Genomic DNA, 72089 nt, shown 5'->3' with positions numbered 1-72089 from the left:
CATATAGCAGCTTATCGATGCATTTTATGAAGTTTATGTAGTTTATATATCGCAATATTGATTTATTCCTATTTTTAAAAGTTATAAAGCCGATAATCGAAAATAAATTCAGGAAACTCTGACCAAGTTTCCTACAACTTTGTCTGAGGCGTCATTTCGATTAAATGAGCCGCTTTCGTGCTATGATTTATTGAAAAATTTCAAATATGCCATTTAAAAAAGTTAGACGTGGCACAAACTTGGTTCATTGCAATTATGCGAAGTTTCATGGAATTTGGAGAGGGAAAAATAAAATCGATTCTACAGCCTTGGCTTAGATATAACTTTGTCCAGGATTTGAATCGATCAGGAGTCCTCTAAGTCGTATATAAACCATCAGACGACATGTTTACGGATACGTTGACAAAATCCACTAGACTGGAATATGCTGCAGATTGATACGAGACGAGGCATCAGATGACGAATTTCATGCCAACTCGACAGATGGTTGGCAGCACCCTCTCAGATTTCAATGAAACTTTGTGGATATAAAGATATCTTGCACTTAAGAAACTTTGCATACTTATTTTATGAAAGCGACTTTCCAAATTCCATACTATCCCATACATGTTCCAATCGATTCGATAGACTTTTTCACTTAAGAAATTATGTGTTTTATGTTTAAAATCTAACGGCAGTTTTCAAATCTGATAATAATTAACTATAAATAAGGAGTTTTGGGCATGCTTAAATCGGTTCGTTGGACTAATGTATGACATGATTTATGTCTGAAATATAGCGTCAGTTTTAAAAAATGGACTGTCTATTAAGTATGCACAGTATAATATAGGTTTTAATTGATGTTATTGGCTTTCTACCATATGCTCCTTTGCACATATCGCATATAATGCTAAATTTCACCATACAAGGGGAGAAACGGGCATTATGGAGCACTTCCCATAGCATTCTTGGGCCTATATTGTATACCACTTTCACTTCGGACCTCCTTGATTTGCCTCAGGATTGCCACAAATCTTTGTTCGCTGATGACACAGGCATTTCCGCTAAAGGAAGAAGTCTTCGTGTTATTTGCAGCAGACTGCAGAAAAATTTAGATATTTCTCTTCTTATTGACAAAAATGGAAGATTTCTCCAAACGCTTCCAAAACTCAACTTATAATATTTCCATATAAGCCTAGAGCTTCCTTTTTGAAACCTAGTAGTAGTCACATAGTCACTTTGAGCGGAGTTCCAATTTCCTGGTCAAACCAAGTGAAATATCTTGGATTAGTACTTGACCAAAAATTAACTTTTAAAGATCATATTGAGGGCATTCAAGCCAAATGTAACAAATATATAGAATGTTTGTATCCTCTTATAAACAGGAAATCCAAACTTCTCCTGACGAATAAACTTTTAATATTTAAACAAGTTTTTAGACCGGCCATGCTTTACGCTGTGCCAATATGGTCTTGTTGTTGCACTACCAGGAAAAAAGCACTTCAAAGGATTCAGAAAATTCCCTTTAATCTTAGATAAAATTTAGTTTTAGTTTTTAGTTTTAAGATTTCAATTGTTGTACTGACATGCAGGTTTAAAAAAAAAACCTGTTTAACATACTGAATGGCCAAGGCAGGAACAATGTAAAACACTTAGATATATATCATAACAATTAAGGCTGGTAAGTTACTGTAGTAACTGGAGCACCTAGATTAGAATAAAATTCAATTTATTTTGAATTTGGAACAAATAAAGAGTTTAAAAAAAAATGGAGCACTTCCCGTTGTCTGCGTAGGATAAAACCAGCTGCATTCGATATACCGGATTTGTTTACATAATAATAGATATCTCCTGGAACCAGCGGCATGAAAAAAAAAAACGGTTCTGGGTCAAGTTTAGCCCACATGCATGAAATTTAATATTGCGTGTAAAGCACCTTGATACCCTATTTTCAAATCAAAAGATTTGCTAGATCGGATTAGGATTCCATCCTACTACCTTCAGGCTAATTCGGCTGGTTTGGCCGAGATGAAAGGCGCATCAGCGTGTCTTAAAAAAGTCTTAAACGTCTTGGTTCATAATTTTGCGGTGTCTGTCTCTATTGTTATTTGTACCGTATGCTCTTCCAAAAAATGTACGGCACGTGTGTACAAACAGTCCAAAGGCAGAATACCATTTACGCATCGCTTTTTTATATTTTTATTCTACAAATGAATGGCATTAAGTTTTCAATTGCACATCCGGCATCGTGTTTTCCACAATTGTTTGCACATTTTCTTGCTACACGGCCAATGACAGCAACTCAAAATTGAGTCGAATTTGACTAAAATCTGCCAAAAGTGGTGTTACTCAGTGAATGAGTAAAATTTTCCTCGATTTTACAGGAAACTTCACTCGGTCTACCTACTCCTAGATGGTCGATTTTCGGCACATTCATTGCAATTTTGGGCTACGATTCGACTCAATTTTGAGCTACTCCCATTGACCGTGTCAGCAGTGTGTCTCCGAGTAAGCTCGCACGCACCAGCAGCATAAAGTAGGTACAGCATCACACGTGGAAAGTTGCAGAACAGAGTGGGTGTGTATGTGTATGTGCCCTGTGAAAAGTTCAGATCGTTTTCGTTATCATCACTGTGTGGGCGTGGGGTTTGGACAGAGGAAAACTTTGAAAGAACATAAGCAAAACAATTTTATGCGGTGGCATCATCATTACCGGTGGAAAATGTTTAAATAAAATTTGAATAAATATTTTCGTTACTCTCAATTTTGGTTTTGATCGCCTTCGTTGCTTTTGGTTCGTTTATTTTTTGCGCCGTTCCGTATTTTGCAGACACTGCTGTGTCGTTGTCCTCGAAGTCGTAGCCGTTGTTTTTGTTGGCAAAGGGGCTTGGCGAAAAATATTCCTCTTTTCAGGTATGTGTATGTACGTATGTATGTGCAGAGATAGCCAAGGTGGGGCAAAAAATAGCAGTTTTCTGGTCGTAGTTTTAAATGAACAAGGCGAGTCAATTAATTTTCCAGAGAAAGACGAAATTTTGCAAGATTGTGTTTGACTAACAAAATGATAACATGTTCTGATACTTGGTTATCTTGGTTTAATAACTGGATATGTTATAATTGTGGTCGAATAAACATCCAATAAAACAAAAATTATTACAAAAAATCAAAAATTATCTAATTTTTTTATCATTAAAGACAACTTGATAACAAATCCTGTGAGGTATGCAAAACGTAACGAAAAGATTGGGATTGGACATCAACAATGACGCGTCGATATTAAATGGATTTGGTGGAGGTGAGTGCAAAACAATTGGTGCTGTGACAGCAACGATTCAAATAGACGGATTCGCCAATGAGATAAGGATTTTAGTTATGACGTGATGAAATATGACTTGTTAGTAGGAGACTACTATGTATCCATTGTGAAGACGTCAAATACGATAACCATCAGATGTGAGGACCCTGGGATCATGAATGTGGAAGCAGAAGGACACCCTATCAAGATGCCGTTGACAATTGACGAACTAATTGTTGAACCCTCCAGTATGGCCGACGTAAAAGCAAACTAGTAGATCTGGTCAATCGATATCGTAACTGTTTTGTAGCAGATTCAAGTGAGCTTGGTTACACAGATCTTGAGACTATGCATATTGATATGAAGGATAAAGTTGTTCGGCATGTTCCTTACAGAGTAGCATATGGCCAGCGGAAATACTTGCAGGATGAAGTAAAAAATCTCTTGAACAACAAAGTCATTGAAGAGTCGTCGTCAGAGTTTGCCAATCCCGTGGTGATCGTCCCAAAGCGTATAGGTAGCTATCGAATGTTTGTGGATTATCGTATGCTGAACGTTATAATTAAAAAAGGCTACTCTCCTGCTAATCGTAATCGAGGAAGAGATTCATGACTTGAGCGAAAACGCGTATTCACCATGCTGGATATGATGATCGGTTATCTTCAAATTGGTAGCTGAGGATTCCGGAAAAGACACCGCTTTTGACACGCCGGATGGACAGTATAAACGTGTGCCATTTGGGCTTTCAAATTCCGTCAGTGTCTTTTGTAGAGTAATGAGTAAGATTGTAGATCCACTGAAAAATCAAAGAATTTCATTCTACATGGACGATGTAGTGATTGCCACAGAAACGGAGGTTGAAAACCTGGAATTGTTGCAACGTTTCCTGATTGAGGTGTCGAAATCCGGGATGACGCTTAAGGTGGATAAATGCGAGTTTTTCGAAAGATCTATCGTGTATCTAGGGCATGTCGTCTCCGAAGGATGTGTTACTCCTGAGGAGACAAAAACTGAGGCTGTTTAGAAGTTCCCTACACCCAAAGATGTGTGATCTGTTAGGTAATTCTTAGGTCTTACCGGATATTTCCGTCGGTTTGTACAAAACTATGGATAAATTGCTGCACCACTTACGCGACCTACAAGAAAGGTGCCGTTTGTTTGGGGTGAAGCTGAGCAGAAAACGTTTGAAAGCCTCAAGTTTGCGTTAGTTTGACGACCTGTTTTGGCACTACACAGCCCCACGCTCGAACATGAACTTTATTGTGACGCAAGCAGCTTTGGATTGGCAGGCATTCTTATCCAGATGAATGAAAACAACGAAGCTCAGCCTGTAATGTATTTTAGCAGAGCAACGACTGACATTGAATTTCGATACTATAGCTATGAATTAGAAGTATTAGCAGTGGTGGAAAGCCTGAAGAAGTTCCAATATTACCTGCATAACAAGCACTTCACCGTACATACTGACTGTCAATCGTTGGCCTTAGCACGTGCCAAGAAAGAACTCAACCCTCGAATTGCACGTTGGTGGTTAACCATTCAAGAGTTTTCGTTCGATTTGAAGTTCCGATCGGGACGATAGATCAATCACGTTTACAGCCTAAGCAGGAATATTGTACGTTGCGTTCAGAAAAACGAGCTGGTGTTGATATTAATGTAGTTTGCTTTGATTGGGTGGTTGCACTTCAATTTCAGGATGGCAGAATCTGTAAAGTGAGGAAAATGCAAGGGGTAAGTCACTCAGCACAGTGTGCCAAAAGTGGATTCGGCACAGCTTGGGCACATTCATCTGTACACACTCGGCACACCTTCGGCACAATCTCGTAGGCATTGGATTGTTCATTAAATGAAATGAGAGCACTGCTGAACAGCTGCTATTAAAGTTGTTCTCTCAAAAATATTACTGAACAAAGAAAGATTTAAATTCAATCATTTTATGTCCAAGCAATCTTTATGTATTGATTTGATTAAAATTTATTTCAAACGTATGCTAAGTTTATACATTATTTCTCTCGTTACATTTAATGCTTAGTGTGTTAAAACAGTGATCAGATTACATTAAAAAATATTTAATGGAATAATTCTGGTCTCCGTCTTCACGTTGGATCATCACTATACTCACAATGCATTATGCCGATGAATCTGAATCCATTCGTCCGGTAGCACCACAGTCTACTTCTTCTGCATATTGAACTTCAAGCTACTGATGAGATCAATACTTGGAATTAGTACGGGAAAAATTAGAAGAACGGATCGTTATGCCTGCTTGTTTATTAGCGCTGAAAATCACGTGAGACTGAGGTGAGACGATGAGAATTCTTTTGACGTCGATTCTTTAACACCTAGCCCATTCTCTACAAGTATATTCATTGACATTCTCAAAATAAGTTTCACTTTAGAACGCTGTACCAGGTGGGAAAAGCTGCATTGTATACTAGAAGTTCTAGCTAACTAGACAGCTGTAACGCTAACAGTGCACCCTTTCAAATGTTCAAATCGCCTCCCGCAGCTTTTCAAAATTTGCCTTGTCTTTGTCGTTCTTATCCCAAAACAACAACATTACCGACGGAATGCCTTCCTCACCGTCCTTCTCGATCTCATTCCTGCTGGTCAGGAAAAGGATGGACTTTTCACACAGCACCGTTATCGTATTGGTCAGATCGTATCGCAGCAGTCAGGCCAAAGCATTGAAGCTGTCAGAAATACTTAGAAAAATGTTGACCCAAGATTGGTGTGCGGAGTGACCTACCCCTTGGGAAAATACAATGGGTGAGTCACTTAGCACATTATGTCGAAATTAGATTCGTCACAGCTTGGGCACATCCATCGGCACACCTTCGGCATACCTTCAGCACAATCTCGTAGGCATTGGATTGTTGTAAATAGAATGGGAGCACTGCTGGACAACTGTCATTGAAGTTGTTTACAACATTACGTGCTGTTTGACTGTATATTCAGGAACATCCTCTAATTGAATATACCAGAGGAACTCAGACCAGCAGTTCACTTATAGATCTAAATACGAAACGTAGATTATAGAGTGAGCTCAAGAGGTAGAGGCAGTTAATCAGACCCCATTAGTAACCTTATACCCCGTACAGACTTTGGCTTATATCATGTAGGCTGTCTTAAGCACTCTTACTTAGGATTTCCAGTGAAATTTACCTAAGCAACACACATCCATCCAAATAGGTTGCTGCAACTTGATTGTGACTGAAATAAGGTGCATACAAGTAACCACATCAGTTAAATGACAAGTGTGCTGCTAGGGCAGATGTATGAGTGCTCATTGCAAGACAGCCTATATTACTTGATATAAGCCATAGTCTGTACGGGGTACTAATTCAAATAATGCTGCAGCTCACACAAAACAAACTACAGAAGTCTACCTTCATCATCCTCTATATTCGGTCTCCATCAATGTTTTCCACTGATTCCGGCCGCTGATAAACCGTTGCTTTTCACGTCACGAAAGGCTATTAACTTCCGAGAAACAAACATATACAGAACTACAAACTGGTCAACGGACGCATATTTCGTGAAACTTTACATGGATTAAAGTTCGTTGTTCCCATGAATGATCGTTTCCATATTGTCAAATCCTTGCATGATGACATGGGTTACCCGGTTATAGAAAAAAAGTAGAAGGGTCTGTGCCTAGGGGCACGAACGGAAGCTTGACGTAGGACCGCTTGTGGACGGAACAAATGTGAAGAGCATTTAGTTTCTTTTAACTCTTTCCGTTTCTTATTTGTAAGCGTATCAAATTTGTAGTATTTTTTTTTTCAAAGAGAAAGTTGATGAAGAAAATCAATCAAAATCACTTGCACCCCTGCTTCCAAGTTTGATTATAAGATTACAACTCTGGACAGCATTTTGTGTGGTCGTTGGGGGCCTGTGGCTCTGAATATGGACAATCATGCAAACTTTGCGATGACGCTTGGCACCTTTTCCTCCTTTGCCACGACCAGTCACTTGTTGCTTGTTGCGTGTGGAATAGTGGACTAGCCACCACCTTCCTACTGCTGCTATTGCTGACCACCACGCCGTCCGAAGCTAAAATGAGCTGTTGCCATACAGTGGCGCTATTTTATATCTTTTCAGGTTAAAACAGAATGATGTTTCCTGCCAGTCATCTGTAGTATCCTGCCGTCCAAGTCGTTCCGGCCTTGTGGTCGGAGATAGGGTGAGGGTCTCCCATCCTGGCTTTTCAGGCAAGTATGCGTGCTTTCTCGGTGATTCTCCTCGTGATCAACATTTGGATTTCAGCGCAACACCCACTCAAATTCATTGCATTCTGCCGAGGAACGGACGAGACAATCCTTTCTCAACAACTTCCGAGCTACGCATTTACTATCAGAATGCACGAGGACTTCGGACAAAGATAGATTCTTTCTTCTTAGCTACAACTGACTCGGAGTATGATGTTATCGTGCTAACTGAGACTTGGCTGAATGATTGCATCTTGTCTACTCAATTATTCAATGACTCTTACACTGTGTTCAGGACAGATCGTAGCTCTTTGAACAGTCCAAAAACTCGTGGTGGAGGTGTATTGATAGCCGTCTAGCTTTGGATCAAAATCAAACTGCAGAACTATGATGTCAGCATTGGAGTGCTTTATCTACCACCTGATTGCAGAGACGACCTGTCGCTCACACAGCAGCATACTGACTCCATTGATTCAATCCTTTCCGGCTTGAGGCCTCATGACCTTGCTTTCCAGTTTGGAGACTATAATCATCCTGAAATGCACTGGGTACCATCAGAGGATGGCGGCCTCACAATAGATTCCCATACATCGAGATTAACGAATGCTAGTTGTGCATTGTACGATGCCTTTTGCTTTCAGGGTCTGACACAAATCAATACTGTGAAGAACTCCAGTTCACGGATTCTCGATTTAGTACTCGTGAATGACTCAGCGTTATCAAGCTGTTGCGTATCCGAAGCGGCTGAATCGCTCGTAGAAATCGATACTACACATCCTGCTATTGACGTCACCGTTTCTATTTCGGTACCAGTGTCATTTGAACCATCTCTAGACGACTGCCGATTCGATTTTCGTCGGGCTGATTATAGTTCGATGAATGATTCGCTATTATCAATCGATTGACAATGTTTGGATTCTGTTCAGGATCTGGACGATATTGTATGTATTTTCAACACGGAGATACGTCAAGTCATCGAAGCTCACGTGCCTCTTGAGCACACTCCACTGAAGCCTCCTTGGACGAACACGAGCCTCCGCCAGTTGAAGCGCCGTAGGCGATCTGCACTTCGAACGTATAGTCGGAGTCGTTCGCAGCACTCCAAGCATCGCTTTGTAATGGCCAGTAACAAGTACACACGGTATAACCGTCTATTGTATGCTCGATACGTTGATCGTACGCAGAGAAATTTACGTCTACATCCCAAACAGTTCTGGTCTTTTGTTTGTACTAAACGCAAGGAAGATGGATTGCCAACGTCCATGTATTTTGGCGACCAATTTGCTAGCACAGCCTCTAGTAAATGTGAGATCTTTGCTGAACACTTCAAGAATGTCTTCTCAAATACGCCTGCTACACCATCGCAGATAGAGGCTGCTGTTCGTGATACGCCGCTAGACAACATCGACTTTGGAATTTTCCAGATCAGCGAGGAGCATGTCGAAAATGCATTACGTAAGCTCAAACATTCCGTGTCACCCGGTTCTGATGGGATTCCTTCATCTGTGTTGAAAAACTGCTCGAGTTCTCTGATGACACCGTTAGTAAAACTGTTCAATCTCTCGTTCCAACAGCAAAAATTTCCTGCTGGATGGAAAACTTCGTTTCTGTCACCGATTCACAAAAAGGGTGACAAATGTAACGTCGTCAACTACCGTGGAATAACGTCCTTGAGCGCTTGATTTAAGGTTTTTGAAATAATTGTAAACAACGCTCTCTTTGAAGCCACCAAAAACTACATTTCATGTGCCCAGCATGGATTCTACCCGAAACGATCTGTTACTACTAACCTCACTCAGTTCACTTCACTCTATGGACACTGGTTCACAAGTGGATATCCTGTTGCAAAAACTCGAGAAGCTGGGGGTATCTTCCGCGCTTGTTAGCTGTTTTAGATCATATCTGTCTGAAAGATCCGTCAGAGTAAGGATTGGTTCGTCACATTCGGAGCCGTTTATGATTCCTTCTGGCGTACCGCAAGGGAGTAATCTTGGACCGCTGCTTTTCTCATTATTCATAAATGACATTGCCTTTGTGTTGCCACGTAGACAGCGAATATTCTATGCCGACGATGTTAAGATCTTTATGATCATCACGTGCACTGAGGATTGCCTGGAGTTGCAGAGGTTATTAGATTTGTTCGAGGGCTGGAGCAAGCAAAACCTACTCGATTTATGCATAGCCAAATGCAACACAATATCATTCAGCAGGAAGCGGCAACCAATCAATTTCAACTACAGCATGTGTGGACAAACTCTCGAGCGCTTGTATCAGGTTAGGGATCTCGGTGTGATATTGGACCGCGAACTCACTTCATTACGAAGACGTGATTGCAAAAGCCAATAAACAGCTCGGCTTCATGTTTAAGCTTGCTGATGGATTTCGTGATCCTCTCTGCCTGAAGTCCCTTTTCTGCGCACTGGTTCGATCTATTTTGGAATCTTCCATGCTGGTATGGTGCCCGTACCACAGAAACTGGATTGACCGTATCGAGGCGGTGCAGAAAAAGTTTGTGCGCCTCGCTCTTCGCCACTTACCCTGGCGTGATTCGTCAAATCATCCTCCATATGAACATCGTTGCATGCTGTTAGGCATCGATACTCTGGAGAAGCGAAGATCCAATTTGCAAGCCATCTTCGTCGCTAAGGTAATGACCAATGAAATCGATGCCCCAGATATTCTTGCTGAATTGTTACGTATATGCGCCGCAAAGACCTTTGACGCAACGTAATTTCCTGCACCTTGCTACCCGGAACAGCCGTTATGGTCAACACGATCCTATCAGGATAATGTCTTCTCGGTTTAACGATGTTAGTGGACAATTTGACTTCAATGTTTCTGCTGCCACTTTTTCAACGCCGTCTCAATGCACAGCGGTGAGTATTTATCTGTCCAATCACTGCTACTTCGAAAGTGTGTATTACCTGCTGTTTTTTTTTATTACATGGTCCTTCTACAACACTACGCCGAGTTTCCAACCCTCCGACGCGTGAGCTGTGTCGCATTTGCAGATTGTTGTGTTTAATTATTTTAGATTATTGACTTAGCTTTTAATATGTTTGTCATTTGCATTCATTTGTATTCAACGTATTCTGTGTATTGACTATTTGTAATTTTATTTATTGTTATATGCATGAAAAGACATGGGGTTTTTACGCCTCTTTGAGCCAACTGAATGGTTTTCTCAAAAAAGGCTTTTCCTCATGCTAGATTTCAACAAGACTGAAAAAAGTCAGATGAAATATGAAATAAGAATAAAGTTAATAAATAAATAAATAAATAAATAAAGAAATGTGCAACCAAGTGGTACTCGATTATGAGGACTGGGTTTGGGAAGAACGTTTAACAGTGATAAAATTATCACTTTTTATCTGTACATTGGAGAGTGCTTGACATTACCACTTGTTCAATAGCTTTTCGTTAAAAAGCATCAGCCGAAAGCATTGCTATAGATGCGTAGAAATATTTATGATTGATTGGTAATAAAATGATTGAAATTGGTCCAGGCGCAGGTGAGTTATTAATGTTCAAAATCTTTCATAATTTTGTTTCATGTTCCATTTTCGGTTTTCACAAAGTTTACCCCCAGTATAGAAATGAAAGACGTAGTCCTACGTCAAAAGACTGAGTTGGTAAACCAGGACTTTTGGTTCGAGAATATGAATGCTTTCATCAGGCAATATGTTAAATGTTGCATTGAGTGCGCAGCTAACAAACGAGGACTGGACGAAACGCGAATTCAAATTCATATTCACATTGGTAAAGCAACCTATCCCATTCTGGGTAATCCATGCAGACTGCTGTGGTCCTTTTCCCAAAAGCAAAAGACAAAACACTCAAGTCCTTGGGATCATCGACGCATTCTGCGTCCCATTAAAAGTTGCAGTACCTTAGGAGTAATTTCCGCTTTGAAGACATTTCACAATACTTTGGAATGTCCAAAATAACTCTGTGAAGAAAGTAACGTTAAACTCTCACTAGTAGCAGCCAAGACACCTCGATGGACAAATTGAAAGATGTTTCCATGACGGATTTCACGCCAACTCGTCTTCGGAGTTGGCAGCACCCTCTCAGAACCTTATGAAACTTTGTGGGTGTGGAGACTTAGCAATTTTAAGCAACTTTGAGTACTTATTTTTTTCAAAATTTATCTCGCCTAACATTTGATAAGGGTCAAAGTTTTTTGTCGATTTTTTTTTCAAATCGATATAGCTTAAAAATGACAAGCCCTACAAAATAGTGATGTATGGCGAACTTTTTGCAAATAATCTGAAATTTTATAAAAAAAATTAAATAAATTAAAAAATTGGTTTCTACACTCTAAAAAAATATATTTAAAAATTAAAAGTCATTTTCCCAAAAATGGTACCCCTCAGATTTGCTTGATATTTTTTCTCATGAAAGGCAATATAATTACCTAACTTTTCTTCATACATCGCAAAGTGGGCGCTTTTAAGGAAAAACAGTTGTTCGAACAACAACTTTTTCATGTTAATTTTTTTTTTAGCGTGTTTCACTCAAAGTCGAATAGTAATACGCGCACAACCTTATTAAAATCCGTTGAAACTTAATGAGCATAAAGATTTTGACCTTTTGATAATCTGGGCGTGCTTAAAACAAAAATCTAGCCTAACATTTGAAAGGGCCTAATACAGAGGATTTTCCTGCATTTCGAATGGTGTTTTAATAAATGAAAACTCTAGTGTTTATGTTTAGTGCATTATTTATTTTCCTATAATTCTCCATACATAATTTGAGTTTTTCATTGCTTATTAGTCTATCGGAAACAGAGTGAAATTTTTCGGAGTTTCCTTTGAATGTGAACATCGCTTAGTAGAAATTATGTTTTGAGAAATAGGTACAAAACAATGAAATTTTTGTGTACCAGGTATAGTTTTTACATGACTGAACAGCTTGAGTTCATCGGACATCTTTGTGTAGTGATCATTTGATATGAAGCAGAAGTTCAATTTTGTTATGCTTGTATCTGTTTGTTTAACTGCCCAGTCATACAGTTCTTGTGGAGTTGTGATTGTGTTTCCATAATCTCGAGCAAGACTTGCTCTCTTTGCCATTCGTTTGAGAGTTCCTCCAATTGCGTCACATGGGCCTTTCCCATGAGACGTTGCGAAGAAGTGCCATTCTGCTTCCAATCCATACTTGGACTTGAAGTTGCACAAACTGGCAAAATTCTTTTTATTTTTGTAATGAGCCGCTGCTCCATCTGACATAAAAGTAATTTTTGTGAAACTAATAGATTGTTTAATGAAATCTAACAATTTTGATATGAATAATTGAACTGCTATTGTATCATGGGTCAATACTTCTGAAATAATAATAAAGCTTAAATTTTCCAACTTGTTTTCTTTTATGTAGTAAATTTCGAAAGGATGTATCGTAGCTTGATTATTGTTCCAATGATACCCCTGTGCTGAGTTTTGAATAATAAATGAATAATTTTCAGAAAAGTCGCAAATCACTAAAATTTCACCGTTTTGAAGAGAATTTTTTTTATTACTTAGGTAAGATGATTGCTCTTTATGAATAAAATCATGGGTTATGAGCTTTTCAACTTTTTCCGTCAAATATTGAACAAACTCATCTGCAGGTTTAATAATAGTTTCCAAATTACAACGGTCGGTAGTCAACCACTGTTGAAATAAGACTTCTTCCATATCATCTGCTTCTAATACTGATGTAAGTTCCCTCACGATACTATCTGTGGAAATGCATTCTTCACATGTACGATAAAAACAATCTATGGTTCTAATAGGACTACTGCAAAGTATTTTGTCTGCAATTTCTTTATATGAATCAAATTTTACACTATGCAACAACTATGCAGCACTACACTTTCAACAACTATGCACTACAGCAACTATGAGCATTGTTGTGATATCACCAAACTTAAATATTAGATTATGTCGGTAGAAACAGACTGCGGTGCTTTAAGTTTATACCTTATATCTCTCATGTGACTACCTGCGTTGTTATATAACTGCTATATAGTGCTAACTTAACGATTATTTTAGGCATGCCTTAAATAATCGTTAAGTTACCTGCGCTATTATATGTATTCACTTGAGAGATGAGGTATAAACATATATGCATATTGCTTACTAATGGACACACCTAATACATAAAAATAAATGAATGATTATTTTTCTAATTAAATTAATCACAAATACATGAATTGAAATCTTTTCATGAATAAAACATACTAAGTGATTTTTACTTAGTTTACCTGTTGATTTGGAACAATTTGAGGGTGGTTTTATAGAAGTTGGATAGAGTGTATGCATATATTATAATACAATCCATCACAGGAAAGTGCAAACCATGCTGAGATGGCTGTTCCTCATTAGAACGTTTTGTTCTGAACTCTTATTGGACGATTTGCAGGTAACTTCTCTGTACCCTTTTCAAATGTTAGGCTAGATTTCGCCCAGATTATCGAAAAGTATACCCATAAAGTTTAATCGAATTTTAATAAGGTTGTGCGCGTATTACTATTCGACTTTGAGTGAAACACGCTAAAAAAATTAACATGAAAAAGTTGTTGTTCGAACAACTTTTTTTCCTTAAAAGCGCCCACTTTGCGATGTATGAAGAAAAGTTAGGTAATTATATTGCCTTTCATGAGGAAAAATATCAAGCAAATCTGAGGGGTACCATTTTTGGGAAAATGACTTTTAATTTTTAAATATATTTTTTTAGAGTGTAGAAACCGATTTTTTAATTTATTTAAATTTTTTTATAAAATTTCAGATTATTTGCTAAAAGTTCGCCATACATCATTTTTTTGTAGGGCTTGTCATTTTTAAGCTATATCGATTTGAAAAAAAAAAATCGACAAAAAACTTTGACCCTTATCAAATGTTAGGCGAGATAAATTTTGAAAAAAATAAGTACGCAAAGTTGCTTAAAATTGCTAAGTCTCCACACCCACAAAGTTCCATAAGGTTCTGAGAGGGTGCTGCCAACCACTGCACAGTGGTTTAAAAGTGCAAATTCGTGAACTTAATTATTTTATGAGATGTACGTACGTTTTAGCATTAAGGTGTCTTCAGAAGATTTTCATAGTTCTGGATTCCGCACCTTTTGGAATGTTCACCTTAATTTTTCTTAAGGTGCAACTGCACTTCAAAAAACTAACTTTTTTATATTAACAGATATCGAGATGATGTCTTCTACAAAGTTGTAGGCCTTCAATTTCAAGAAACATTGCTGAAGACATCAAGTTGCCATGACTTCATTGTATGAAGATATAAGAGATTATTTGCCAGTTGCACCTTAAAATCAGTTGTTTGAGTTTTTCTATGTCTTATTCACGTTGTATCTCTTTGGTGTATTCTGCAAAGTTTTAGATAATATTTAAACCAACAACTTTTCTCAAGACATCAAAGTGCTATGATTCGATTGGCGAGAGATACAGTGATTTTTAAGCAAAAAATCACCCTTTTTCAAAAAGCTATAACTAAGCTGGCCGCAAATTGCCGCACTTGCAACAAGTTTCATTTGAAAGCTCAGAATTTGTACTTGAAATGTTGTGGAGATCATTAGTATCCGTTAGTATCCTGGAAACTGTGGTGGATTTTAGTAAACAAAGATTTAAGATTTTTGTATAGACTATTCAAGTAAAAACGATATTTTGCTATCTAACAATGGTCTCGATTTTTTTTTGTTTAATTTCTAGTTTGTTTTTTTTTTTTATTATTCTAAAGTAACTTAAAAGTAAAATAACATGTAAGATTAATCAAAACATAACACCGAATTTAAAAGTGATGTTTTTAATACAAAAAGATTTTGACATCCTCTCTTACACAATGGACCCTTTGATATCGAGCTAGGGAGATTCGACTGTAATTTGTATTTAAGGAGGAAAAATGATCAAAGCAAACTATATATTTTATTTGAAATTTTTTGCTGTCGTTAGACCTGTTACTGCATTTCAAGTACCAAGAGAAGATCAGAACATCGTTTTCAAGAAACATCCATCGAAAATGTCCAATTATTCATCAGGTATTGATTTTAATCTTCGTAAAACTTATTGAAAATTGTGAAACATTGAAGGAACATGCTAACTTTTTTGTTCAGTTAAAATTGATAAGCGTAAGTTGCTGCAACTCTGGAAGGAAACCCAAGGAAGTGAAATTGAAAAAGTTCGAAAAATGAGTCAAGAAGTGTATAAAGCGTACAACATTGACGAGTTCGATTTAAATAGAGATGATGTGGAGAAGGCTCTGTTACCGATTGGCAAATATTTTAAAAAGCTTTATCGCAAGTTCCACCGATCCGAGACAAAAATGATCAAATGCAATATCCGCTACTTCGAAGAACCCTTCAATCTTCCCACTCTCTTGCTCTCTGAACTTCCTTCAACAAGCCTAGGTAGAACAACGACACCTTTCCGAGATAGTTCTGATGCTGTAAAACGCCGAAAGACTGCGTATCTAAGACGGGGTCATTCCGTTAGCAACTTGACTTACGCTACTCAAATGAAGTTGCGTGAAGGTGGATCCGTAGATGCGGCAAAAGTAGTGAAGGAAGCAACAATGACAACCCCTACCCGAGCATCAAAGATACTTGTTTCGTGGAGAAATTCTCAGGAGAAGCAGCCCTTACAGTATTCTGACCTGGAAGCACTAGCAATGATCATAGATGCCAACTTGACCAAGTCACAATACCTCAAAATCCAAGGAGAAGCAAAACTGAGAAACGTAAGTATTTACCCGTCGTACAACAAAATTGTCAATGCCAAGAAACAGTGCTATCCGGAAGATCAATTTATTATGGTTGATGAAAAAAATGCCGAAGTAAATCTTCAAAAGCTTTTGGACCATACCTCAAGTAGGATTGTTTTGGCAAACAAGGAGCATCCTGAAGATTTTTCAGATGACGAGCTCAAGCAGGTTGTACCTTTTTTGTTTTCATTATAGAGACTTTGAACCAATAATTTATTTTCCTCAGGTTGTACTTTTGGTAAAATGGGGATTCGATGGCAGCAGCGGACATGCGGAAAACAAACAAAAATTTGAGAATGACGACGGAGAATCTAGTGATTCAAATATGTTTATTACTTCCTTAGTTCCTATTAAGGCAGATGTAAACGGAAAAGTTTTGTTCCAAAATCCCCGACCATCATCAACCCGATTCTGTAGACCTGTGAGGATTCAGCTCGTGAGTGAAACTACGGAAGTATCAATCAACGAGAAGAAACATATAGAGAATCAGACTGACCAGCTTGTTCCAACAGTAATTACGGTAGAAGGCCGTACCATTATTGTGCGCTATGAGATGGTTTTGACAATGGTAGACGGAAAGGTCTGCAATGCTGTTACGGGCAACAAATCGTCACAAACTTGCTATATTTGTAATGCAACCCCGAAATTGATGAACAATCTTGATTCAGTAACTGAACGCGTGGAGAACAGTGATGCTTTCCAGTTTGGGCTTTCAACTTTGCATGCCTGGATCCGGTGAGATTTATTAAAATTAAGTGTTAAGTATTATGGTTTGATACAATATCAATATTTTATAGCTTTATGGAATACTTTCTTCACTCGTCTTACCGACTTGAAATTAAAAAATGGCAGGTAAGAGGATAGAATGTTCAAGCCATGAAGATTAGAAAGAATCAAATCCAAAAACGGTTCAAAGTGGAAACTGGCCTGATTGTTGACAAGCCTAAGCCTGGAGGATCTGGAACGTCCAACGACGGCAATACTGCCCGACGTTTCTTTTCCGATCCCACAACAGCTGCAATAACTGGACTGGATGTGACAACACTGGAACGATGTGGTACCATATTACAGGTAATAAAATGGAATACTGAAAAACCAGATGTACATACAAACAATACAATATTCTTAGGTATTAGCGTCAGGGCACAAAATCAACACGGAACGGTTTTCTAGTTATTGCATTGAAACAGCAAAGTATCTAGTGGACCTATACCCCTGGTACTACATGCCAGCTTCAGTGCATAAAATCCTGATTCATGGTGCCCAGGTCATCAATCATTTCACGGTTCCTATCGGACAGCTTTCCGAAGAAGCACAGGAATCGAGGAATAAAGACCTCAAACGAAACCGCCGAGACCACACTAGAAAATGTTCCAGAATTGAATCTTGATTTGATTCGCCGTTTGCTAGTGTCTTCAGATCCACTAATCTCAAGCATGCGGAAAAGCCCCAAAAAGGAGACAAAAAATTTGTCTCAAGACGCAAAGTTCTTGTTGAGCTTAGATGATGGAGAAGAAATGGATTCGGAGGATGAACATGATGTTTCAGATGATTTTGAAGTTTAATTTGTTTATCAGAAATTTTTAATTATTACTTTGGTTTTATGTTTGGATTAGTTTAACGTGTTATTTTACTTTTAAGTTAGTTTAAAATAAGTAAAAACAAACTAGAAATTAAACAAAAAATCAAGACCATTGTTAGTTAGCAAAATATCGTTTTTACTTGAATAGCCCCATACAAAAATCTTAAATCTTTGTTTACTAAAATCCACCACAGTTTCCAGGATACTAACGGATACTAATGATCTCCACAACATTTCAAGTACAAATTCTGAGCTTTCAAATGAAACTTGTTGCAAGTGCGGCAAATTGCGGCCAGCTTAGTTATAGTTTTTTGAAAAAGGGTGATTTTTTGCTTAAAAATCACTGTATCTCTCGCCAATCGAATCATAGCACTTTGATGTCTTGAGAAAAGTTGTTGGTTTAAATATTATCTAAAACTTTGCAGAATACACCAAAGAGATACAACGTGAATAAGACATAGAAAAACTCAAACAACTGATTTTAAGGTGCAACTGGCAAATAATCTCTTATATCTTCATACAATGAAGTCATGGCAACTTGATGCCTTCAGCAATGTTTCTTGAAATTGAAAGCCCTACAACTTTGTACAAGACATCATCTCGATATCTGTTAATATAAAAAAGTTAGTTTTTTGAAGTGCAGTTGCACCTTAAGAAAAATTAAGGTGAACATTCCAAAAGGTGCGGAATCCAGAACTATGAAAATCTTCTGAAGACACCTTAATGCTAAAACGTACGTACATCTCATAAAATAATTAAGTTCACGAATTTGCACATTTAAACCACTGTGCACTGGATGAGTTGGCGTGAAATCCGTCCAATATGTCATCAAATCTCAAAGCCTGACTAGATTATATTTCATTGGTTGGATGCTAGACATCCCTATGGTAGCTACCCGAATTCTGTCTTCTGAGTGTTAAGTCATCGCTCAGTCTACTACCTCTACTTAGGCTTAGGCTTATTAGTTGGTGATTCGTTGCTTGATGAAGTCGTGGTTGGAAAACGCCGATGCTCGGCTAGGTCAGTGAAGCTTTTAGAGTGGATTGAGTTGTTTAATTTTACACTTGTATGCAACAGTCTGTCGTTAGACACACTTGACTTCGCATGCTTTTTCTGCTGGATAGGTTCGAGGCAAGTGTATGCGTCGTTCTACAATGTTATAAATGAAAAGCTTACTGGTATAGTCGAAAGCGTAGATAGAACACGAAATAAAAAAGACAAAATACATTACATCGCCTGCAAGGTCAACTTCTAACATTCCCTGCGATGTTCATAAACAGAGGATGATAGGAAATGGAACTAACATTCACTGTAATAAATTTTTGGTTTGCGTGTTCGTGGTTCGCATGGACAAAAAAATGTACAGAATGAACCATCATTCAAAATTCTAAATAAAATTCCAACCCCCATTTACACTTCTCCTTCTCCCCATGTGGTGTGTGCATCATGAGGCATTATATTTATATACATATTCCGGTTTTCCCCGGCGAAAGGTGTCCAGTTTTTTATGCATTCCAAAGGGGTGCCATGCCGTGAATAATCTTTCACAAAATGAAAAAGTCAATAACAGAGGCTTGCGCCTGTGGAAGAAAAAAAAAAGCCGTTCTCTATACTGCGAAAATATATACAACACTGAGCCTTCTGGGGCCTATAAAGCCATGCAGACCAACCGGTCGACGTTAAAAATATGCAAAGCCACTCCTAGGATAACAGTAATAACGCGATTGCGAAAAGCTTGGGTGAGGATTTCCGGCTCGTCGGAAAGGGGTGGGAGCGGGATTGGGAAAGGGAAGCTCAATGCGAACCGTGAACAGACAGACAAATTATTTGCGATGAAATTAGCGTTATTCGGGAGACGTGCCCTTTTCCAGTCATTGTTTCGTGGTGGAGAATGTTTATGGAAAGGATTGCTGTTTATGCGAGGTCTTTATTGCTTCATTTTGCCAACCGATAATGTTATTTTGGTGAGGGTTGAAGGAAAGCCTGATTGGACGCTTGTTGTGTGGGACCAAAATGAGCATAATGATGTTTTTGTCGTGAGCAATTTGGAGGGTTAATATTTGTTTGAAATCGTTTGGAAATTAGATGAATTTATTTCAAAAACTTCTTTGTTTTTCTACTCACGTACGTATGCTGCTTATTATTTGGTTTCTTCTTGATTATTATATCGACGGTTTCATGCAATGCCATCACAACCAGTGCTGCAAAATCTCGACAATACACGGCGATGCTGACAAACCTGCTGTCGTCACTCACTCGAACTCAAAATGATCTTCAAGGGATCCCATGTTAATTGTGCAGTTTTTATTATTAGCTAATTTAGTAAGGAATCGAAAAAAAAAAAATGTTTAGCTAAATAAATCCATGAAGTCATCAAGGTGAACAAGCATCTACGTCCTTAACTGCCTGGAAAACAATTGTGTAGAAAATAATTCTCGAAATCACACTTTTTATTAGCATGGCAATCTTTGTCATTGACGAAAAAATTAGTGAGATTTTGACGAATTTAATGTGATAGTTGATTCTTCCAGTGATAGATGTCAAACATAATTTATCAATATCGTGTGAAATCTTTGATATACCTCAGCCCTGCACAGTGGTCCAGTATGGGTATTTAGCAGGAAATATGTATTTAGAGCCTGAAATTGAAAAATTAGGGAAAAAACAGTCTCCTACAAATTTCTTCCTAACTTTTAAACCCTCAATTTGGTGTAAAATAATTACTAATCATTGAAATAAAATATTTAACTTTTTTATTTGCAGAAGTAAAGGTGTACATTTTTCGGCAAAGTTGTTGCTAAGTTAATTTCAAGTAACTTTGTTGAAAGACTTGAATGTATTTCTTTTTTTAATAATGCGTTTATTTTTCCAGGCTCATTTGCTGTAACTTTGCGGAGCCGATAACGTTAGTAAAACGGGGACCAATTACGCCCGGCTATCTCGAGGTTAGAGGTAACAAATTGTAACAAATAGATGGCAGGGTAGGGATTGAGAAAACAAGGTTTGGAGAGCAGTGTGCTCTTGATCTTGAACTAAGCGACATACTGATGAAAAAGACAAACATAGGGGGGGAATTTGTCTCTTGAAATGACTGATTTGGAGTTTTCTCAACAACCCTAATGCCTTGAAAAAAAAAAAATGTTTTTTGCTCTATTTGTTGATTTCAAATTTCTCATGAAAGTTGTCTGGATATGTCTTTTAGAACCATTGAAAACGCAATATCTGATGTGCAGAACTTGTCGATAACTTCCCAAGTAAGCATAAAGTCCACTTATGCCAAAAGTGCAATATAATGCTGATAAAACAAAATGTTAAGCCATGTATTGCAAAAACGGCCCTTATTGGACTTTGTCGTTACGTGCGTTTTGTTGATCTCGTTACTGTCGTTTTTTGTATGGAAATACGCAATTTTTGATGGTATTTTAAAGGGCATATACTTTTCTATGTAATATCATAAAATTTAGAGGTATGTTATTATTTTAACTTCCATAATGTTAATTTTGACGTAGGATTACGTCTTTTGGCAACATATTGGTGCCAGAATTACAAAAAAAACAACTGCATTACGAAAAGAGGTCAGGTTTTGACCACATATAACTCTGTCAATAGCAGATGGATTTTAATTCTAAACAAACCAAACGATTGGAAATTTTTCTACTAATCTGCTTAAATGAACACTTTATAAATTTTTAATAGGTCATTATTGGATTGCTTGCTCATTCAATCACCGTGTGTGGTGGTGTCCGGTCATCGGTGTCAGCAGCAGCAGTGCTTTCAGCGTGTGGCGTTGAAGATTGTTCGCCAGTACACAACGAAAGGCAGCTTGCAAGCAGTGGGCACATGAGCATCCATAGAAGGAGAAAGAAGCCGCACCGCTATGGGTCGAAATCAGTTTCTTCGTGAGTCGCTGTGGGTCATCTATGCCAAGTGCTTCACCCTTGCTCTAAACAACATACAGCTCGCCAGTCTCATCCGTGTTGGACACGCTAATTGCTCAGCATTACTCAACCATCACGACAAAACGGTCTTCTTCAGGACCACCATAAGTTTGTTAAAGAGTATGTTTTGGACATTTGTAAAGGTCATCAATCGGATGTCAGTTCCCGCAAGCAGCTAGCTATCAAGGCTCAACCTGGTCTATAGAAGGTGTAGAATTGTGGGCCTGAATGTATTGGTGCAATTCGTTTTTCACTCGGCTTTCAATCCGCTTCGCACGATTCGTTTCTTTCGTTCACTCAATCACCCTTGTAGTGACGTCATAACGTTTGTTTCGATCGGCATAGGAAATTTAATATGAATTATATAATTTTTGTATGTTACAAAAATTTCTGAATGGTCTTCTACTAAATGTTGAGACAATTTTTTGATTATTGAATATTACACTGTGCATACCTTGAAAAAGCAGCCTTTTTGTGAGCCCAAAATAACATACAGCTCACCAGTCTTATCCGTGTTGAACACCCTAATAGCTCAGCATTACTCAACCATCACGACAAAATGGGCATTTTTCCAAGTCATCAATCGGATGTCAGTTCCCATCTGTTAAAATCTAACATACCATATATTTTTAAGGCAACATAGGCAGTTCAATTTCAGAATCCAAAGTCGGTCGTGGCATAAAAGTGGTCTGGTTTTGATCCAGAGATTGATGGATTTTAATTCTGAATACGCATAGGAAATTTTTCTACGAGTCTGTTAAAATTAAAGATTTATCATTTTTCAAAATGTGTCACTATTGAAAATTGCACAAATGTGTAAGTGTTGATATAATCATAAAATAGTTACTGATTGCCAGCGAAAATTGCTTTCCCTAATACAAACTTCTAAATTAAATTCCATCCGGTCTCAACAAACGCTGTTCATTTAATCACCGCGTGTGGTGAGTGGAGGTGTTTTCCAGTACACAACGAAAGGCCCCCCGCAAGCAGCTAGCTATCAAGGCTACCCTCAACCGCTGATCGGATTCAGTTGCTCGTCGTGATTCTGTGATTGATGTGTTTTCCCTTATGTATATTTCATTTCCGCACCGCTATCATCTCCGAGAACATCGAGGACAAATTTCTACAGCATTGCTCTAAACTGGCTTCCAAGCTTCTAACCCATCGGTCCTTTTCAGGACCACAAATGACTGATAAAATAGTTAACTAAAGAGTAAGAGCTTGTATCCAAGACATACCGTCGGCTTGTACTACATGGACATCGACAGAGCACCTCACGAACAGAACTCTCAAATTGCTTCCGAATTTCAACCTATCAAACTTTTTCTCAAATAAAGAGTTAGGAAATCAATTTAATATATAGGGCAAATGGATGTAATGTAGGCCTGAATGCCCCTAATTTGGGCCCATACATAAATTCAGCAATCGAGTAAATTTTCAATAGCGACCAAAAATATCCATTAGTACCGTCCCAATAACGCGTTCATCCAGACAAAATTGGTAAATAGCAGATTTTTAGCGATAGGGCCAATCTTAGATCCATATTTTTCTTTTGAAAAAGAGATACAGGCGATGTTATTATATCATGTGTCCTACATTTTTTCAAAAGTCGCTCCAAGATAATTTTCCAAGGGATAGCCCTATGGAGTTGTACGGGATGGTAACGTAGGACTACGGGGTCTTATATCATAAATGTTATTTGTTAACTACATCAGGAACCTGTGTGTTGTGTAGGTATACTCTTTAGCATCACTATAATTGCCATTAACAGAACCTATTGATAAGAATTTTAGTTGGGACATGTTCAGAAATTAAACGCTTTTGGAAAATCTTGTTGGCCCTGAAAAAGGCCGATGGTAGTACAAGTTTAAAGCCTTTGGAAGATGATGATGATGTGAAGGCAGCTGGATCAGCAAATCGGACCGGACAATCGCATATTCTTCGGGTCAATGATTGGGCACTCGCAAGAGTCTCGGCCCATCTGCTGCTGGACAAGGGTTGAACTGGTGTTTGCGACAGGTTGGTAGGCTGCAGAATATCATTGTCCACCCAGTTAAAGCTCCTCTTCTTTTTAGTTTTTTCTCGTTTAACTCCTTCTCTCAACAAGTTGGTAAATCTTAGCATGTAGCAGAAAGACCCACTTTTTTCGGCAAAATTTATGATCCTGTTTCACTTCATGGTTCTTGTCTATGCCTGTTCAGATAAACCATTACTTTAATTTATTTTCTCTACTGCACTAAATCAAACGAGTAGAAATATGAAGTGATGTTTCTTCTTATATCACCTATAAAACCCTTCACACGATTTCAATTGAATTTTCTTAAAAATTTCTTAGAATCATCTCAGAATTTTCGCAGAGTTTTTTTCTTTCATAAAAGGGATTTGCAAGTATGCAAGTAAGGGATTTGCAAGTTGTACCATATGCATCAAAATTGCTGAATGAAGCCCCCGTCGAATGGTATATTGCATGAAATATTTCACATTAATGCTTTGGAGAAATATGCGTTTCAAATTGTTCACAATTTCGTTACATGTTCCATTTTCGGTTTTAGCAGACGTAGTCCTACGTCAAAGATAATTCTCTTCAGACGTTGAAATTAAAGTTTGAAATCACTTGTATTTCTTCTCACAATTCTCATAGAGTTCTCCTCAGAACCATCCTAGAATTATTCTTAACAGTTCTGCTTAAAATTACCGTGGATTAATTTTTGTGCAAAAATATTTTTGAATTATCCCTCACATTGTTTTTCAATTTGTAACGATAAGTTTAGAACCCTATAGATTGACTTTATAATTTGAATTGGTTTGCGCCTTTGATTAGCCTACAGACGGGATAAGCAACATTCTGCTTGACCCGTTTTTCTCATTTCCTTTACTGCTCGATTTGTTTCAATCTGATTATCACGGGAGTAGATATACTTCTTTATTAATAATCCACCATATTACGACGCAAAATATTTCAAAAGGCCAGCTCAAGGACATAACCAAATTTGTTCGTCTAATAAAAATTAGGGTTCTTTGTGAACAAAGAGCTATAGCTTGCCTCACTTTTAGTGGAATGTTCAATTCATCAAGACGTGTTTCGGAAAATTTAAAATAATAGAAGAAGTGAGTTCTAGTGATAATTTGTATAAAAGATTTGTGGCAAAGCAGTTTGAAATAAGTAAAATCTATTGAAGTTGTGAAAGTGTAAATATTCATTAGTTTAAATCATATTTTGTAGATAGTTTATGATCACCTTTAGAACTCGAATTATGAGATCGCCATAACTACACAATAATTATGTAATGCCATGAAATTAGCACTTTTAATGTTCATTGTAACCTGTTGAATTTTAACTTAACTGTAAACTAAATCTTGTGAAAAGCACAGGTAAGAATGCACATTGTTAAACATGCGTCAGTACGTTAAGGCAACATATTTTCACGTTAATAGGAAACCCATAAACGTGGCTGTCGGTGTCGGCGTCTAGTTCAACGTCGGTGTTGGGAAAAGTGGAACCTTCTTTAACCAACTCTTGTTGGACGAGTCGACACGAGAAGACTTTCCGTGTACGGTGGGCAGCATACGTATCGAGAAGCCAGCACGTTAGTGACTGAAACACGAACATTCCACGCTCGACCGGAGACAACTCTACTCCTGGAATTCGCCTACCACCCACTTCCCTCCCCACCGGAAAATTCCTAGCTCGAATTAGTCAGCTAAGCAGAGTAATTCGAAGCTAGTCGAGACACCCACCATCCATCCTCACTAAAGCGTTACGCTGTTGAGCTTCGAACACGTTTAAGGTTCAAGCCTCGGAAAGCGGTACAACGGGAACATCGTTACATGCAGGTACTCGACGGACGCAATAAGAATGGTAACGTTACCACACAGGTTAGTGCACACCTGGTGTTAGGGGAAGAATTGTCCACCCTGAAAAAAATAATGAGCTCGAAGATAAATAGATCTAACACTTTTAAGCTAAAATTCGCTAGGACTTAATTCTTTATCGGTCGTATTAAATCATTTCTTTACCATGAAAGGTATTGTTTTTACTTTCCACTAAGGGTAACTCAAGTAAGTCGGTTAACTTTTTAATTTACGTCGTGTTTGACTTGGTCCACGAATTGAATTTGAACTGGACTCTAGATTTCCGTACGTCGTAGAATTCGGTTTGGCAAAAAAAATAACTCGCCTTGAGAATCAAAGTTTCAGATCGGGCATCCCTGAACCAAACATTCCTCAAACGGCCTCCAAAACGGAGTGGCACTTAAGTCGTTTGTAGGCTAACATAGGTTAAACCAAATTTCAACGGCAGGGACTAAGAAAATGTAACGCTCAAATCGGAGTTTTTGAGAAAAAGCAAGCGTTACAAATTCTCTTCAAAATTCGTTTGGAACTCTTCTCAGCATTCTTATGTATGTTCAATGTGTCAGATGCTGGAAGTTCTTAAAATTCTTAAAAAAAAAAACAAATGTTCCAAAGTCTGGATTATTCAATTATGTTTAAAAATGCACTTTTTTGGGATATTTTTCCAAGACTGACACCTTAAATACTTCTGAAAGTCCCATTGTCGGGTAAATGTCGGTATAAAATCCAAGCAGGGCTGGAAAGCACCTCACAGCGTTAGCAAAGCCACTTTGTGCATGCATCTCACAACACTCGACAAAGAGTGTGTGGTTCTCCCATTTACTTCGCACACTCTTTTCCAACTAATCTGTGAGAAAGTGATCGACACAATGAGCGGTACACTCCGTGCGGCGCAGTAAGCGAATGTAATACAACAAGCGCTAATGTCTTCTTTGAATTCTTTGCAGACAGTGATTACCACGACTGCATGCATAGGAGATGAAGAAGAGCATAACGAAGAAGAATTTTGTCTTTTTGCTGGGTTTCCCATTTGCAACCTTACACTGAATGGTGTTCTTTGCGTCGGAGTCGTCGGAGCGATCACATTAAGCTTTCATTATTTTTGGGTGTGTGTCTGTCTTCTCTTCTCCACTGCTTGACACTTGCGCAGCGTGAGAGACAAGCAAACTTTGTGTTTGCTTGATTCTCACTTTGATTATTTTAGAAAATCAGTACATTACGCAAATTGAGTGATCAGATGACAGCCGTGAATCCAAGTGTTGGAAATTTCAAGATCCCCGAATTCATGTCCCAGAATCTTGAAGATTTTGTTTTCAATATTTATTTTTGTCTATGGCCGCGATATCAAAATGCTTTCCTTGAAATAAATATGTTTTTTTTTATTTATGTAGGGGAAATGACGGCTTTGGCATGCCAGACTATTTTCGGCAACCCAAATTGAAACACTATTTTCACTGGATTTTCTTACGAAAACACTTCGCTGAATGTATGCAAACGATTATTTATGCTTTCAGCTTCAATTTGACTATATTTTACCACTGAAAAAAAGCAATCTAGCAAGGTTTTCTTGAAATGAAACACACGCACTACAAATTGTAGCTGATTTCGAGTTGCCGATAATATAACAGCAGATTTACATGCAGTTCAAATGGAACGGTTGCCGAAGAAAAACTGGTTGCCGACAATACTCGCTCTCACTAGAGAAGATTGGAGCTTTGTAAAAGCGTTTCAAAACAGTTTTTGACAATTCTTTTGACTGAAATTGTTAGAGCAGCTGGAAGTAAAAGATTGTAAACAAACCTGTAGAGTTGATAAACGTAAATATGGCAACCATTCTCCACCCCCGGAAGAGACCTATGTATATTGAGCGGGAGAATCAAAGAGAGTGAGAGAGAACGGACGACGACAAACTAGCGCCTCGGTGTAAGGGAGATTTATTGAGGCAGAAGCCGATGAACGATTGTTGCGACTGGTAGTGAATAAAACGGTCTGTTAAAGTTAAAGTGGTTAAACGAGTTTTATTGGCGAGTTCCGAAAGTGTTCCTTTTGGTGAATTCGTTTGTTGCCTCCTGGAGGGACTCTACAATTTGGCGCAGCCGAACGGATTAATCAAAGTAAGTGGGATTTAATGAATAAAATGGATGGAGATTTTTTTTATGTATTTGACATGGTTAAGTTGACACGACGCAGTTTCGGACGTAAGGAAGAGCAGCAACTATTTTGTTGTCGTATGAAAACGGAGTGTATGAGTACTGGGGTTAAGTTGTGTCAATTTTCTTAAATTGAGTGATGGTAGAATTGTTTTTCTCGTTTCAAAGTGCAATTTGAAAAGCCGTGAAGGTATGAAGTGAGTGGGTAAAGGTAAAATGGCAGAATCACTAGTGCATAAGGCGCATACACACACAAATACAAGATGATGCGAGTCCGGTGGTAAACCGTAGCGCACACGAACACAAAAGATGCGAGCCTGGCTGAAGACCGAAGCGCACACCAACACAAAAAGATGCGAGCCCGGCTGAAGACCGAAGCGCACACCAACAAAAAAAGATGCGAGCCCGGCTGAAGACCGAAGCGCACACAAACACAAAAAGATGCGAGCGCGGCTGAAGACCGAAACGGTCAGTATGCGTTGCCTAGTATTGCCCTGATGATGCGAGCCTAGTGGAAGACCGAAGCACACTCTCTGATGTGGGAAAAAAGATGCCTGATTAGGTGCAGGATGAAGTGTACGTGATGAAGAGCAGACTGTGTGATAAAGTGCGGATGGGGAAGACAGAGCAAAACAAAGTTAATCGATTGTTCTACAACATCCTACGCAAATCAGTAGGGAGACAAATTGTGGATATTATCAAGAAGTAAGAAATTTTAGGTCGTTATTTCAGTGTGAAAATTTATTCCAAATCGATCATATCATTTGCACTACACGGAAACAGTACCTTGTAAAACATGATCCATTAATGGGACAACGTTTATGGTTATTTCAGATGGACTTTGACAAGCATTGTTCATTGGAACCATTCAACGATGCCGTTGACGCTTCGGATCTTCGACGAGAATGGGAAGAGTGGCTGAGAGCGTTTGAGCTCTTTCTGGAACTAAAACAAGTAAACAGTCAACATGAACGACTGGTCCTCATGCTTGCTCGAGGTGGCCGAGGCCTTCAGCGTATTTATTATAACCTGTGGCCAGTGTCCGGTGAGATTCATCCGGAGCCAGCAAAAGTTCCGTTTGCTCCACAAGAAACTCCCGAATACGATAACACCGTCAAACGTTTGAACAACTTTTTCGTTGGTAAGCGTAATGAGAGAGTCGAGCTCGAAGTCTTTCGTTCGCTGAAGCAATCCCCCGATGAGTCGTTCAATCAATTCATCCTCAAGCTTCGCATGCAGGCCACCCGATGTGACTGCCGGGATCGTGAGGAGAAAGAGATTTTACAGCAAGTAACGATGGGTGCTCGGGATGATAGAGTCAAGGACAAAGGTCTCGAGGACGTTATGGGCATAGATAGAGAAATCTTGATGAAGCAAAAAGAAAAAATACATCGGTTCAAGCTTGATCCCGAGGCTCCCAGTGTTTCCGCAGTAAAGCAGATGTGGGATCGAAAACCTCAATCCAAACAAGGATCGTTTGGATCACCGACGTTTAAACGTGAGAAGCCTTGGAATACAGGTAATCGCTCTCGAGTGGAATGTGATCGTTGTGGTTCTTGGAAACATGACAGGGATTCACAAGGTTGTGTTGCCCGAAGTTCACGATGCAACAATTGTGGAGTTAAGGGACATTTCGCCAGAAAGTGCACAAGAGGACGGAAGACGCAGTTCAAATCCCGTAGTACCTGGAAACGTGCCAATATCGAAACGAATGCCTTGCGAGAAGGATATTGTAGCGATGAGGAGCCATCACGTCGTCACCCGATGTCGGAAGGATCAATGAAGGTAGAATGATTTCATCTGTTTTCCTTTGTTTTTTGGTCTCTTGTAATGAAAATGTACACCTTTTAATTTGTATTACCTATCCTATTTGCTATCTACTCACATGACTGTGGAATTGAACCGTCTCTCAGGACGATGAGGTGAAAAAAAAATTAAACTAAAATGAAATTAAAGCAGGTTTGAAACTTCTTTCTCATTTCCTTAGATAAGTCCGAAAAATGAAGGAAATATTACATGCAAAATCGATCAACATCCAGTCGAATTCTTAATAGATTCAGGGGCAGCTATCAATACCGTCACTGAGCAAGTATGGAACGAACTTGTTAATGCCAATGCGACCCTTTTTAAGAAAAGGTTTCAATGTGACCGCAAATTTCTGGCATATGCAAGCCAAGAGCCATTACGCGTTGTTGCAATATTTGAGGCGTGGATTTCGGTAAATGAATCCAAACCAAAAAATTATGCTGAATTTTTTGTCATCGAGAAGTCTAAAAAATCACTCCTAAGTAGAAGAACGGCGGAGGACCTTAAGGTCTTGAAATTAGGCCTTGAGATTCAAAACATTGAGATTAAAAATGAAGCCTTTCCGAAGTTCCCGAATGTTGAAGTAAAATTATCAATCGACAGTCGTATCCCCCCGAGAAAAATTGCGTACTTGAGAATCCCTGTCGCAATGGAAGAGAAGGTAGATGAAAAGATATTGCAAATGTTGCGCAGTGATGTGATAGAACCAGTTGTGGGACCTCCGGAATGGATATCGCCCTTGGTTGTGGTCCCGAAAGGAAAGGATGATATCAGGTTGTGTATCAACATGAAGTATCCCAATGAAGCGATACAGCGTGAACACTATCCGCTTCCGATGATCGATACTTTCCTAAATAAACTCCGAGGATCAACTGTCTTTTCGAAACTTGACATAACATCTGCATTCCACCATATTGAGTTGCACCCAGAATCTCGCGGAATCACTACCTTTATGACAAGCAGAGGATTAATGAGATTTAAACGATTGATGTTCGGCATCAATTGTGCGCCGGAGATTTTCCAGTGAGTGATGTCAGAGATGTTAGCTGGCATTGAAGGTGTCATAGTTTATATCGATGATGTAGTCGTATCGGGACGAACTAAGGAAGAGCATGACGGACGGCTTCAGGAGGTGTTGAGCGTTCTGAAAGAGAATAATGCAATGTTAAATGAAGCTAAATGTTTGATTGGAGTAGCCGAGCTTGAGATCTTGGGATTTAAAGTAAGCGCAGCAGGAATCAGCCCGTCGGACGAGAAGATCTCCGCTATTCAAAATTTCCGAAAACCGGAAACTAAGGAAGAATTTCGTAGTTTTCTCGGGCTAATCAACTTTGTCGGCCAATTTATCCCGCATTTGTCGACACGAACTGAGGCGTTGCGTCAATTTATCAGAGGTGACGTTGGCATCTTTGGCGAGGATCAGCAGAAGGCTTTTGACGATCTGATAAATGAGTTATCGAACACGGTCCGCAGATTAGGATTTTTCGATCCGAAGGATCAGACGGAGCTGTACGTAGATGCCTCCCCGGTAGGTCTAGGGGCAGTTCTCACCCAGCGGAGTAATGGAAAGGGACCGAGAATCATAAGTTTTGCTTCAAAAGGTTTAACCAAAACCGAGAGAGTGTACCCACAAACGCAGCGCGAAGCGTTAGCCGTTGTGTGGGCTGTCGAAAAATTCTATCCATATTTGTTTGGTACCCGTTTTACAATATTTACTGACCACAAAACATTGGAATACATCTTTGAAGGAAAACATCAGCAAGGCAAGCGTGCTTGTTCAAGGGCTGAAGGATGGGCGTTGCGTCTCCAGCCGTACGATTTTTGTGTGAAGCACATTCCAGGATCTACCAACATTTCAGACATCCTTTCGAGATTATGCGAACAATCAGAGCTACCCTTCGATGAAAGCTCTGAGCATTATCTGTGTGCACTAGGAGAGGGTTCAACAGCCATCGGTTTGCAGGAAATTAGAAGCGAAACGAGTCGGGATGAGGTCCTGTGTGCAGTAATAAAGGCAATCCATAGCCAGGATTGGCCATCGGATCTTTTCCGCTACCAAGCTTTTTCAAAAGAATTGGGTATCATTGACGGCATCGTAGTGAGAGACGATAGGATTGTCCTTCCTTCAAACCTACGGAGGAAAGCATTGGCAATAGCTCATCGTGGACACCCAGGAGTAGTCACCATGCGGCGGATTCTTAGGGAAAAAGTGTGGTGGCCGTACATGGACCGAGATGTCGCGGACTACATTCAAGAGTGTGCTGGATGCGCAGCAGTTAGCTCACAAGGCCCACCGGAACCCATGTTGCGAAAGGAAATGCCAGATCGAGCATGGCAAGAAATTGCAATTGATTTCTTCACGGCCAAAGAGTGTGCAACGTTCCTTGTAACCGTCGACTACTACAGCCGCTTCCTTAAGGTTATTGAGATGAAGGGCACTAACGCAGTTAAGACAATCGATGTCCTTGAAGCCATTTTCCTAGAGCAGACATACCCGGCGACAATTCGAAGCGATAATGGGCCATCATTTTTCCAGCGAAGAGTTCTCTAATTACTGCGCAAGAAAAAATATCCGGCTAATACGTACGATCCCATATTGGCCACAAATGAATGGCCTAGTGGAAAGGCAGAATCAAGGCATTTTGCGAACCTTGCGCATTGCTAAAGCAATTAATGCAGATTGGCGCAAAGCGATCCGGGACTATGTAGGGGAATTTACGTATTCTCGTCAATCTAAGCAGTGTCCACACTTCTATAAGCATTTTCTCAGCGTCACGCACATATATGACGTGTCTGTTGGTTTACATTCATCTGCTGCTTGCTTCTCTATCCATTTTAATCGACAGAATTCTTCAAAACTGTTTGAAGGCGTTTTTACAACGCTCCAAACTTCTCAGGTGAGTGTGACTATTGTCGGCAGCCTCGTTTTCTTCGACAACCTTCCCATTAGAACTGCGTGTTAACCAGCTGTTCTATTATCGGCAACTTGAAATCAACCCCATTTTAGAGTACGTATGCTTCATTTGAATAAAAATCTGCCATAACAGGACTGCTCAGACGTACACATACAATCAGATTGAAGCTGAAAGACTAAAGAATCGTTTGGATGCATTCAGGGAAGTGTGTTGATGGGAAAACATAGTGAAATTAACGTTTAAATTTTGGTTGCCGAAAACAGTCAATGGGTGCCGAAGCCGACATTTACCCTATATGCATACAACACAACACCTCATTCGGTAACGGGTAAAGCACCAATGGAACTGATGACCGGTAGACCGGTTAAAGATCTTCTTCCATCTCTGAGAACCGAGCCATATTGGAGTCGGGATGAAGAAGCTCGGGATAATGACGCGATCAAGAAGATGAAGGGAAAGCTTTACGCGGACCATCGAAAACACGCAAAACCGTCAGAGATCGACGTTGGAGATGATGTTATGTTGAAAAATTATGAAACCGGAAAACTCGAATCTAAGTTCAAACTAGACAAGTTTACGGTGGTCAAAAAGAGTGGAAATGATGCGATTGTCACAAACAAAGAAGGAGTTTTGTACCGCCGCCCTGTTTCTCATCTAAAAAAGTGGCCATCGGTGATTGACACTGAACTCGATCAGTACACTTCAAAAAAATTCCAGTCTAGTGACCATTCGAATACACCAAAGATGGGATCACCTGTAGCGATGAGCGATTCGACCACGAGAACAAAGCACACTGATCCTCCTGAAGTGTCACCAGCGTTGAAGATAAAGTTGACACCGAACAAGCGATTGCACGATGAAGCTGAAGAACGTGACATTTTAAGTCGTCCAAAGCGCGAGAAGAAGTTGCCGGCACGATATATTAATAATACAGCATAAACAAGCAGTAGAGGAGGAAGCTACGATTTTTTTTTATTTTTTTTTGTTAGAGTAGAAAAGGGATGCAGAGTTGATAAACGTAAATATGGCAACCATTCTCCACCCCCGGAAGAGACCTATGTATATTGAGCGGGAGAATCAAAGAGAGTGAGAGAGAACGGACAACGACAAACTAGCGCCTCGGTGTAAGGGAGATTTATTGAGGCAGAAGCCGATGAACGATTGTTGCGACTGGTAGTGAATAAAACGGTCTGTTAAAGTTAAAGTGGTTAAACGAGTTTTATTGGCGAGTTCCGAAAGTGTTCCTTCTGGTGAATTCGTTTGTTGCCTCCTGGAGGGACTCTACAAAACCAATACTGCATATGTGTGCGTTTCTTAGAGAAAAAGGCTATAGAAAGAAGGTCGCTGCTTAGGTTGCCGAGAATACGTAAATTCCCCTATTACAAATATATTTTAGATCAACTTTTACTTTCCAATATTTGGGTCTCATGACTAAAGCAGCCCAATAACGTTTGACTTAATGGTCTTTGAAAAACTTCATGTTTTTCACGTATGATTGTAACAAATCAGTCTACTTTTGATTGAAAACAAATAAATAAATAAATTAACATATAAGTTTTCCAAGTCAAGCAAATTTGAAGCTTAAACATTTTTGACCTTAAACAATAAGAACCTTGAACTATTAAAATAATGGTTCTACAGTACTTTAAATCTTCCACCACACTTACAGCCTGACGTTATTCCACGTTATTCCGTTCACCGACATTCATTTGCTCACATTTGACACTGAAAGAAATGTTAAAGAAAGAAATATCAGATCTCAGTGTTTCCAAATAAAACTCAGTGATTACGAATAAACTAAAAATAAGAGCGATACCCAACTAGACGTTTGCCGAAACCGATTAAATTTTTGTAGACGAAGCAGTTTGATTGGATCTGCTTTTTAGCTAACCTAAGGGAATCAAACTAGCTTCTTCTAACATCTCAACTGGAACTTTATTTTCATTCCAAGCTGAGCTCAGCTGTCCATTGAGAAATGTTTGAGCTATATGTACCCAAGAAACCCGTTCCTATCCAATCAAGCTCATTTTTTCCCCGATCTGACATCACAGGTAATAGAGTTTGATTTAGGAATTTCATTTCCGGAAACAAATCTTGCGAGCGACATTAATTAGGAACTTTATAGCCATATCTGGTGCAGTGCTACCTCCGCCAAAAGTCGTTCCATTTCCAAATAACCTGCCTGTCTGGACGACATGGATACATGATAGACTAACAACGCACACATCTAGACGGGCAGTAACCGCAACAAAGCGTGCATTGCACCATGCTGGTTGTGCTTCCGGATCACCGTCACCGTGCAGACTATAGACAAAAGAAGGATAAGCAGACCGCATAGTAAGAGCTTTCCAGCAAGAGAAATGCTATTAATTCAAAAACAACCCATCAAGCCAAATTCGTCGCTGCAAGTCTTCGATGCGTTCGTTGTATTCCGCTGTTGATCCGACTGTCGAATGGAAATTTCAATCTCCTGGACGGGATTTTTGTGAGTTGCTGGCAAATGTGCTTTGCCGGCTGTTCCGTATCTTGATGCACATCCAAGCCACAGCACAAAACCGGCAGCAGACCAAATTGAGTGCACATTGGCATGAAATCGGAGAAAAAGGTCTATCCTACTAGCTTGCTTCTATGTCGGATGGTAGGTTGGACGAACCAACAAACGGAAGTCGACGATGACACGCGAGACATGCCGAACTCGAGCTGCTGTTGGCAGAGGGCAGCACTGGGGCGTGTGCAGAGTCGGTGGAGTCTAACGGCACAAGCAGGGGTAAGGTAGGGGGAACCCTGCACACGTCCATGATGACAGTGGCCTTCCCCAAGTACAGTCGAACTCTCACTGGCAGGAGTTGAAATTCAATTTGAATTCTTCACTTCGTTTCATTTGCTCTCGGTTGGATAGATTGGGAAATTATGATAGTTGATATTTGGTTTCGAGATGTGACTTTCTACATGGACCGTGAGCCCAGTTTACCGTGTTCATGTGTTTGTTCCGAATGCAATCCGGGAGAGTACGGTGTTCGATTGTATTTCTGCTTCCCGGAGGGTAGGTAGCCCTTCGAAGTGAGGCTGTCGAGTCGGAATGATTCCTTAGGAAATGTGGTCGGATGATGCGCGGGAAGGCCTATCGAGGCAGGAATTTCGCAATAAACCAAGTCCTTTATCTTGTGTCCTTTTATATCGCTATAGCCTCGCTTGGCCCGTCTCTCTGTCTTTTTAGCACACGTGCTCTAAAGTATACAAATTTATGAGTTTAAATTGTTACAACGAGTGCAAGAACGATGGCCATCGGGGCTACACAAATCACTTTAACGAGTGGAGTACCAGAAAGAGGTTTTAGTTATAGACGTACATGTGTGAGTGTGTGTGTTTGTGTGCAAGCCAAGTGAATATGTAGGGGGACCCAGATGTATGGAATGCATGTTTTGCCGACTTATTTATGTTACAGCTGCAACATACATGACATACCGCACCGCTGCTGCCGCCGTTGCCCCCACTTGGAAGCTAACCTCAACAACTATGAGCGGGCGAGCTGTGAGTCTAGCTCGGAACTAAGTTTGCGTATTCAACCTTTTTCCGTCTTGACTTGATTGTATGTGCCAGTAAGCGTCATCAGTGGTAGACCAGCATTTTTCCTCCTCAGAGAACGGGTTGGACATATCATTTCCGAGATTTATTCTGTTGCTGAGTGCATAAGAAAACCTCCGGACGTTAGTAGTAATTTTGAGGGAAACAAATTCCTGCAAGTTTATTGCTCCAGACTGTTTCGGTGAATGTGCTGTCAAGAGTTTCCAATTTTGGAACGCATAAACCAGTTTTCGGTGTACTATTTAAAGATAGGATTCATGGTATTACAATGTTGCAGAAATAAATCACAAATATTCAGTTTGGAAGTGCAAGCATAGCTCTTTCACTGCAAACGTTTATTAAATTTTGGCAAACAATCGTCAAGCGGAGGTAGGAAACATGAATCTGCAAAGATTTGTAGCTTGTAATTTTTATTTATAGGTAATACATTAAATTACACGTAGCACGTATCTGTTGAGTTCATTGTATTTTCCATCCATAGTAACTGGAAATAGCGGTAGAAATTGAAACACATTCACCTTCAGATACTGTAAAACGGGGTTGTACCACATGAACTTTCGTTACTTCTAAAGCTGTGACTGTTAAGTACTTTATTAATTGTTCATGTGATGCAACTATACAGGTCAAAGCAGAAAAATGTTTGTTTATGAATCGACGTAAAATCAAAACTGCCAGATGCAAGGAATACATGGTAAAGGATTACATAAAATTAAAAAAAAATAACTTCTTCTGATGCAAGCTTTAATTTTCTGTATGCTTTCAATGTATTAGACGTTAACCATATTCTTCATATCAAACAGTAAGCACTGCTTTGTTGATAGTAATTTTGAGCACTATAAACATATACAGTCATTCCATAGCAAAACGATACAGTGGTTCTCAGAATTTTGTAACAATTGGTAGTTTTGTTCCTTATCGAAAAATATTAGAATTTTTTTTATATTTTCTCATTAGATTGACCATTTCCATGTTAGGGTGGTCAAAACAATCGATTTTTTTCTATTTTTTTTTTTTCCAAAAATGGCATATTTAAAAATCATAACTCATTGAACCGATTTGAATGATTAAAATATCAAATGAAAGGTTATTTAAAATACTTTTCAGAAATAAATATAATTTTTTTTCGAAAATTGGAGTTTTGTATAGAAGAACTTTGATTGTATTGGTTTTTTTTTATGATTTTCATGGTTTGTAGACAATGGGCGTAACACGTTTTTATATTTTTTTTTTTGAAAATTTAGGCTTTTCTACACAACCAAAACATATAAAAAACCAGCGATGTATTTTTCTTCGTTTTTGAGTTAAGATTTTTTGAAATTATCATGTTTAGAAATTTCGCTTATTACTCCAATTCGACTAGATTACCCTGCAATTTCTGATCCTAGACTACCATGACATTCATAGAACTTGAATCAAATTTATTGATTGCTTTTGCGTTATGTGTAAATAATAATTACTACAGTGATTCATAGCATAGGAATACAAATATAATATTTTATATTAAATTTGGGTAGTACATCTTTCACGGACAGCTTGGAACTCCATATCTAGTTCATATTTGGACTTGAATCAATGCTTTGATAAGACAATCTTATGGTTTCTAACTGTGCACATGGCTGGTTTGAAATAAAATTCATTTTTTTTTTATTTGTAGACATAAAACATGCTTAAAGATACTTTCAAAGTTTCACAGAATGTTCTTCTTCTGAGAACGAGAATCTGGCCTAAAACTATGATATGACTGTGTTCCGGAAATTTGTTTGACACGATTATAACGGGTTTAAAGTTTTCTTTCCATCGCTTTATGATCTGCGTCTGAAAAAAAAGCCATAGTGCATTTTTGAATCGATTTTAGAAATTGCCCATGTATAAAGCTCTTTAGCAGTTGTAATGAGCTGTCCCTGCAAACTTGCTTTAGCAGCATTTCGTTTCAAGACTCCTCCCGAAGCATCACATAGACCTTTACTGCCTGATCCTGGCTGCCTGATCCATCTGCGAAAAAGTAAATTTTCTTAAAGCTGGGTGAATTTTCTCAAGGCTTGATAAAATTTTTACAATTAACTACGAATAATTGAACTGAAATAATACTTAAAGGGTGTCTACATCAAATTGCATCAGTGAAAAAAAAAACACTGTAGAAAATTACCCATTGGGCATTTTTTCTTGAAAATTTTCGTAGAAGTAGTTGAAAGTGTATTGTTTACACTGTATTTTTATCGCTGTCAGTTTTTCGAAAGTTGGAAAAAATGGCATCACCCGAAAAGCAACATCGCACCTAGAAAATCCTCAACTCTCTCATCGAGACATCGGAAAACAACTCGGAATCGTGCACTCAACGGTGAGTCGTGTGATTTGACGTTACTATAAAACTCTGAGCATCGTACGGAAAGAGAAATGCGGTCAGAATTGATGTTCTATTAGTGATCAGGATCACAAGCGTGTTGTGAAAGCGTTTAAGCGGAATCCCACTGCCTCGGTCAGGGATGTGGCCAATAAGTTGAATCTGTCCAAGTCTTTCGTTCATAGAGTCAAGGACCGGGAGGGACTGCATACGTACAAAGTGCAGAAGGCTCCAAATCGTGACGAACGGCAAAATACGGTGGGAAAGTCACGGGCCCGGAAGCTGTACACCCAGATGCTGACAAAGCCTCATTGACAGAACTAAGGTCCATCGAAAAATACTGGGTTATTATGAAGCAGGAACTACAGAAGCATCCCAAGGAGGTCAAATCTGAGGAAGACATGAAGAAAAGTGGGTTTCCGTACAGGAGAAGCTGCAACCAGATGTTTTACAGAACCTAATGGGTGGAGTTAAGCGTAAGGAGCGAGCGTACGGTTATGGTTAAGACACTTCTTATAGAATCATAGGGCAATTCCGCTAGCCGCCACCAGAGGAAGCTGTCGCAGCTATATACGCATTGGGGTGGCGTTAAGAGGGGCCATTGCGTGGAGAAATCAAGGCCCGTAAGGCGGTCCAACGGCCATTATTTTGGGGTGAGTGATTACCAAGCGGCACATTCATAAGCCTGGACTTCGGTCACATAGTGAAAGTCAAAGCTTAAAATTAATAGTTTGAATGTGAAAATTAAAGTTAAAGTGAGATAAGTTGAATGTTTTAAGGAGTGGTAGAGGAAGCTGCCACGTACCAGTGGACATACAGGTAATTACCATCGCCAAAAACCCCGAACCAGATCCGACCGTTGTCTAGTGAGATCTTCTTCTTCTTCTTCTTCTTCTTCTTCTTCTTCTTCTTCTTCTTCTTCTTCTTCTTCTTCTTCTTCTTCTTCTTCTTCTTCTTCTTCTTCTTCTTCTTCTTCTTCTTCTTCTTCTTCTTCTTCTTCTTCTTCTTCTTCTTCTTCTTCTTCTTCTTCTTCTTATTCTTCTTCTTCTTCTTCTTCTTCTTCTTCTTCTTCTTCTTATTCTTCTTCTTCTTTTTATTCGCTTTTCAAGCTTATTGCAATTCGCATATTAGCTTATTGCGTGCTCGCAACTTCCACAGTTATTAATTGAGTGCTTTCGATGCCTGTACCACTTTTGCATTGCTTTAATTGTGTGGTAAGTCCAATCATACTTCTATGCCCAGGGAAGTCGAGAAATTTTCCAACCCGAAAAATTCCTAGACCGGACAGGGAATTGAACCCAGCCACCTCCAGCATGGTCTTGCTTTGCAGCTGCGCCTTTACCGACTTTCCTCCATCGCCGTTTAACCGTAACGATTATGGTAATAACGTATTTTTTCGGAGTCGACCACGCCAAACGCTGGTAGTGTGTCCGAATTGCAGTTCGTGAACCTGATCCCACAGCTAAACAATGAACGCCACCCCTAATAAAATTGTTATGGTTATTTTGCTTAATGACGTGTTCTGGGTACAATAAAAAACCATTTGTGGAATATTTCAATCATTTGGGATATCATTCGTTAATGGTATTTTTTTTATTAGGGCAATCCAGGTACACTCTCCCCCCGAAGAACGCGAACTCGGTCTACACGAATTCCATTTACGTTGTTGAATGAATCCGTTTACGCGAGGGAATCGCGTAAATAGAGTACCGTAAAACGGGGTTTTTTTTTATAAAGCAGGTAAATTCGACAGTAGAATATAATGATTTTATTTACTCTCTGCCTTTTCCGAATAAGAAACATTGGTTCCATATTGTAGCTTAAGGAATTCCCCTTAATATCGCATATAATTTTTATATAGTTTGTGTTACATGTTAGCCAAACATATTGAAAAAAAAAAAAAAATTGTAACATATGACACGTAACATATGACACGTAACATATGACACGTAACATATGAATACTAGGGTTCTGATGCATGGTCATTATCGGTGCCATTGCTTACTTTTGTTGCTAAGGAATCCAATTTTGACTGACAGAGGGGCGCGCCTTTGGAGGGCGAAGAACAATTGACACACCTCAACAAGGGGCTAGGATACGCGGTTACAACCAAGCCAGACGTGGAGCAGATTATCATTAACGTAGAGACAGCGATTACCAAGACACTTCCAACAGCATCACAGAATACGGTCAGGACTAGCACATCGAACATAATCAAGGACGGACAGGAACAAAGTCGCGCCAACGAAAAGGAAATTCGGATTGTAAAGTAGCTGAAAAGTAAAGCAGTATACTATGTGAATGCAGACAAAGGCAACACGGTCGTTATCATGGACAAGGACGATTACGATAATCAGATGACAACGAAGATTAACAACGGACCGTATAGACAGCTTAGAGTAGACCCCCTACAGAACATAGTGAAACGCGTGGAGAAAGCACTGAAGGAGTGCAAATCAGTATTAGGAGATCGAGCAGGTCGTTTACGGGAATCCAATCCCATTCTACCCAGGATCAAAGGTCTCCCCAAAGTCCACAAACCGGGGAATGAAATGCGAGAGATCGTGTCTGCTGTTGTTTCCTCCACCCACAAACTAGCGAAGTGGCTAGTCACAGAGCTCCAGAGTATGCCGAATCAGTTAGTAACACCAGGGAGTTCGCCCAGCAACTAAAATCTTCAGGAGACATCAACGAGAACGAGATTATGGTATCTTTAGACGTCACAGCTCTTTTTCCCAGCGTACCGGTCAAAGAAACGATAAACTGGACTATTACCAAACTGTTGGTGGAGGTTTGTTGACGATATCTTCAGCGTAGTTAAGCGGGATGCTCTTCCACAAATGTTAGACGAGATCAACAGAATTCACAAGGATATCAAAAAGAGTTATCCCCTATACTTCCAACCATTCGTTTCAGCAAAAAATGGCCGCCTTCCACCACATGATTCATCGGATGCAAACTCTTCCACTCAGCGATACAGGAAAGGTTAAGGCATTACAGTAAATCTTTGAAACAGCGAGACTTAACGGATACAAGGAGACCACAATCCAAGCAATCATTGATAAAAAAAGCGAGAATTTTACAAAGGAGATTATTTACAACCCTCTCCGCAGCACCTTGAAACGTGTGTCTGTTCCATTAGATCAAGATATTACTTGTAAGCTAAGACCACAGTTAAAACAATTCGGATTAGATTTAGTTTTCACCAGTGGACATAACCAGTTGAAATCATAGTTAGGATCCACTAAAGACCCAGTTAATGATTTAGGCAAAGCAGGTGTGTATAAAATAAGCTGTAATCAGGCATGGAAAATCATTTGCATTCATTTCGTGCATTCATTTACATTCATTTGCCTCTAACTGTTTTTTTTAACAGCATTCCGCAAAATGATGTATAGAGCTTAACAAAAGTTGTAGCTAATAACAAAACCTACAAAAGCTGTTGATGAAAAAAGTTAGAGGCAAATGAATGTAAATGAATGAATGAAATGAATGCAAATGATTTTCCACGCCTGGCTGTAATCATTGTCACAAAGTATATGCAGTAGGACAAACCAAGATAATGTAGTAACTAGATTTAAAGAACATATAGCGGAGGTTAATAAGGCCAAAAAGCAAGAGGAAAAAGGCCTAACAGATGATTTTAAATCAAAGGTTGCAGAACACATCTTCACAGAGGACCACCAACTATCGACGGAGGACATCACGATTTTACGAACCGTATCTACACCATGGAAATTGGATGTTGCAGAAAGCCTCGAGATCAACAAACAACGTAATTCAACTTTACTCAACAGGGATCAAGGAAACGGACACACATGGTTTTTCAAGTTACTACCTAGGACACATCAACGAGTAAACAGCGGAGTACCTGTTCCAACAGGAAATTAAATTTAAGTTTACCTAGAGTTTAAGAGAAAATGTACCTTTTTTTTCCTTTGGTTTGTTTTTTCCGTCGATCTTGTTTTCCGTGCTGAGCACCAATGCTACCGACGTGCCAGGAAGGCAGCTTCCACACCTGGACCCTACCTGTCGACCCATCAACTCATGAACCGGGGACCAACGGCTTTACTCCCTTTCCAAAGGAAGGCATGATCAGAGATGTTATGCCTCAGAACATCCCGGCGGCGCCGACTGGGATTGAACCCAGGCCTTCTGGGGTGAGAGGTAATCACGCTTACCACTACACCACCGGCGCCGTTAAGAGAAAATGTACTTGTGTTAATATATATATTTGGTAAAATGCGATGTTTTTCTTCCGTCGAGTATTAGTACAAGACACAAGACGAGTATCTGTCAAGGATAAGCAAATAAGGAAGTGGAGTTAAATGGAAATTACTAATCCTTTTTGACGTAGGACTACATCTGTGATTTCTATATGGGGGTACACTTTATGAAAACCGAAAATGGAACATATAACAAAATTATGAAAGATTTTGAACGTTAATAACTCAGCTGCCCCTGGACCAATTGCAATAATTTTAGCATCAATCGATCAGAAATATTTCTATGCATCCTTTAAATTTAAGACATTATCATTTTTCAAAACGTTACTATTGAAAATTGCACGAAAGTGCAAATGTTGCTATGATAGTTAAAATTATCACCGATTACATGCGACAAAGCGATTTCCCTAACACAGATTTCAAAGTTGAATTCCATCCGGTCTCACCAAACGGTGTTTATTCAATCACCGCGTGGTGAGTGGTAGTGTTCTTCAGTACACAACGAAAGGCTTCCCGCAAGCTAGCTATCAAGGCTGCTCTCAACCGCTGATCGGATTCAGTCCAACACCCAGTGATGCCACATATACAGATTTATCTGTAATCATACAGATTTTTTTCAATTTTTTGATACAGATATATATACAGATTACAGATTTTTGAAAAATATACAGATTTTTCAGATTTTTTCAATTAAAGGGAATGAATTTTGCATTATTTTTTTTATATTTATTAATTCCGATACATAATCGTTTCTTCCTTTTGAGCAGCTTGAATTCAATCTCAGCATCAAACTCAAATCGTATTTTTCACTAAGTAAATTATTATTGCTTTAGCTTCAGATGGACTTGGAATCTTTCGAATGGACTTCTGATGTTCAGATGTTCTGATTTCTTGTTGGAAGGAATATTAGTTTCGCTTGCTATTCCCTCTTCAGATACGAAGTTAATTAAATATATTTTTTTCAACTCGGTAAACAAGCCATTTTAGAAAACCCTGAAAGTGGTTGATTACAGTTTGTGAGTCGAATAATCAACTGGATATTTTTTATATTTAAAAATGTCATTATAGAAATTAAGAATATTGCATGCAATTTGACTAAACTTCCTGTAAAAGTTCTGTGTTGTCCAATGTCCAGATAAAGGTTTGCGTAATCTGAGACATAAATAAATCAAATTCTAGGGAATTGTGATAGTTACTTCATTAAGGAAATTTTCAGTCGGAAAAAGGTTTGTCTCGTACAACTGGTACTTAATGTTTTGTATTTTTAAGACAGTATAAGAGATACAAAACAGTCCAAAAATCAAGATTGCAGGATTTCAAGATTTTTAAAATAGACAAATTCTTTAGAGAGAAAACTTTAGCAATTTTTCATGATTCTAAACATTGAACAAACCCCTTCTGAACTATGAATTTGCTCAATGGAGATTTACGTAAATTCGCACTGAGACCATAATATAGAAACTATACAGATTTTTTCACAGATTTTTGTCAGCCAGATACAGATTAAAAGATTTTTTGCAATGAAAATACAGATTGAACTTTGAAAAAATGTGGCATCACTACCAACACCGTGTGTGGTGGAGTCCGGTGTTCGGCATCAGGAACAGCAGCAGCAGCAGTACATTCGACGCGTGGCGTTCAACATTGTTCTCCAGTACACAACGAAAGGTTTCGTTGCGAGCTGCAGCCCACATGAGCATCCATAGAAGGAGGAAGAAACCGCACCGCTATTAATCAGAATCAGTAGCTCTTCGTGAGTCGCTGTGGGCCATCTATGCCAACCGCGTCACTTTCATTCCAAACAACATACAACACGCAGAGAAATGATTTTTAAATTCAAATGGATATATTTTTGGCACAGGGCCTAATATATTATTGGCTCGCCCACCCAAATCTACATAATCATCAGTGATAAGTATACGGTCACATGTAAATATCTGTAAATATCACCCAACATTTGTAAATATTTAGCATTAAGTCACATTGAATTCAAACCAAAACAAACTAAAGTAGTTAAGCCTAACACAAATTTAAATAACAGAAAACAGATTTAAATCACCAACCGTCACCACAATAATACACTACACTGTACGATCGACCCACAAGCTATTGTACATGCAAAACCCATTCAATGAAAACAAAGTTACACAATCCCATCAGTACAAAATATAAAGCCAAAGTAACCGGTAGCAATCTCAAGTCGTTCCCTTTATTCCGAGCAAATAAGGCAAACCCCCTCAGTGCAGTAAATTCGAGTGATCTTTCAAAATCCGAAACTGATCTCGGTGGTGGCCAAAGGTGGCAAATCGATCACGGAATCGATTGAGTGCGTATTTTTCGTGCGTGATAATCACAGTGAGTGATTCGTGACGAACAAACCCCACAACGGTCATTAAAGATAGTGCGATAGTGAAGTGTGCTATAGTGGCGAATTACCCTTTCCCGTGGTTTGGTGTACCGCTATTGGAAATAGCGGGTAGTAATACCTCCGGTATCCGAATTTGATCTCCACGATCGAACATTGGTCCTTCGAACCGGATCGGAGGAAGCATCCCAGCCCAAATCGACGAGCGAATAGTCTGGAATTCGCCATCGTGGTAAGTGGTCAGAGGACGTTGACCACAGAAGGTAGGCCATTCAACCCATACCCTATTGATTGGCAGTTTGCTGCAATTGCTAACGGCGCCAAATTTTGCCCCCAGTACGGAATGTGATAGTACGTACTGTGTGAGGAACAAAGGTTTGCATGAAGTTCAAAGGCGAAGAACGATCGAATCGTTTCTATCTATAGGATAGGTGCAACGTAGAAGTTTTGTATTTATCAGCTGTAGTGGCACATAGGCTCGTTCAATTAGCCAATTTGATAAATAGCCTTAGGTGTGCTTTACAGTGTCGCACACACTTGTTGGCACGGTGGAAAACCTACAAAATCGATAGACCCAAATTGATTTCAAGCTTCCTACGATTGTGCGGTGGCGTTCTAGCGGATCCGCGAAACGTATGAAAGGAGACTCGTAATCGCGTCGGGAAGGATTATTCGATTATTCGTTACTAATTTACGTGATCTCTTTCGGTCGTTCGTTCGGTGTCCGTGTAGCAGCACCACGTGTCGCGACGGGAAGGAAATATACGTACGAAATCCGTGGTGTTTCCGTCGTAATTCGCGGTTGAGCAGCACAACGCGACGGGAAGGATATATCGTTCGATTTCTTGTGTTGTTCGCGTTTCGGTGCGCGCAGTCAAGTGATTCGTGGTGGTAGTAAGTGATGGCATCAAAGAAGGAGAAGAAGCTGACTGAGGATAAGCTGGTCCTGAAACGGATATTGGCACTTCGAGATGTGGTGGAAAGGTTCGTGGCGGAGTACAACCACGAGCGGGATTCTGGAGAAGTTTCTGTCCGCCTTGACACGTTGGATAGGACGAATAAGGAGTTTCATCATGTACAGTCGGAGATAGAGAAGTTGGATGCAGCGGAAAACTTCGAGCAACACATGGAGATGCGGACCGATTTCGAGAATCGCTTCTGCAGGCTGAAGGGCTTTCTTCTCTCCAAACGGGAACGGAACCAACCTCTCCTGAACTCAACAATGTCGTCTGCATTTGCGCCACCTCACAATTCGACCAGTTTCCACCATCGACTACCAAAAATCGATTTGCCGAAGTTCTCTGGAGATGAATCGCGCTGGATTTCATTTCGGGACAATTTCCTCTCCATGATCCATAGCAATGATGACATTCCGACGGTCAACAAATTGCAATATTTGCTACAATCACTAGAAGGAGATGCCAGAAAACCCTTTGAGAGTGTAGATATCCAAGCGGACAATTACGCATCAACTTGGGAAGCGCTGATGAAGAGATACGATAACAAGCGGTTCTTGCGGAAAGAGCTATTCAGACGGTTGTTTGAATTGTCGCCGATGAAACGTGAATCAGCTCTGGAGCTGAACATTTTGGTGGATGATTTCCAACGTCATGTGAAGGCTTTGGGGAAACTTGGCGAACCCATTGTGCATTGGGACACTCCTCTCACATTCATCCTATGCAGTAAGCTCGATTCATATACGTTACGCGCCTGGGAGCAAGAGACGCGACAGAAAGACGAAGTTAAGTATGATGAATTGATTGAATTCTTAACGCAACAAGTACGCATGTTGAAGTCAGTATCCAACGATCTGCAACATCGTTCTCGAGGAGCTAGCACTAATGTGGTTGGTGTCACCCCGAAGAAGGTCTCTACAATGAAGTCCATTGTCAACACTGTTACAAACGAAACCAAGCCGAATGCTGCGCAATGTCATGCGTGCTCGGAGAAGCACCAGCTGTTTCAATGTCAGACGTTTGCTAACCTACCTGTCATGCAGCGTCGTGAGTTGATATCGCAGCGAAGTCTATGTTGGAACTGTTTCCGCCCGAACCACCAAGCGAAGGTGTGCAAATCAAAGTTCTCATGCAGATCGTGTCACGCTAAACACCACACGTTGTTGCACGACCAAGCTGCACCTCCAAAAGTGTTACCGAATCCTGTACCCAAGGCTACTACCACCGGCTCGTCGAATACACCAACGCAGCAACCAATTCTAACCACGTCAGCGAACGTGGGGACCGTTGGATCATCGAGTCCACCCAAAACGAACCTCTCTGTCCAGTCAAGCAGAAGCACGGTCCTCTTGGAAACGGTTGTGCTCAACATCGTCGACAAGCACGGTAAAGAAATATCTATTCGAGCTCTTCTCGATTCTGCTGCGATGTCAAACTTCATTACCAAGAAGCTGGCAAATGCACTTGCCACCCGTCAAGCCCCGGTCGATATCGCAGTAGCCGGAATAGGAGAATCTGTGAAACAAATCAAGCGGCAAATCGCAGCAACGATTAAATCACGGACCACGTCCTATTCCACCACACTCGAGTTTCTGATCATGAAAAAGCCCACGGCCAATCTACCAACGATTGCCATCAATTCCGCATCGTGGAACATACCAAAGGTTCCACTGGCCGATCCAACCTTCAACGTTCCAGGCATGATCGACATTATCATCGGTGGAGAGTGTTATCATGAGATGCACACTGGTAACCGCCTGTCACTCGGTGACGGTTTACCTTTCCTAATCGACACCCTTTTTGGATGGACAGTATCTGGAAAAACTGCCATCAATTCCGCTGTTTCTTTACCCGCCTGCTACTTATCGACTGTCGATCGATCCCTCGAAACAACGCTTCAGAGATTCTGGGAACTCGAAGCTGTCGATCATGGCCTGGCGTATTCCACTGAAGAAAAGCAATGTGAAGAAATCTATGCCAACACTACCACCCGAACTCACTCCGGAAGGTACGTCGTACGCCTTCCTCGGTCCGAAGATCCGCAAGTCACCCTCGGCGAATCTCGAGCAATTTCCACCCGTCGTTTCCACAGTCTCGAGCGACGCCTAGAGAAAGATTCCGCCTTAAAGCAAACCTACCACGAGTTTATCGACGAATATCTACGCCTTGGCCATATGCGGAAACTCACTATTGTTGACGACGATTTGCCACACTGTTACCTACCACACCACCCGGTGTTCAAGCAGAGTAGTACCACCACCAAGGTCCGTGTGGTGTTCGACGCCTCCTGCAAGACCTCTTCCGCAGTATCACTGAACGATACGCTTCTCGTCGGTCCAGTTGTACAACAGCATCTCGTCAACATTACCATTCGCTTCCGCTTCCATGCTATCGCCTTCGTTGCCGACGTGGAAAAGATGTATCGACAAGTTCTTCATTATCCCATTGATCAGCAGTTGTTGCGCATCCTGTTTCGTCGTAATCCGTCGGATCCACTCGACACATATGAACTCCTCACGGTCACATACGGTACCGCATCAGCTCCATACTTGGCAACTCGAACCCTGCTACAGTTGGCCAAAGACGAAGGAGACAAGTATCCGGAAGCCGTTCAACCTGTCATCGAAGATTTTTATGTTGATGACCTTCTCTCCGGTGCAGACAACCTGGAAGCTGCTATCGAAAAACGTCGCCAAATCACGGATATGCTTGCATCAGCTGGATTCCCATTGAGAAAGTGGGCGTCCAACGTTCCGGAAGCTTTGACTGGAATACCACTCGAAGACTTGGCAATCAAACCCCTCTTCGATTTGCAAGATGACCAATCAGTGTCCACGCTTGGACTTGTTTGGGATACAAGAACGGACATGTTGAGATTCAACGTCGAAATGCCACTTCCTGCAGCGGTGCTTACAAAGCGTAAGGTAATATCATACATCGCTAGAATCTTCGATCCACTAGGTCTCGTCGGCCCAGTTATTGCTACTGCTAAGATGTTTATGCAACGGCTCTGGAAGCTAAAAGGCGAGGATAATCAACCCTACGAGTGGGACAGACCTCTTCCACCGAAACTACAAGAAGAATGGAAAAGATATCATGTCACGCTGGACATCCTCTCGGAACTACGAATTCCTCGTTTCGTTTCTTTCGCCGATGCACCCAGAATTCAGCTTCATTTGTTCTCCGATGCGTCAGAGTTGGCATACGGCGCCTGTTGTTACGTTCGTTCTGAGAATGATGATCGTATCCACGTGCAACTCTTGACATCCAAGTCAAAGGTTGCTCCACTCGCCACTAAACATTCCATCGCTCGACTTGAGCTCAGCGCTGCTGTGCTATCCACCAGACTCTTCCAGAAGGTAGAACAATCGATACGAGCCACGTTTGATGTTTTCTTCTGGACAGATTCTACCATAGTTCTCCAATGGCTCAATTCTACACCGAATCGCTGGAAAACATTCGTGGCTAATCGAGTATCAACAATCCAGTCAAACACAGAAGGATATTCCTGGAAGCACGTTCCCGGAAGTGACAATCCCGCTGATGAATTATCGCGAGGATTGACGCCTATTGATCTCCGTAACCAATCTCGATGGTGGAACGGACCATCATGGCTCTCACAACCTCCGAGTCATTGGCCACACGCAAGCCTACCAGATGAAGAATACCCATCGGTCGCCGAAGAAGCACGCAAGGTTACATTAGTGACTTTGCATAACGAACAACCCCAATTCGTCGATCAACTATGTTCCCGCTACTCTACGTACAGCAAACTCCGTCGTATTGTAGCGTACTGTATCAAATACATCCAATCACTCAAGGCTGCAGTGCATAAGTCCACCGAAAACCAAACACTACTTCTCTCAACAACCAATCTCGTAGATGCTGATCGTGCATTAGCCCGTCTAGCACAACAACAAACGTTCTGTGATGAGTTAGCTGAACTTCAAACCTCTTCCGTTGTAAGAGGTGCTCCGTTGAAATGGTTGAAGCCTCACTTGAGTGACGATGGACTCCTCCGTGTTGGAGGCCGGCTTGAGCATGCCTGTGTATCAGAAGCAAGCAAACATCCTATCATCTTGTCAGCTAAACATCCGTTGTCTCGTTTACTCTGCGAACATTACCACAAGATTCTCCTCCACGCTGGTCCCCAGTTGATGATATCTACCATACGCCAAAAATATTGGATAATTGGAGGAAGAGATCTAGCTCGGCACACCTATCACCTTTGTGTCAAATGTTTCCGCATTAAGCCTACCCTCATCCAACAAAGCACAGCTGGCCTGCCAAGTTCCCGTGTAACGCCAGCGCGCCCATTTTCTATTTGTGGCGTAGATTATTGTGGTCCAGTGTTTCTCAAGTCGCCAATCCGAAATCGTCCGCCAACCAAAGCATATATCGCAATCATCGTGTGCTTTTCCACCAGAGCCGTGCACATTGAATTGGTATCAGACCTCTCAACGCCAGCATTTCTATCCGCGCTACGTCGTTTTGTTGCTCGTCGCGGCCGTATCCAAGAACTCCACTCCGATAATGGAACGGCTTTCAAGGGTGCCGCAAATTCAATGCACCGCGTCTACGAGATGCTGAAGGCCAACAACACTGACCGTGAAATGATCAGCAACTGGTGTGCAGAGCAAGAAATCAAATGGAAGTTTATACCGCCACGCGCCCCGCACTTCGGAGGATTGTGGGAAGCCGCGGTGAAATCATGTAAGCATCACCTACTACGAGAAACCGGCCATACGTCCTTTACCCAAGAAGACATGATAACACTATTGGCACAAATAGAAATGTGTCTAAACTCACGGCCATTGACTCCGATACCCAGCGATTCCGCCGACCTCGAAGTGTTGACACCAGGCCACTTCCTTGTTGGTTCGAATCTCCAAGCAGTCCCGGAAGCCAACATCGCCGAAATTCCAGATAACCGCCTAGATCACTGGGAACGTACCCAAAAGCATTTTCAGCGAATCTGGGCAAGGTGGTATCCAGAATATCTCGCCCAGTTGCAAACCCGGGCAAGCAAAGGCTGTAAGTTACCGGTTAACCTACAGTTGGGACGGATCGTAGTCATCAAAGACGAAAATCTCCCGCCGGCACAATGGCCACTGGGTCGAATCACCAAACTGCATCCAGGCAAGGATGGTACCGTACGCGTCGTCAGCATGAAAACAGCTAAAGCAGAGAACGTCGTGCGACCAGTCGCCAAAATGGCCCTTCTACCAATACCATCCGAATGCGAAGATCATCAATAGTCGAGCTGCAAGCCGAAACTACAAAGATCGGCCGAGCAGTCCGAAACTGACTCACTGCATATATGAACAGCTAACAGGTGATTAGCGTTCCAACATTTCTACTTTTCCTTGTGCGTTCTACCGGGTCTTTATTTGCAGAGCACCATTCTACTCTCGTCGATGCAACCGAATCACCGCTCACCATCTGCTGAATGAATCGATTCAGACGTCACCCAATCGATGAATTGAATTGACCATCTACGACAGTCTTCGTATTCGCCGAATTCAGCCGATGTCCGAGAGAATCATGAGAGAGGAACGTAGCACGAGAGAGATTGAAACAGTGTTGCTGTTTCAAGGTGGCCGGAATGATAAGTATACGGTCACATGTAAATATCTGTAAATATCACCCAACATTTGTAAATATTTAGCATTAAGTCACATTGAATTCAAACCAAAACAAACTAAAGTAGTTAAGCCTAACACAAATTTAAATAACAGAAAACAGATTTAAATCACCAACCGTCACCACAATAATACACTACACTGTACGATCGACCCACAAGCTATTGTACATGCAAAACCCATTCAATGAAAACAAAGTTACACAATCCCATCAGTACAAAATATAAAGCCAAAGTAACCGGTAGCAATCTCAAGTCGTTCCCTTTATTCCGAGCAAATAAGGCAAACCCCCTCAGTGCAGTAAATTCGAGTGATCTTTCAAAATCCGAAACTGATCTCGGTGGTGGCTAAAGGTGGCAAATCGATCACGGAATCGATTGAGTGCGTATTTTTCGTGCGTGATAATCACAGTGAGTGATTCGTGACGAACAAACCCCACAACGGTCATTAAAGATAGTGCGATAGTGAAGTGTGCTATAGTGGCGAATTACCCTTTCCCGTGGTTTGGTGTACCGCTATTGGAAATAGCGGGTAGTAATACCTCCGGTATCCGAATTTGATCTCCACGATCGAACAATCAGACTTCCTCTACCCGACGGTAATGTTGGTTTGCGTGAGTGTGCCTTGAATTCCTAAAAATCATCGGGAGAAGTTTTTGTTTACAAAAACTGTTGCGCCTAATTCCAGCTCTATCTAGATATGTTTAAATGTAACATACCATGTACTTTAAGGCAACATTTGCGATGCAATTTCAAAAACCAAAGTCGGTCGCGGCATAAAAGTGGCTTGATTTTGATCCAGAGATGATGGATTTTAATTCTTAATACGCCAATAGGAATTTTTTCTGCGAATCTGTTAAAATTAGGACTTCATCATTTTTCAAAATGTTACTAATGAAAATTGTACAAATGTGCAACTGTTGTTATGATAATTAAAATTATCACCGATTTTCTGCGAAAAGCGATTTCCTTAACACAGATTTCAAAGTTGAATTCAATTCGGTCTCACCAAACGGTGTTTATTCAATCACCGCGTGGTGAGTGGTGGTGTTCTCCAGTTCACAACGAAAGGGTGCCTGCAATCTGAGAGCTGCAGCCCATATGAGTAGGGTTACCATATGGTATCCTAAAGGAGGACATGTCCTCCTTTTTCAATAATTTTTCTACGTCCTCCTTTTGCCCAAAAATGTCCTCCTTTTTAATCCTTGCATAGTTCCAGTAACATATTAATAAAATTGTTTTCAAAAAGCGTTGTTTGCAGAGCTTATTTCATTTTCATTTTCATTTTGCAGCGTTTGGTGGGGCAATGGGAGCGCAAGTCAATCCAAAGCCGAGGATAAATGAAGGGTAATGGCTGAATAGTCTATGCGGTCCACTTGAACGCCATGGGAAAAGGAAGGGATTGAAGAGGTTGGTAATTGGGGTGTTTTGAGGAAATGACACCTAGTACTAGATTTGTGCTGCAAAATGTAAAGAAACCGAAAATCCATCTCCCACTGATTCATCCTTTCACATATATACCAAATTGATATTTTAAAGCAACCATCAAAATAAACAGACAATATATGAAAAGGCTAGTTGCCTCCCTAAGCGGACCCCCGCCTCCTAACTCCTTTTTCAATCTACTTAATGTCATTAGGCTGTCTAAATTTTCGTTTGATGATTATGATATCTCATTAGCCTAATTTAATAAATAATTTAAATCTCTAATCCACCCAATCAACCATAACCCATGCTTTATTAAGTACCTGCACTTGTGCATACTATCCAAAATTTAACGTGTTTCAAGTTCTTTTTGACTTTGACCTATACTTATTATATATCAGTTCGTCCCAAGTGACTAAAATTCTTCACTCGGAAGTTAGTTTCCTAGCTGATTTTTAACTTACATAGGGTATATGCTCCAACTACGCTCACACGTTTCCACTATGTCGCACCACAAAAATACGTATGGGTATGTCACAGTGGAAATCCCGAACCACAGTTCAAACACCAAATCAAAATGAAGCACATATAATATTAGTTACAATACCATGTTTAAAAATGGTGTTTAACATTGTTCCCTGAGTAATACTACGCAAGTAGAAGGAGCACCGTTGGACACCCTCTAAAATACCTCAATAGTACAACTCCCGTACAAACCCATCTTTATAAAAATAAATAAAATAAGAGTGATTTGCGAAAAAAAACCAGCCAGTATCGCACCCAACGTCAGTGCCTATACGTAAGCGTACCACGACGCAGCTCTTAAAAAAAGGAGTAACAGCCAACGATGCCGGACCTAAACCAACCGTCTCCAACGCTCCACTATGAAGCATGATATTAGGCCCGCCCACCAACGTCCAGGTTAAAAACTAGCCAAGGGGAGGACTTCATAATAACCCGGAGCGGTTCAATTGAATATCCTACTACACAAAAATAAGATTAAATAATTAGATTGGTCTCACCCGATATTCTTGAAATACTTGACGTTTTGAATTAAACATTGCCATTTCCAGGCTTCGTGTTGTTAGTTTTCTTGAAGGTCTTGTGCTTAATGCTTGATTTGTCTTTCGCTTCGTATTTCTAAGAATTGACTCTATAAATAAAAAAAAAAAAAACAAAAACAAACACAACGCTTCCCGCCCACAAGCTGTAGACCGAATGCAGAATCTTTGTGATGATACATTCCAAACGTGCATATCCATAGAAATAAATCCAATTCAATAAAGGATTGATTTCCACTGCGACTAAATCCAGCATTCCTACTAAAATATCAAATGCTGTGCTTAATCAGAGCAATAAACAATGTACGGTGATGATTAATCTGTTAATATACTTTTATAAGCGGATTCAAATGCACTTTTGGTAAGCATCAACACTGATCTGGCAACACTAGTGTGCATCTTTCCAATGTGGTAAAGATCCAGATCAGCCCTGGGACCTGGTAGCCTAATTAAACTACCTCAAGGTTTTGCCAAAGCCCAGGGTGTTTGCAGAGCTTATTTGTTTAATTATGTCGCAAATTTATCTTATCTAGCAAATGCCATTCGATGGTGGGACTAGGAGTATACTACAGCTGTCAACTCCCCACATTTAGGCTGCGGTCAAGATTGCTGTCCATTTCGTGAATTTAATCTAAATTTGACGGATGGAAATTTTTTAAATAAACCTGCATATTTCAGACAAACCAGGAATCTATTTTGACAATCAATTTCTCGAAAATCGGACGATCAACAACAGAGGGATTTTCGAACATTATATATTATTTTCAAAGAGTCAGTGAAAATTCATAAATTTTTTCTGTATTTTTACTTAAATTTGACATATTGACAATAAATTATAATGTTCGAAAAACTCTCTGGTAAATTTAACAGGTTGCTTAGATGTTCCATGTTGGTTTCAATCGCGATGACATGTATCCTGATTTTTGTACATGATAAAGGCTGGGATGGTTTTAAGGCTGTAAAGCTGCAGTTTTCATGCAAATCAGCTAGACGAGAGCATTTCCAAGTATCAAACATGAATTATGAAGGCGAGAAAAATGCATCAATTTTCAGAAGTAAAACGAGAAGATGAATTAAATTGATATCTACCACAAGTTATGAACAATCTCAATTGAACCTTCGCAAATCATGAATTTTGTAATAGCGCACATATTATTAAAACGTTTGCTAAAAACTCATTGTCCTCCTTTGGGCCTGTTCATAAACTACGTAGACAGTGTTTTGGGATTATTGACCCCCCCCCCCCTCTGCGTAGACAATTGTCCATACAAAAAAATTAAAATTTGTATGGGTCGTGGATAATTGTCAACCCCCCCCCCCCCCTTAACTGTCTACGTAGTTTATGGACAGCCCCTTTAATGTTAAGAAAAGGAATCATTGTCCTCCTTAATCTCCAAACCTCAAATGAAATGTCCTCCTTTTCAAGTTTTTGATATGGTAAGCCTACATATGAGCATCCATAGAAAGAGGGAGAAGCCGCACTGCTATTGATCGGAATTAGTAGCTCTTCGTGAGTCGCTGTGGGCCATCTATGTCAAGTGCGTCATACTAAAGTTTATAAACAGAGAGAACCCCGGTCAAATTCCTATTCCAACACAAACAAAACACATGCTCCTGCTGCAGTTAACAAATAAGATTGATTAGCGGCGCCGGTGGCGTAGTGGTAAGCGTGATTACCTGTCACCCCAGCAGGCCTGGGTTCAATCCCAGTCGGCGCCGCCGGGATGTTCTGAGGCATAACATCTCTGATCATGCCTTCCTTTGGAAGGGCAGTAAAGCCGTTGGTCCACGGTTCATGAGTTGATAAGTCGATAGGTAGGGTCCAGGTGTGGGAGTTGCCTCCCTGGCGTCGGTAGCATTGGTGCTCAGCACGGAAAACAAGATCGACGGAAAACAAATCAAAGAAAAAAAAATAAGATTTATTATATAAGACCACATAGTCCTACGTCACCATTGCGTACAACCCCATAGGGCTGTCCCTTGAAGTTTTCTCTCTTTATACAGGTATTCCACTAAGACGCTCACATTCATCAGGATTTTACAATCATAGGAAAAAAATATAATTGAAAATGGTCTAAAATGTTGAAAATTCATAATAATTATATTTTTAATTTGCATCAACTTGAGAACGGCTGAACTTAGAATGAGCAAATTTATCAAAAATAGAATTCAAATGAATATTTTTTTTGGCTAAGAAATAAGAAATTTCGTTATGCTTTGAAAATCAATTTGATTTTATAAAATTAAAGATTGTTTTCGAAGCAACTCTTCACCTAATTTTGAGGCATTCGTTTAGCTTTCCTTTCAAAAACCAAATTTAAAAACCGAGGAAGGAGTGGTTTGAGATAATCACTGTTCCATGTTTTTCACTATAAATTTAATGAGTTTAAAGAAAAAAAAATGTAATCCATTTTTTGAATACACCTTTTTCAAATGCTACTCCGGTTAAAACAAATCATATTTCAATTATAAATGCAACATTGGTAGCAGAGAACATATAGTGCGCCCCATATAAAGTTTCGTCAATATTTCCATCAATATGTACATGTCAATATTATCAACAATATGTTCGGGGGGTCATCAATACATAGTCACTCCTCGCCAGTGCTGCAAAATCTCGACAATACACGGCGAAATTCAAAATTCTGCATTGGTCACTCATTTGAGTTAACAGTCATCGTCAAGGCAAACCCAATCAATTGTCAGTGACAATGCTGTCAGTGACAAACATATGCCCTTTGATACTTTCCTATGTCTAGAAGAGCAACTCCAGTTGAGTAGTCTTCAAATTTGTTTGAACGGATGAAATTGGTAACTCTAAAGACTTGATGAGCAGTTGGATGCCCATGGCGAATCCTAACTGCTCATCTGCCAAAAATCGAGTTCGTATTGATGTGGAGCATCATTCTATTCAAAATTATCTTTTCAAAAAGTTTACTTATTGAAGAAAGCAAAATTTTTGGACGGTAGCTAGAAGCTTCAGTAGAGATTTTAGCCGGCTTTAAAATTGGAACAAATTTTGCATTTTCCATTTATCAGGAAGGTATGCCAAAGGGAAACATCTGTTGATTAATTTTACCAAGAATGGCAAGACAGGGAGTTTTGATGTGATTTCTATATAGGGGTACACTTTGTAAAAACCAAAAATGGAACATGTAACAAAATTATGAAAGATTTTGAACGTTAATAACTCAGCTGCCCCTGGATCAATTTCAATAATTTTATCACCAATCGATCAGATATATTTCTACGCATCTTTTAATTTTAAGACTTTATCATTTTTCAAAATGTCACTACTGAAAATTGCACGAATGTGCAACTGTTGCTATGATAGTTCAAATTATCACCGATTGCTTTCGAAAAGCGATTTCCCTTAAACAGATGTCAAAGTTGAATTCCATCCGGTCTCACCAAACGGTGTTTATTCAACCACCGCGTGGTGAGTGGGGGTGTTCTCCAGTACACAACGCATAGAGATGAACTAGCCGACGGCAAAAAATCTCTAATAAAGACAAAAAATCCAGTACACAATGAAAGGCTCCCCACAAGCAGCTAGCTATCAAAGCTCCCCTCAACCGTTGATCGGATTCAGTTCCAATCACCATGTGTGGTGGTGTCCGGTCGTCGGCATCAGTAGCAGTGCTTTCGTCACGTGACGTTGAACATTGTTCTCTCCAGTACACAACGAAAGGCTGCCTGCAAGCAGCGAGCTGCAGCCCACTTGAGCATCCATAGAAGGAGGAAGAAGTCGCACCGCTATTGATCGGAATCAGTCGCTCTTCGTGAGCCGCTGTGGGTCATCTCTGTCGAGCACGTCATACTAAAAAGTATAAACAGAGAGAATCCCGCTCAAATTCCTATTCCTACACAAAACACATGCTCCTGCTGCAGTTAACAAATAAGATTTATTATATAAGTCCACGTAGTCCTACGTCACCATTGCGTACAACCCCATAGGGCTGTCCCCTGTAGTTTTTTGATGAGGACAAAGAAAATTCCATCATAACCTGAAGCTTTCATATATTGAAACTTTTTAGTTATAGATCTTACTTCGTCCAAATCAGTCACCCAGGAATAATAAAAAAAATATTTTGTCGAAAGAAAATATTCAGATAATCCCAAGCAACCTGATTATCAGCTCGGATTTTGCTTAATCTTAGTAAAAGAGTTCTTCGGGTAATAACTGGTCTGGTCACTGCCCTAGCAGATATCACTTATATAAAATAGGAAAAAATCCGTCTAGCGAATTTCGGTTTTGTCAATTTGAAAACGAAACTGCTGAACATACACTCTGCAGCTGTGGAGCACTGTTCAAAAATGGTATTAGACGTTATAAGACGAGTTGTGCCTGATTGGGACAGCGTGCAATGTCAACAAATGTCTATCACACCTTAATTGTGAGAGGATATGTGACTAAAGGGCGAACACGAAATTATTGCGACACCGAAAATGTCATGCCAATTTTCTTATAATGTTTAGAATCAAACCAAAATGTTAGGGTAGTTTTATACATATATTTACTTCAAAAATCAAAAGAAAAGTTAATCGATGGAGCCTTGAGTGTAAAATTGAACGCATTTTCGCTTGATGCCCTCCATCAAAGTCTTTACAGTGTCATCCGGTACCAGTTTCTCAGTTTTTTTTTTTCATTTTCTTAACATGTCCTTCTCGTCTTTGACTGTCTTCTTGCTCTTCCCAAGTTCCCGCTTCATTATTGCCCAGTACTGCTCTACCGGGCGCAGCTCCGGACAGTTTGGCGGATTCATGTCCTTTGGAACAAAATGGACAGAATTGGCCTCATACCACTCCAGGACACTTTTAGAATAGTGGCATGATGCCAAATCTGGCCAAAATAGCGGAGCTTTGTCGTGCTGCTGCAAGAACGGCAAATGGCGCTTCTCGAGGCACTCAGATTTGTAGATCTCGCCATTTACTGTGCCCTTTGTCACGAAAGGCTCACTCCTCAGTCCGCAAGAGCAGATGGCCTGCCAAATGAGATATTTGGAGGCGAACTTCGACATTTTCTTCTTCTTAAATTTGTCGTCCACATCGAACTTGCTCTTGCCGGGGAAAAACTCCAACCCCGGAATTTGCTTAAAATCGGCTTTTATATACGTTTCGTCGTCCATCACACAGCAGCCATATTTTGTCAGCATCTTCCCGTAGAGCTTCCGTGCCCGAGTTTTAGCCGTCGATTGTTGCCGCTCATCGCGGTTTGGGAAGTTCTGTACCTTGTATGTATGTAGTCCAGCTCTCTTCTTTGCATTCTGGACGTAGCTCTGCGACATGCCGATCTTTTTAGCCACATCACGGCTTGAGACGTTGGGATTTGCTTTAATCATCCGCTTCACCTTTCCCTCCGTCTTTTTGTTCTCCGGTCCCGGTTTTCTTCCAGCTCCTTTGCCGTGGTCCAACGTCAACCGCTCCTGGAACCGCTTCAACACTCTGGAGACGGTTGAATGGTGAATGTTCAACATTTTTCCCAAGTGCCGGTGCGACAGGTCAAGAAATTCCAGGTGTTTGGAAAGAATTTGTTCTCTCAACTCGCGTTGGTTCACCTCCATTTTCGTTGAATCGAAAAACACGACTTCGAGTTTGACAGCATGTACACAATACACATCAATGAGAAAGTGTGCAAAATTTGGTTGATTTCTACCCAATGGTAAAAAAGTTATGCCCTGTTGAATGTGTCGCAATAATTTCGTGTTCGCCCTTTAACACTAAAATAAAATGGATCAGACAACAATATTCCTAAGTAATGGACGCAGTTGTAAAAAGGCTCTACAGATAAGAAAAAAAAACTTATTCTCAATAGGATTAGTAAGACCCAAACTGAAATTATGGGAATTCTCATATCGCTTAGCAAGTTTCTGAGCTTTTATGGCTCTCAGTCAGTGCTGAGATTTGTCATTGTCACTGACAGACTTTCGCGCGATATTGACTAAACTGTTCGTCACATAGTCACTGACAGACTTGATCCTCAAAAAAACCTTCGTCAAAATCTCATTCATTTTTTCGTCAATGACAAAGATTCACCTGGTAACAAAAAGTGTAATTTAGTACATTCTGTGTCACATTATTGTTATCCAAGTAGCTCAGGACGTAGATACTTGTTCACTAAAATGGATCCATGTAATTGTTTTGCTCAAGTCATTTAATTTCGTTACAAATTTGGCTAATAAATAAATCTGCACATGTTCGTCACTGACAGCATTGCCATTGACAATTGATATGGTTTGCCTTGACTATGACTGTTAGCTCCAATGAGTGACCAAAGCAGAATTGTCAATATCACCGTGTACTGTCGAGATTTTGCAGCACTGCTCTCAATAACGTCTAATTTTCACGGTGTAGAATATGTTCGCAGTGCGACGCTTTTACTATATGATCAGCATATAATCCCTACTTCTTCCAGTAACCACATACAAACAATTCATGCTTGAAAAAATAATCAGACAGTTGTTTACCATAAGGAGCATCCCGGTCATCGCTTTGCAAAATATCCTCAATCTGGATGCCGCCACAGTGCGTACATAATTTGCTCTGCCAGGATAAGTAAATTCTTCTACTTTCGTCTTATAACGCTACTCTTGGGAGCAATCCATTTAGTACGTCATGCGAAATTGAAGAAAAATTAACCCTGCCCTCTTCTTCCTTTCGACTATTTCGTTTTTTCCATACCTTATACAATGTTTGTCGCATAATTCTAAAACCCTCCCCCCTCCCCCCTTAGAGCGTGAAGTACGCGATGAATGGCCCCTTGCAGATTAATAGCCATCCTATTTTGCTGTTTTGCTGTGGACTCTTATTCATTTACAGGCGGGTTTCTTTCTTTGCCGGTGTAAAAATCATTCCATGAACGAGCTGTATCTTTCTAAGTGCACGCCATTTCCACATACATACCGGTACACATCACAGACAAATAATTTTCGTTCCAATCATAGTCACATCGCAACGTTGCATGCGGAAACGTCAACATTATCTGACACCAGCGCTGCGGTGAGCAAACCGTGAATGAACAAGAATGTACGTCATACGTCTGCTTGTCTGTGTGCACATGTTAGATGAGACAACAATCGCTCCGTGGGTTGCTTTGGGGAAGATAAAATTACACTAATCGAATTAGTTCCGGGCTGGAGTCCATTCCGTCCATTGTTTCTTCTGCCATGCTATACCGACTTATCCCTTTCGCTCAGCACTCATCGTCATCCTGGTCGGACGTCCGTCGAACGAAGCTTTAATTTTCCTTTCTTTTTTTTTTGCTTTCTTCTGATCAACATTGAAAATAACAGCTCCATCACCGGGCGAGTAGGGCGGGTAAGATGAGCGTTCTCCCTGACTCATCGCACACCGGTTTCCTCCAGCAGATCGTCTCCAAAAATGGAAGGAAGGTGGTAGACTAACATAGATTTGTTATTTTCCTCTAGCTACCGCTTGCCCACGAAATCGAATCTCATCGGGAAAACAAAGAATGGTCGATACCCGAAGAAGCCACCGCTAGCGCAGGCACTATAATTGAATGAAAACAATGTAACATCAATATTCAGCTCTTATTGAATCACATTAATTAAAGGCAAATAGCTGAAGTCGAATCGGGGAATCTTCGTGGGGGGTTAGTATCGAAAGCTTTTGGCCAAAGCTAATGGTTGAGTTTGGTGATTTCGGTGAACCGTTCCGGACAGGTAGATGAGATGTGCAACCTTTTACCTTTATGGGATTTATGCGTGGTGGCGTATTCATCGTGTTAAATTTATGCGCAATCAAGGAAGTAGTTGATGTTTTGCGAACGTCTGCGGTAAGGTCGTTCAGTGAAGAATATGTATTGATGTTTGTTATTTTGAATGTTGGCTATTTTGGTTAAGGGAGATTGGCGGACACGGATTTAATGGACTAAGTCTCGACGTTATCAAGATTTCTTGGACCGTCTTCCTATAATCCGTACAATTTATCAGATGCCATAAAAAGGGTAGGGTGTGGGAGCCAGTCATGAAGGGACTAAGACATTTTAGTTATAAAAAAAAGGATTTTAAAACAATTTTTAGAAGGATTAGTAATTTTCATTTAATTCCACTACCTTCTCAACTAACAATTTTCACAACGTAAACGCTTTACTCATTACATGTATACAGCCTCAAGCTGTATTCAAACGTTATACGATATGAGACAACCTTTACCCAACCTTTTTAGAAAAAAATCTGGCGATCTTAGTCAGCTGTTGGGACGGTTGGAATAAGCTCTTATTGCATTTCCATTTACCTGTGAATTTCCTGTTATCCTGCTGTTTAAGTTGTGTGCGAACTTGAAAGGCGCTTTTACACCTTTTCTCGGTTAGCCAATAATCACTACACAGCTTTCTCTTGAAGCCGGCCGGGTTAAATATTGTTTACGCTTCATTTGTTGGAGGTAGGGGAAATGCAGGTAATGTCGGCCTAAGTTTCCCTAATTTGGGCCCATACATAAATTCAGCAATCGACTAAATTTTCAATAGCAACCAAAAATATCCATTAGTACCGTCCCAATAACGCGTTCATCTAGATAAAATTGATAAATAGCAGATTTTTAGTGATGGGCCCAATCTTAGATCCATAGGCCAACATTAGAGACATTTCCCCTATTTATTTATTTTGCTGTGAGAATCAAATTAATCGAAATTAGTTATAAAGTACACCAACAAATTATTTCCCTTGGAACATGGAATCAAACTCGAGACGACCGCATTGGCAAACCTTGACACTACCAACTTCGCTACGCCAACACTCTGAACTGACTTCAACTAATCTACATGACTTTCTACAACAATATCGCTGAGTAGTGGCTTTATAATAGTGCACATGAATGACTTTTCTCGACTAGTTACTTCAGCTTTGTAAAGGAGTAGAGCAAACGCTGTAACACTGCACACGTCCAAAAATAAACCTAGTTGACTGTAAAAATGCTTCCAAAGTAGCACTAACACAGTTTATTTTTTGAGTATAGGTTGTTTACTTGTTGAATTTTATGTTGTCCAGCAAGAGTCGTTGGTTGTGTAGAATTGATGGCTTCTACCGTATGCGTGATAATGTTTGCACCATTGAGCAATGTAAAAATTAAAAAAAATCCCAAAAATTTCGTTTTCGAGTTTTTTTTTTATTTATTCAAAGGGTGGATGTTTCTCAGAGTCTTAAACTATGTTAATCATCGATCGAGTTTACACTTGCTGCAATTACGGCCTCCACACGCTTCTGGAATGCACGGCAGGTTCTAATAATGTAGTCTGGATCCATTTCTCTCCACGTACGGGTCAATGTTTGTCTGAGGCTTGCTGTACTCAGGTGGCGGTTAGAACAGGCCTTGGCCTTCATGACGTGCCATATTGAGTAATCCAGTGGATTAAGATCGGGGCTGGATGGCGGCCATTTATCCTTCGCCCAGAACGGAAGATGTTCCTGCAACCACTTCTGAGTGCGGTTCGAGGTGTGGCACGGAGCCCCATCTTGCTGAAATACAACATTTGGCTTTGGACCGTACTGTTCTTTGATCCACGGAAGAAAATACTTACTTAAAATTCCGATGTAGACCTCCGTGTTGACCTTGTCGCCTTCTGGAATGAACACCGGGTTAATTTTTTTTGCCATCGGAAGCCACCAATCCCAACACCATAACTACCTAGCTAGCAGGATGCTTGGTCAGATACACGTTCTTGTGCTCGTCGGCCACGTCTTTTACCGGAAGAGAACTAATATACCGGCCGGTTCTGGAATTTGATACGGAATCGACCGTAAACATGCTCTCGTTGGTGAACAGCACACAAAGAAATAACTATTTTTACACGAGACGTAATCCATCTTTGACGTAAATTATGGAACGTAAACAAACATGTCATGTAAAATTAAGTGTTCCTAAACCGAAGCATACGCAACTCGACGAAAAGTACGCTTGATTGAATTGATTTTCTCGTTTCTTTCAACTGATTCTTATGTCATTTGGGCCGCTTGCATGTGTCCGGTCTCAGGGCACGGAAATGTACATGACTTTTTCGTAGTGTGAGGGTTACCGGAAGTTCAAGATTCTCTTGCATCGTTCGACTCGTAGCTCCCGGATGCGGTTAATAATCATGTAGGTTTTTTTCCGTGCCCTCGACTTCGCCCCGCAATCTTCCTTTACGATCTTCCGTGCCGTAAAGTCACTGATCCCGTGTTCCTTTGCCATTTTCCTTATTGAACGCATTGGATTCACCCGAATCTTCCTTTTGATAGCAGCGATAACCCTCGGAACCCGAGCTAACCTCTGACGACCACCTTCGCGGATAGTTGTCCTTTATTTTCTTGGTCTAAACCCCTTTTGACGGTCCACCGGAATACTCCCACGGCGATTGAAATGTCTTTTTGGACATTTGCGCGTGGGACAAATCACGAATACGCTGCCTCTTCGTCATGGTGCAACTGTCAAACTGAGTAAATCATTTTCTTTTATACACAGCCTACTACGGTATGAGCAATAGGTTACGTGCATGCAAAGAAAACCAAGGCATTGTATGCACAAGTGAAACGGGAACCTTATTTGTACGATGGTGCAAACATTATCACGCATACGGTAAGTAATGAGTAAATGAGTAATATATTCACTTTATTAGCTTTGTTGTGCAGCTACAAGCTGAAAGTTGACTAATATTCGCATAGTAGTGACATAGGCGATTATTAGCTGCTGTTATTCTTTGCGACTGGCAAATTGAATAATGATTGTGATTGTCCACAACAATTTTGCTAGCTTCTGCTTGTAGCTGTATCTGCAGCTTTTTTCACCTACTATACAGCGCAATGCCGGAAAAGTTGGCTTACAAAGCTGAAAAAGTTAGTTGGGTTATTTGCTTATCCTTACAGATACGCGTATTTCGTCTACAATGTGCTGACATCTTCAGTGTCTTGAACTAATACTCGACTACTAGCCGAGTATAAGACACTGAATAAGTATTCACATTGTAGACGGAATACGCGTATCTGTCAGGATAAGCAAATAAGTTAATGGAATTAAATGGAAATTACTAATCCTTCTCTCTCTCTTTATAATGTTTAAAGGTTAATCTTTAGATTTCAGTCTCTATTTTGCTGGGAAAATATAAAATTGTGAATAAATTGTATAGGTTTTTGACACACGATTACATCTTTCGGCAACATTTTGAGGGTTCAATCAAAAGAATCAAAATCAACCGCGTTACGAAAAGTGATCATGTTTTGATTATTAATAACTCTGTCAATAGCGGATGAATTTTTATTCTAAACAAGCCATTTGATTTGAAATTTTTCTGCAAAACTGCTAACGCATTATTCATAATCAATAGGTCACTATTGAAAGTTATACAAATGTACAACTGATGCAATGGTGATGCAAATAATCACCGATTGTCTGCAAAAAGCGCTTTCCCTAACACAGATATCAAAATCGAATTCCATCTAGTCTCGTCGAACGGTGCTCAATCACCGCGTGACTGGTGCTGTCCGGTCATCATCAGGCGTTGTAAATTTTTTCCCCAGTACACGGAGAAAGAAGTCGCACCGCTACTGATAGGATTCAGTTGCTCGTCGTGAACCGCTGTGGGCCATCTGTGCCAAGTACACTGCTTGACTAGCCTATTGGTCCCAAGCAAATCGATGAACGTACCCCATTCTAGTGTAAATTCCAGTACTACACTATGCTTGTTTTGATTCGCTGTGAAAGTTTGACAGATAAAATGAGGGGTTCATGTTATGAGACCGAAGATAGTACTAGAGCTGAGCCAAAAAGTTGAGCTCGTTTCTTCGGGACCTTCTGGTCTTAGATTACCTCTATGCTTATAGCTCAGCATTACTTAACCATCTTAACCATCAAAACGGTTCTTTTCAGGGCCACCATAAATTATTGTTGTTCATGAGTTAATTTTCATTGGACGTTCGCTCGCCTTGCTGCCAGTCACATAACCCCCAAAGCTCTTTGGTAAAGTACCCAGCAACCAACCGTATTGAAGTGGTAGGTAGAGGTAACTCTAAGACCAGAAGGAAGATGCACCCCTCGAGACATAAGAAAATCAGCGAACCCCTCATTTTATCTGTCAAACTTTCATAGCGAATCAAAACAAACATAGTGTAGTACTAGAATTTCGACTAGAATTGGGCCCTCTTACCCAACCTCCAAGTGATTCCTCGTGGAAGTGCAGAGGTGTTCTCGGCTACCATGAAAGCGAGTGTCACGTCAACACATTCCTCCCCATTCCTTTCTGGACCTGCGTTCGGGCGCGGCCGGCGCTGGTATTGCTCAGTTTGAGATAACCAGTTTTTACACATTGAGGATGATTGCTAGTCCCAAGCGTCGTCTATTGGTGCTCTGTGTAATTACAGCTGATCTGGAAATAACAGAGGAGCAACCGTGGACGGTCATTCATGCTCATGCTCATTAGACTGAGGCGAAATTTGAAATTTTCAAAAGGTTCCAAATTGGGCCCTGATTAGCCTCTCAAAATTTGAATTCACAATCCATTTGAAGTTTATATGGGAATTACTATGGAGAAACCATAATTTCGGTTCATATCGATCTCAAAATTCACCAATTCACTATACTTTAGAAAATGATAGCAGAGCTTGTTAAAATTTTTCTCAGCTACATCTTTGTTCAAGACCAATTTTCGATCAAATATAAGGAACAAAAGTTATTTATGATTATGCTCAATCAACTGTTCAGCAGGCAACATTGGTGTTTATGGCGCGTAGAGTAGAGGACAAAAATCATGGCTACTATGTCACACTGCAGAATACAGTGTTTCCCACAATACTGTTGCTTAAGGGGGGAGTACACTTTGATTTTTCAAAAAAATGCATTTTTTTTAGTATAAAATGTTCCTTGGGATGTATACTTTAATTTAGAAAAGACTCCAAGTCCGCCAGAATATTCATTGCCGCTTTACGAAGCGATTTCCTACAACATGTACCGGCGCGCTAAGAGAGCAATTTTATCTTTAAGCGCGTTTATCTCGAAACGGGGTTTTTCAAACTAGCGTGGAACTCTAACCAGTTATCATCAAATTTGGATATCGCCTAGGTTTTCTTGTTCAGAATTAAATTCTGCTTAGAAATACGTATCCACATTTTCGATTTAGTCAAAAATGGATTTTTAATCCACGATTTTGTAAGCATTTCTAGGGTGAAAAACTCGAATTTATCCACCTATGGTGTGATCAGACCCTTCTTACTTATTCAAGTTTATTTATTTTATTGTCATTATCAGTGACCAAGCCCCCCACCCCCGTGTCATCCAGTGACGCTACGCCACTGCCTGGGGGTACTCGGAATATATCCGGGTGTAGTCTGTTTGGTGAGGCTACCAATCACCTTATCATCGTATTTTAATGTGATTTAATGGGTTTTAATTCAATTCATATTCAAGCAACTTTCCCGGGGTACCCGGTGTAGTGACTTGAGGCAATGATGGCACGCTTTTGGAGAATACACTAATTAAATTAACTTTATTTAAATGTTCTAAGACTGGTACACTTGGAAGTTTATACAACTGTTCACTTCGGTGGTCGGTAGCCAAAAGAGGTCGAGAACACATCTCGTACTTTCTACATCCTTATTGCTATAATTAGTCTCTTCATTATGGCTACTCATGAAAATATAATGCATGTCATGGCTTTCAAGCCAGCTATAAATCTAGGGATACAACATCTCTCCCGCCTTAAACAGCTTTCACACTACTGATTTTTTTTTTACTATGATTACAATACTTTTTAGTTTGAGTAAGATTACAAATACTTATAGGTGAATTGATCTCTGCTTGAGCATAATATAGACAACAACCAATCATTGATAGTATTTGAGTCTTGGCTGACCCTTGAGTCGATTAGATCGACGCACTTTTGGCGATGCCGACTCACTACGTCGACGCTTGCTTGATTTTTTCTTCTTGGGTTTTGTTGCTGATGGTGATTTCTGAACGGCTTGCGGCTGGTCTTTACTACCACTGGCAGATGGTGTCACAGGTTGATCGACTGGATTGTTGTCTCCGCTATCTTTGTCGACCGGACTGGATTGAATGACAGGAATTGAAGGATGGAATTCATCTGACAGATTTGAAAAACGAATTTGATTCATATGAACCATTCGCACGTTTCCTTCAATACTAATCAGGTAAGTCAATGGACTAATCTTTTGCAGAATAATTGCAGGTATCCATCGAACGAGTTCTTTAAAGTGATTCCGATAAAGTACCTTATCGCCGACGTTATACCTTACCGTGGATTTCGACGGTTCTGCGAATTCTTGTGACATTGGCTCTTTCGGTTTGGCAGCAGGTTTAGTATGAGTGCTCTCAATTTCAACCTTCCGTGGGTTGACAATATTGCTCAACGTTCGGGGTGTGTACGTGAAAAGCATTGATGCAGGTGTTCGATTTGTTGTTGTCGACGGTGTGTTCCGGTAATTAATCAGAAACCGGTTAATCTTCCGTTCAAGAGACAACTGTTTGCATTTTTCATCAAGTAAATACTTCTTGAGAACATCTTTGACACTTCTCACTCCCCTCTCGGCCAACCCGTTCGATTGGGGGTGGTAGGGTGGTGATTTTAAAACTTTAACACCATTCGCTTCCAAAAATGCGACATAATATTCCGAATTGAACGGAGGGCCATTATCCGTAACGACCTCCTCAGCAATTCCAAAACAGGCAAAAAAGGATTCAACTTGTTCAATCAGTTGATTACTGTTACTTGATTTAATAACGCGAACGTCAATAAATTTAGAAAAAGCATCTACGATTATCAAAGCAGTATGGCCTTCAAAATAGAAAAGGTCCATGTGGATCCGTTGGAACGGACGATCACACGTTTGCCATGTAGATTTGACATTTTCACGTGGAACTGCCTGACGCTGCTGACAAACTTCACAACTTTTGATTAAATTATTCAAATCAGCATCGAAATTCTTCCACCACACATACATACGACCTAGCATTTTCATACGGACAACCCCATCGTGGTTGGAATGCAGTTGATTAATGACAGTCGACTTAAGGTTATCTGGGACAACAACCCTGTCGTCGAAATACAAAACGTTTTCGTCGATTCCCAAGTGTGAACTCAAATTCAAATACGGTTTTAAACTTGGATCAACACGTGATTTCCAACCAGACTTGACGATTTCAAATAGTTTCGACAGAATAGGATCACTTTTCTGATTTTTCCGTATTATTTCCAGGTTTACAACACTAGGAGCACCGGAAAGACCTTTAATTCCGAGACCGACGTGTTCTATTCCGGTTTCCTCCGGCAAGGGGAGACGTGAGAGTGCATCAGCGTGATTCATCAGTTTACCTGGACGATGCTCGATCACATAATTGTAACCAGCCACAATTAGGGCCCACCGTTGCAGTCTAGCTGCTGCGATGGTTGAAGTACCCTTGGATGGATTAAAGATTTCTTTAATCCCACTATTGTCCGTAATCAAGGTGAATTTGGCACCATACAGGTACTTATGGAACTTTGTGATTCCAAAAAGGACAGCTAATGCCTCTTTATGTACCTGGGCATAATTTACCTGTGCAGGTGTTAGAGTCGATGACGCAAAACAGACTGGTTTCTCAACGTTATCGACTAGATGTGACAGCACAGCTCCGACACCGTATGGACTGGCATCGACCGCAAGAATGATCGGTTTGGCCGGGTCGAACGGCTCGAGAAGATCATTTTGAAGAAGTAACGACTTGGTACTCTCGAATGCTTGTTGACAATCCGGAGTCCAAACAAACCGATTGTTTTTCCGAAGCAAATTGTACAACGGACGAAGTTCTATCGATAGATTCGGAAGGAACCTATGATAATAATTGAGTAGCCCGAGATAAGCTTGCAGTTGAGGGACATTTATCGGTGCGGGGGCGTTTATTATCGCCTTCACCTTAGACTCGCTAGGGCGTATACCTTCAGACGTGATGGTATACCCCAAGTAATCGATCTGCGATTTGAAAAAACTAGATTTTGCCAGATTAATTTTAACGTTATGGTCATTCAGTTGTTCAAGAACGTGGTACAGATTCTTCCTGCAATCATCCACGTCTTTGCCACCGACAATAATGTCATCCAGGTAAGCTATTCCTGGTGAATTGACCAGAATTTGATCAATTATCGATTGAAAGATAGCAGGGGCGGATGTAATCCCAAATGGCATCCTGGTATAGCGAAACAGACCTCGATGGGTAGTTATGGTGCAAATACCCTGTGACGCTTCGGACAGCTGGACCTGCAAGTAGGCTCCAGACAAATCAATCTTACAGAAAACTTTCCAGGTAGCCACCTTAGCCAGGATATCATCGATCCTCGGTAAGGGGTAATGTTCAGCGGTTATGTAACGGTTTAGCGTGGCTTTACCGTCCAAACAAATACGCAGTGATCCATCTTTCTTTGGGACAACCACTATTGGACTTGCCCATGAAGATGATCGAACGGAAATCAAAATGCCTTCCGCGACTAATCTTTCTAAGCTTTGCTCGACTTTCTCGCGAAGAAGAAACGGAACCGCGTATGCCTTGTGAAAAACTGGCGTAGCGTTAGGTTTAAGGACAATTTCCGCGGAGTAACCGGTAATCGCGTTCTTATCACTGTCGAACACTACTTTAGAAAATCGCGTTCTAAGCTCGGACTCAAAAGACGGTTCTAAACTACTCACGGACTTGACTGAGAAGACCCTTCTCCAATCCGGATACATCCAATCCAGACAGTCTCGACCAAGTAACGGATGCATTTCCTTGTCGGTTGGAATCACGATCAGGCTCAACCTGCCGTGGATCCCTGTAGGTGCGGTAACGCGGACAGTGACGATGCCTTCCGGTTGGATGCGTTCAACTGAAACGGAGACAAACTCTTGAGAAGTGGGAACTAGTTGACAATGCGAAAAAAATTGCTGATACGTATCGGACGAGATTACGCTTCTACAAGCTCCGCAATCAGCCTCGAATTCTAGACGGTGACCTTCACAGTCCAGTGACACGAATTCCGGGGAATTGACTCGATTCAATGACATCGAACCACCGTTGCTTGAAGAGGGTAGTTCACTGACGTTCGGCTCCAGGATGGCGAGACTGCTACTTCCTGGAACGCTCGCTGGTTGCACTTCGCTCGTCGACTACGGCCAGGAGATTCAGACGCAGTACTTCCACTGCATCCGTCATTTCTGCTACGCGATTATTCCCGCTGGTTTTCTTGGACGGACGATTTTTCGCTTGACAGCTTGTCGAGACATGGCCTTGCTTCCCACACGTATAGCAAGTCCAATTGCGTGCTGGACACGTGGCTGGGTCATGCTGGCGACTGCACCGGTAGCATGGCTTGCCGGACTTCGATAATTGGTGACTGGACGACTTGTTTTGCTCCTTTCGCTGCTCGTTCGGTCTGCTTTTCTGCTGTCTACCTCCTTCCTTCTGGAACGCTGCTAGCTTCGGAGACGACGGACTGGACATTTCCTTGTTTTGGCACAACGCTGCTTCCCAACTTCGGGCAATCGAGCATGCCTTCTCGAAGGTTAGGTCTGCTTCGGTAAGCAGCTTCTTCCGTAGGCCCTGGTCATTAATTCCAGCGACAAACTGGTCACGTAGGGCATCAGACAGAAATGCCTCGTAACTGCATGACTGGGCCATGGCCTTGAGGTTGATAATGAAATCGGTGATCGACTGGGAGGCAAGCTGTTCGCACTTCCTAAACTTGTACCTCTCCGCCACGACGTTTGTGGTTGGAGCGAGGTGCTTCTTCAAGAGAGTGACCAGGTCCGTGTACGACTTCGTACAAGGATCCTCTGGCGCAAATAATTTGACCGCTACCGTGTACAAACTAGGGCCTGCAACGGTGATTAACACGGGAACTTTCTTTTCATCCGGCGTGTCGTTCACCAGAAAGAACATCTCCAACCGTTTGAGATATTCTTCGATGTTCTCTCTTAGCGCGAAAGGTTCAATCTGGCCAAACATGCCAGCGTGAATGACTTGAACCGCACCTCCATTTTCTTTCTTCACTGTTCCACTACCTA

The 72089-nt window shown here is 40.5% G+C and overlaps 1 protein-coding gene across 1 annotated transcript; it reads left to right on the top strand.

The window, feature by feature from the left end:
- The first annotated feature begins 45890 nt into the window (after nucleotides 1–45890).
- LOC135698868 (uncharacterized) lies at nucleotides 45891–69359 on the top strand. The gene is made up of 2 exons (XM_065219013.1): nucleotides 45891–48869; nucleotides 69273–69359. Exons 1-2 carry the CDS (start codon nucleotides 45891–45893, stop codon nucleotides 69357–69359), a joined length of 3066 nt encoding a protein of 1021 aa, XP_065075085.1.
- The last annotated feature ends 2730 nt before the right edge of the window (nucleotides 69360–72089 follow it).

Source organism: Ochlerotatus camptorhynchus, unplaced genomic scaffold (genome assembly GCF_037179485.1).
Source record: "Ochlerotatus camptorhynchus isolate MF236.1 unplaced genomic scaffold, CSIRO-AGI_Acam_v1.1 ptg000096l, whole genome shotgun sequence".
In the NCBI taxonomy this organism is placed as follows: domain Eukaryota; kingdom Metazoa; phylum Arthropoda; class Insecta; order Diptera; family Culicidae; genus Ochlerotatus; species Ochlerotatus camptorhynchus.
The sequence above is the reverse complement of the archived record's forward strand: the minus strand, read 5'-3'. Positions and strand labels throughout refer to the sequence as shown.

Coding starts and splice junctions, on each gene's coding strand:
- LOC135698868 (XM_065219013.1), top strand. CDS start 45,891: ATGGCATCAAAGAAGGAGAAGAAGCTGACTGAGGATAAGCTGGTCCTG. Junction 48,870..69,272: donor CGGTGCTTACAAAGCGTAAG/GTAATATCATAC, acceptor TATTATTTCCAG/GTTTACAACACTAGGAGCAC.